General features: G+C 45.3%; 3 protein-coding genes across 4 annotated transcripts in view; 1 reads left to right on the top strand and 2 right to left on the bottom strand.

The window, feature by feature from the left end:
* The first annotated feature begins 17,067 nt into the window (after positions 1 to 17,067).
* On the top strand, positions 17,068 to 38,695 carry RAB4A (RAB4A, member RAS oncogene family). 2 transcript variants are annotated; one of them, XM_026053398.1, is made up of 8 exons: positions 17,068 to 17,169; positions 29,804 to 29,884; positions 30,782 to 30,896; positions 31,445 to 31,507; positions 33,028 to 33,182; positions 34,129 to 34,224; positions 36,171 to 36,322; positions 37,593 to 38,695. In XM_026053398.1, exons 1-7 carry the CDS (start codon positions 17,154 to 17,156, stop codon positions 36,284 to 36,286), a joined length of 642 nt encoding a protein of 213 aa, XP_025909183.1. In that variant the 5' UTR covers positions 17,068 to 17,153; the 3' UTR covers positions 36,287 to 36,322; positions 37,593 to 38,695. The 2 variants fall into 2 exon arrangements, with proteins under 2 accessions (XP_025909183.1, XP_025909182.1); XM_026053397.1 differs by having other exon boundaries at positions 36,171 to 36,331.
* Positions 38,696 to 43,184: 4,489 nt separating this feature from the next.
* Positions 43,185 to 58,127, bottom strand: CCSAP (centriole, cilia and spindle associated protein). Its single transcript, XM_026053399.1, has 3 exons — positions 57,821 to 58,127; positions 48,981 to 49,265; positions 43,185 to 46,317 (listed from the first exon to the last, which is right to left on the bottom strand). The coding sequence occupies exons 1-3, from the start codon at positions 58,121 to 58,123 to the stop codon at positions 46,144 to 46,146; spliced, it is 762 nt and encodes a 253-aa protein (XP_025909184.1). The 5' UTR covers positions 58,124 to 58,127; the 3' UTR covers positions 43,185 to 46,143.
* A 12,148-nt stretch (positions 58,128 to 70,275) lies between these two features.
* The window catches only part of ACTA1 (actin, alpha 1, skeletal muscle), a 1,883-nt gene continuing 803 nt past the window's right edge, over positions 70,276 to 71,355 (bottom strand). Inside the window, exons 4-6 of the mRNA XM_026053395.1 lie at positions 71,142 to 71,333; positions 70,842 to 71,023; positions 70,276 to 70,690 (exon numbers count right to left, since the gene is read on the bottom strand). Of these exons, the coding sequence (XP_025909180.1) occupies positions 70,547 to 70,690; positions 70,842 to 71,023; positions 71,142 to 71,333 (518 nt within the window). The 3' untranslated portion in view covers positions 70,276 to 70,546. The remainder of the gene's footprint in view (positions 70,691 to 70,841; positions 71,024 to 71,141; positions 71,334 to 71,355) is intronic.

Below are 71,355 nucleotides of genomic sequence, written 5' to 3'. Positions count from 1 at the left end.
CCTGCTTGATCACCTCTTCCAGCCTCTTTGAGACAGTCTGGCACCGAGGGCCTGCAAACACTCTGCACAAAGAGTGTGCAGAGTCTTGAAGTGTTTCCCGGCACCCACAAGCCCACCAAGGGACAACTTGTGACGCTGTTCAGCACGCACCCCCCGTGCCCTGGCCATCCCTAAYGGAGCTCGGCAGCACCAGTGAGGAGTAAACACGTGGTAAGGGGCTTGTGGGGTGCAGGAAGGGGATCTAAAGCAACAAGGCACAAGTGCTGGCAGATACAACATCATGAACCACGAGAAGGCAATGGGGAACTGCACAGCACAAAGCAGGCAGAACAGGGACCGAATTAAAACAAAACCGACGCTCTGACCCAGATCCGGCAGTTCCAGCTAGGCAGCAAGCCCAGATCCAAAGCATATATAAACAGGCTTGAGAATTTTGTCAACAGCCGTGAGGGCTGGATTAAACCTGAAGGTAACAGCAAAGATTTATCTCAGTGCTGAGTACAGAGGTGTTTAAAAGCTGGCCTCCAGTTAAGGAGGTGCTTACACGCTCCTCACCTTCTGGGAGGTCATAAATCTCAGTAGCTTCTCACCTTTTTTAAGGATCCTGTTACATATAATTCTCTCATTCTCAGTTTGATAGACTGAGACTCCAGTATGGGAAAGCAGGAAGGGTTTAAGGTGGGAGTGTGCCAGAGCCCGGCTTAAAACATCATGGAGCCACATCCTCCTGTGGCAAATATCTTGGCACCAAAGACAAGACATTCTCCAGGGGAAAATTAAAGAATAATCTGCCCATCTGCACACAGGGAAAGTCTCTTCCAGACTCTAATCTATAGGTAGCTGCCTTAGGTCACGTAGCACAGTGATTTATATCCCATTACCCTATCAAATGTAACACTTTTCTTTATCTATCCAAATGRCTAATCCTTCTTGACATTCAGCCTCTATTATGGGACAGATCCTGMCATGTTCCATCTGCCTTGGGCCACTCTCTTAATCTCTGGCAAACAGAAATTTGGATTAACCTGCTAGATGTGGAATGCAACTGCCTTTCCCAGCCTTCATGGAAGAGTTGCTTATGTTCTCTACACAGCTTTCAAGGATTTCTGCAAGAAGGAAACTTGCCTGATGTTGCCATTCTCTGCTGTCTTTCTGACAGTAGGGTATCAAAGAGAGAACTGAACACAAACACTGGTTTGCAGTTATCCATGCTCGAAATCCCATGGCTGCACATATATGTGTTGCAGCTAATACTGCTGCTCAAGTGAGACAAGCCTCCCATGTAGGTATCTAAATGTTCCTTTTGCACTGTGGAAACATTTGGCCAGTAGGTGAGTTAAATTAGCCAGAAATGGAGCTTGGAGGAGGAAAGTAAGGACAGGAATTGGGCCAGAGAAATGTTAGTGAGGAAGGTGAAGAAAAGTGGGAGGGTGAAGAACTGTTTGGATTTGGGGAGACAGATAAAACAGAAACCATGGCAAATGGGAAGAGCAATAAATTTAGATCAGATGAAGTACTCTGAATTGTTTTGAGGCGGAAAAAGTTTACATATCAAGACTTCTCTATCAGCTCACCCCAGTGCCATCCTATGAATAGAGCACCTTGACTTCTGAAGACACATGAAGAGTGGTGATCTCCTCTCAATGCCACATGAGTCCTGGCACCCTGAAGGGTCTCCAGCATATGCACACATGCACACGTGCACACAYGTGCATTCACACAGAGTGATGGACAAATACTCAGAACTGCATTAAAATCTCAAAACCCAGGGATTACAGAATGAACTGTGAAAATAAATCTATGCAGACTGCACTGGTATTGAAAAATCTATGCCTGTCAGCCACTCGGTAGCCATTTCTCCTTGCTGGTGAATACCAAGCAAGAACACTCCACACATGCTTGCCCAATTTGCAATTCTGCTCACCTTCGAAGTTTGGAAGAAGCAGCAAATGCCACCAGAATGACAAGCTGGCGGCAATAACACTGCTGCAGTGTGCTACAAGAGAAGAAAAAGGGGAGAATGACAGGGCAYTTCCAAATGAGACCAAGACATGAGGCTGACATTATCACACCCAAGGCAGAGGGCTAAAACCACTTAACTTATTTCCTTTTAAAACCTGAAKTTCATTGGAATTTCTATTCCCAAATGCGAGCAGYAAGTTTCCTTTCTCAGCTTTGCTGTGTATTTCCTATTACATGTCATCTCCCTCTGATTTTGCAAATGAAGTAATTTTGAATGTTTTGTAATAGGAAAGGGAATAAAAAATTCCAAGATGTTGGCAAGATATTGCACAAAATAACTGTTAGTATCACTCTCTTAGTGTGCAGATTTGCAAGATCAATGCAATTGGACTCRCTCCTGGAAATGTGGGTTTTGTAGCTTGTGGCTGCATGTCAATCAAAAGGTTACCAAAGGTTTCAGGATCCAATGTTAACATTGCTTGGGAGGATATACCTAAGTTACTGAACATTTCTGCACCAGAAGGAGGGAGCAAAGAGTCATTACAATCAAATCCAAGATTTGGAATTTTCAATATGATAGAACCTAATATTTTCACAACTTTGCCAAACACRTGACTGAAGGAACACAGAAACAAATGTCCATGTAGATTAGTGGAAAGTGTGTTGTCCCAGAGAAAAAGGCTCTGAAAATTTGGAAGTCAGGTCCAAATTTCCTCAAATTTTGAGAGACATTTATGTTTGGGATTCTCTCACATTCATCTTAAGCATAAATAAAAGGACTATTGAGAGAAAGGTTCCTGCCTGTAATCAAGTGCTGTCACTGAGCATCAGGTAAAACAAACTGGAAATCTGAACTATATCCATTTATTTATTTATTTATTCCTTTATTCATTTATTTCATGCAGACTTGAAATTAAGTATCTACCTCTCCTGATTTTGGAATCTAGTTTGAAATAAATCATCATAGCTGAGCCAAGAAAACAAAAGGGAGATATCATTCCCATAGCAGGCTCATGTGGATGGAAAGAAAAGCTGCTGCATGAGACAGCGGCAAGCTCACTTCATATTCAGTGCTACTGTTCTATACTGACACTTTGGATAGCAATAGGGATCTCATGGGCAAAGATCTAGTTTAAGAGAGTCTCTTTCTTTCTTTTATGTGCCAGGACTATTACATTCTTATAGAAGCTGGCATAGAACTTTTTGAACTCCCATCTACCGCCCAGACAGTGTTTTTCACCCTAGTTCATAAGCATTCAGATAAGAATATGTTAGTGTGCTGTTTGGTTTGGTTTGGTTTGGTTTGGTTGTTGTTGTTTTTTCTTTAAGCTCCAGACCTTGTAGAGACCATAGGACAAAGTGTGGTCAAGGGCATAAGAGCCCCAAACAAGCAGGGTGGAGGAAAGCAGGTCTTGCAGTGAGGTATCTGAGAGCAGTAATAAAAAGTTAATCTTCCTTCCTTCCTTTCTTCCTTCCCATAAAATAAAGCAACTAATTRTATTTACAGAGCTGACAAAATTTGCTGTTTACCAAGGCTGAGAGGTAACCATTGGCTCTTTATCTAGTGCAGATAAACAAGCAGATTTCAGAATAAAGGTCAATAAAGTATCTGTCCCACCCCTATATTACACAGGAGTGTTGCAGCATGCAGATAGGAAGGAGCTCGGGCTCACCCTCCTGTCTTTTGCTGTGGGAGCGCTCATCCTTGTCCCTACGGAAGGCAGCATTCCTCCTCTTGACGTGGAAAGGGGGAACGGACAAAGTTCAGCAGGCGCCACACACGGAGATGGCGCAGGGAGCGCTTGTTGCCATAGGAAAAGGGCTGCCGGCCAAGACAACAATCGTGTCACTAAACTGTGTAAATATTCGGAACGGATGTCCTACAAATTCCGTAGCAGGGAATGCAAGACAGCAAGCAGAGAAACCCCCTCCACGGAGTTTACCCAAATATTCGGCCCAGCAGAGCCTGGGCGGAGAGCAAGATGGGAGGGAGTTTCACAAAATAGGAAGAGCTCATTGGGTTTTGCAACACAAGATAGTACAAAATTAGAGAAATATGAGGAAAAGCCACAGGAGCATGTGAGGAAATCCCCTTGGAGCGGTCAGGAGGTCAGATCCTGTTCCCTCAGACATAAGTCTAACTCCATAAAGGGTCTTACTGAGCCTGAGAGAGGATGTGGCCCTGTACCAGACTGAGTGAATGTGGTTACCACAAGCAACCATCTTCGTAATAAATTTAGGATCTAACATCACCCAGCCCAAGTGACAGGGAAGGATCTGAGCACTGCTCCTTCTACAAACCGAGGCAGTGGATAYGACAAACACAGAGCTGCCTGGCAGGGCAGGTAGCAAGCCTAACGACGTGGAGGTTTGAACAAGGGCAAGTAAAGACACACAGACTGAGTGAATATCTCATGCAGAAGAATCCTTTTTCTGTCAGCAACAAACTCATATTGTTAAATCATCTCTTAATGGACTTTAGTGGAACTTAACAAGAAATCTAGTGCTTTCTATCAACAATAATTAGCCCAGGACAAAAGCTTTAGGGTCAGCTGCCACATGAAGCCACAATGGTAACATCCACTCTAAGCAGCTGCTCTCCAGGACAGTTGGGAACAAGYGACCGTGCACCCCATCCAGGACACAAGGATTACACTCAGTGTAATCTGCACCTGCATCTTAGACAGGCCATGTCCCTCCAAAGGGACAGAGTCATTATACAAATAGGTGCTAAAGAGATGCAGTTGTTTCAAGAAGCAAACTTGGGAAGTCATGTCACAACTACTAGGAAAACACCTTCTAAGGATCAGTTCCTTCTCCCTTGGGACAAAATATAATAATTCACTTGCAGCTTTCTGTTGTAAAGGGCCCACTACAGAAACACTGACTTCTCAGAGGGGTGCTAATGCCCTCGAGACTGTAAATCTGTTCATGTCTGTGTGGGGGATGCAGTAAGGTGCTGGGTGCTCCAGGCAGGCAGGATGCTATGGCATGCCTCAGGTAAAACACACATCTTCCTTCACAGCTGTGCAGGTTTACAAGCTTTTGCTTGATGCTTCCCTGCCCCAAAACCATACTCTGAAACACAGTTACATGTCAATAGCTTCAGTGCTTCTTCCTCCCCTTTGATGGAAATGTCCTGCTCTATGGGTCAATTTTCTGCCCAGAATTCCAAATCACCCGGTGGGACCATGCCACGGGCACCCCAGAGTGGCCTAGTTGTCCCACAGTAGCACCTCCTGCAGCATCACTCAGTCCCCAAAGGAAAGCATGGTCCTCCCCTAGGCTCGGTCATAAGCAAGTCTCTCATATAGCAGAGCAGAAAACAATGTATCAGAAAATCACATTTTTTCATTTTGCCAACGAACACATTCACATTTACCTGCTCCATGACAAATGCTAAGCTATTTGTGGGGTTTTTTTTCCCCTCTTTTCTGCAGCAGCTGCTACTTCTTTACTTGTTCCAAGTCTGTTTTCCGGCCACTGTTTGGCAGCTGGCTAGCCACACAGCAGGGAGCAACATGGTACATGCATCTTCCCACAGCTGCTTTGCAGGGGACTTTGTAACACTGACTAAACACGAGCACACTGTAAATTTGATAGACAGGTTGGTCATTATGCTTTCCTATAACTAGCTGAGTCGGATCCTAAGTATTTTACAAATTTCTCTTAAAAGGTAAAATTAAAGGAAGTAAGAATTAGATTTTATAATAGATTTTATATAATCTGATTAGATGAACTTTTTCTCATTTGAGCTTGACAAYATTATTAGGTAGAAACAAAAAATATCTTTAAAGTCTCTTTCAGAAACAAGCAATATCAGTGCTATGAATGACATTCTGTTTAAGGCAACTGTGTTTAAGAAGAGATAGATGCATCGGAATTTTTATGTTTAATAAATGCAAAATTCCAGGAAGTCTTTCTGAAAGATATGCTGGTTTCAAGATGATCACAAATCCTGGAGCTAGGATACTAGTAAGAGTTTATTTAAATCATGATACTTAAATGAATTGTGTATTTGCCATTTTCTGATACCAGCTTTGAAAAGGAAGCRTTGCTTAGAAGAGATAAACAATTCTGTGCATCTGTACTGGGAGWTCTGTATGTTTTGCATGAAGAATCCAGGTCTTCCCTTTAAAAGCAGCTTCTGTCCCTAGATGGGGCATAGGAAGAGATAAGATTCAGAGGCATTTTCAGGGCTATTTTAGAAATTTCACTTTAGGGGTGACACTGAAGATTCCTGATTCCRACTACAGCCACCAGATACTTGAAAAAACTGGAAGATCAGTTTAAATTATCTGTTTTACATGAGCCTTAGTTTTCAGAAGGATAGATCAAATTAATCATATTATTAAAACAATGGCTACGAAACTGCTGTCTGCAAGCACAGGGCACTGGCCCGGGGAGAACTAGGTAATTAATTGCAGTTGCTGTAAACTGACTGGGGCACACCTGCTACAGAGGGGAAGCCAAAGCACTGTTTATTTTAAACACATTTTTGTGCAAGATGCTTGGAAACCTAAGGGCACTGTAATACTGCTAACTTGTGCACTTTTGTGTCTGAATTGTCCACAAATGGATAGAGTTTCACTGAGTTGTTCATACATGAGAGTTATGTGTATCCAATTAGGGCTATTAAAAGCAAGAATGCTGGGGATAACCTTTCCAATGTGAATTAATTGAAATAGTATTATTAGAAAAATGACGCTCAAGAAGCTGCCCCTACCAACTATGATTCTTAGGGACTTGGCCTGTTGGTGTGGAAATTTTGAAGACAGAATTGCTGCAGCAAGTTTATTACGTAGGAGGGAAATTGGGCTATAAATCTATACATTTTGTTAGGAATGAAGTAAAGAAGTACTTTCTTTATTAATTATGCTGTTTTGGAATGTTATAGGGATTTTCAGGTGAAAGCCCAAAGGATTTCTGTAATGATTACTTGAAGCAAACAGTGGGTTCCTTTTCTAAGCTTATTGATTTCTACAATTATTAAGAAAAAAATCACCAAGAGGAATAAAAGGCTCGCAAATCTGGAATGTTTCTTTCAGTGGGATTTGCAGGTCTTTCTGTGTACTGCCAATTACCAAGAACAAGTGTGAAGAGTCTATAATTTGGGAATTACTTGAGAAATCTTAAACAGGAAGGGTTGCTCATTAAGGGACAGTGGSACAGATTTCTTTTAAGCCTTGCAAAAAAATGGAAGCAAAGCCACCAAGATATGTAATGGCTGATCCAGCCCACAGTGAGAACTCTATCCCAGTTATAACTGTGAGCTACAAGATTTATTTATTTTTAGTACTCTCTAGGCAGCAGAGCCCATTGTATACATTTATGGTTAAGAAGAACCTCTTTTGAATACACAGATGAAAATTATTAGACAAAGCTGTGTGTGTAAAATGCTTCAGCCTCAAAAAACAGACTTGTAATTCATTAAGTTTATAATGGATCATCGAACTAATGAAAACTGACTAGAATAACCATTCAATAACCATGTAAATATATAGGGAAAGAAATCATTTACTTAGGTGACAGTAGCTAAGATAATTGATGTGTTAAAAGTTCCACAAGCTAAAGTCTTACAACTTCAAAATGATTTTCATTTTCTAATTTTATTACTCAATATAATTCTGCTGTCACAGTTTTGTTATTTACCATGGTGTTRCGGTGTGTAATTTAGGAATGATTGCATTTTGGCAGCAGACACACTTTCCCCAAGCATGGTTCTTCCTTGGACTGAAAGAACCTGTATGGGTCATTCTGTAGACTCTACCTTTGTGCTCGTGTGTTATTAGATTCACATATTTTTGCAGAATTGGCCATTTGTTATCATCTTGAAACCAGCACAGCTGTAAGGACACAGAATTAGATCAGTGCTGCCCTTTAACTTCATAGCAGGAAGATACAAACCGCAACAGAACCTCAATCTGTGCATAGAAGCACAGGGCTGAGTGGCAGCTAAAAGGCCAACAGTGCAAGCTAAGGAGAAAATAGTGATTAGAAAWAATACTTTATGAAATTCTGGCCAGCTGTGTGTGATGTATCCTCTAAAACCAGGAAAGAAAAACACCCCAGCAAAGGTATAACTACCATGTCATTACTGAGTGTTCAGAATAAACAAAGGCAGTAGAAATTTCCAGCACTACTTTCAGCCTTCAYTTAAAATTTTACTAATGCCCAAGTGTACTTCACATGTACATGTTTTCATTTAATTTGCAATATTAAAATTGATTGGAGATATTTCTAGTAATGTAAGTTAATAGTGACATGGCAGTAGCAAAATCTGATTACTAATATGAAATCAAAGTTATTATCCACMAGATTAAATGTTCAAGATGTGAGAAATTTTCCTCTAAAGAAAGGTTGTTTATTATTGTAGAACACTGCTATCCGACAAATAATGACAGCTTCTTCTGCCCTAATGGAATACTCTTAATTCTGCAAGAATAGAAACTGGAAATATTTAAATGTCAGATGTTTGCCTAATGTTACTGATTTTCATTGCAGATTGCAGGTAAGTAAGTATGTTACCCAGGTAGGTTACAGCAAGCATTTTTTTTTCTTGCTGCTTAGGTTTCGGGAAGGAAGGAAAATCAAGTGCTATTTTTGTAAGTTTATTAGATTTTTTTCCCTAGTTAGCCACAAGGACAAGATCATATGATAATAAAGTGACGACATACATTCAGTGGGAGGGATGTGTAGAGCAGCAAGAAGTATATCCTGATATCTTGTTGTCTTGAATAAGAGGTGCTTAGAAAGAGAAGATGTAAACTAGAGAAAACAAGGTTGAAACAGGTATTTAAGAGGAGGTTCTTTGGAACCCTTCTAAGAGTAACACTGCTGCATGACCCATTGCAACACTTCTGCCTGGCTCTACAGATGGAACCCGGGTAAATTACTGCTTTGCTTTTAGCAACGGAGACCATTATCTCCCTATTTCAGTTTTAACGGAGCCCTGAGTTTCTGTAATCATTTTTACGTGGTGAGACAGAAATGAAGTTGGCAAAGGCAAGAGGTGTTAATTGACTCTTGTTTAATCTGAGGATAATCTAGTGCTATCCTTGCTAATGACTCCAAGAGAAAATTTTGGTCTCAGTTATGCACCAAAGAACACGATGCAGAATATCCTTTTGAATGGATACAGAAGATASCATCTAGAAGAAGGTAATCCAAAATAACCTTGTGTGACCCCCTCCTTCAAAGGCCTGAAAACAGTATTTTCCTGTCTTAATCAGTGTGAATCTTATTGATGTACAGGGTGCTTAAACCCTGCTGTAAAATATATGTTACAAAATACAGAGTTAGGCATGTGAGATCGATCATTGGTTCTACACAACTAACCCTTGTTACTGCTTCAGGAAGTAAATTCACTAGATTTATACTTTTATAGGATTTCCATTAAGTCAGGGGCTGTTGACATTGGCTTTATATTTAAGGACTTCATGCTGACCTAAATCTGATTTCTGGAGTTTAAAGAGTGATTGCATGTCTCAGCTGCAGTAAAACTTAATCCCAAGGCAAAACTCTGAACACAGACAGCGAGCTGCAGAATATGAGTAACAGCCCTTGGACTAAGCGGTATCCGAAAATTGTCCTGCCCCTTCTCCCAGGAAAGAGGTTGGCCTGCACTGCTTCTGCTGCACTATACAGTTTTAATTGATGTTGTTCATCTAGACAGTGTTGAAAACACACATGCAGAGCTTTCATGGTTTAATTGACAAAAGCCTGCAAATATGTATTTGTATACCTTTAAATGACTGGAGTTGTTCCTGTAGAGAATTGGTTGCATTTGACAGTCTTATCTTTGACTRGTATTTTGCTCAGTCCTATGTCACTTTACTTTCCAGCACACMGAATCTCTTCTGTTCTTTTTTTTCTACACAGAGGAGTATCCAATATGTTCATACGATACTTTATCCACTCTGCAAGGGAAGTGCTCAGTTTATGCYTGCACTCAGTAGGATGTTCTCCTCTTTTTAAATTCATTTTCTTCCTACTGCCACTGCCTGACATTGGCATGACCTTACACAGCACAGCCTGAGAGCTTTGCTGGCATACACTGGCCATTCCTTAAAAGGGGAAGAGAGGCAGAGGCTTCCAAGCTGCCTACTGCAAGGCAACCTGTGCACATGGCAAACAGCCTCAGAGCTCCCATTAGTCCTTTCCTTAAGCTGAGGTCAACCAGCATGGTCAAGACTAAAAGAGCATTGCTCAACTACATATGTGCTAGCTGTATGAAGAGGCCATCCTGCTGCTAGGAGGTCACTTGTCAGGTTACAGAGGCTGGATACCAAACACTATGCCTGGAACGGTACCAGCACCTGGGATGAGGACCTTGACAGCCCGGGCACAGTGACAGAAYACATGGCACATGTGCAAGCATCCACAGAGACTAAGCCAGGGCACCTGTTTTGGGATGCCCCGATGGCATTTGCTCTGAATTTCTGGGCCTGCGGCTGAGGGGAAGCACTGCCCCCAGTCCACGGCCAGAATGCAGCTGGAGGAAAGCTGAGAGCTCAATTCTACAATTAAGGTCCCTCATTTGTACCTGTTTTGAGGATATTTAAAATGCGGGAGTGGTTCAAAGGGAGCTTAATACATTAGAATCAGATTAAAGCAAGAGCTTTTGACTAGCAGTAGCATTTGGCTCTCCCTCTCCTGATCCGTGCAATAATGCTGAAAGTCCCCAGTGCACTAGATTTTACCATGGGAGAAGAAAGTGCTCATGCCTTCTCCATGCCATGTTTCCAGGAGCAGACACAGTGGGTGGCAGATAAGGTCGTGCCCAGCATGAGATAAGGGCTCCAGCACTGCCCTTGTCCCATGCAAATCTTTAAGGAAGTGCCCTTACMTGGGAGCACAGAGAGCCAGGGCAAGCTGCGCAAGGCTCCTGCTTCACATGTGACTTCAAGCAGGTCCAAGAGCTGCCTAAGCCAGTGCAACGCTGTCCAGCACTCCTGCACTAATGCTTGGATAAGGGAATTTGCCTTTCTGGAGGATTTGGGTAGCACGAGGCGCTGGGAAGAGCCTGTGCCTCTGCTGCATCCAGCTGTAGGCAGCACTGTAAGCACAGCACACCTAAAAGGAACAAAGAAACATTCAGCTGTCTTTAAAAGAAATCTTCTATCAAAACCTGAAGTGCCATAATGTCTACTGCAAACTTTATCTGCCTCTTTCACCTTCAACCTTTCCTATAAACAACAAACCAGTGGTAACAGCTCTGCATGGGTTTTGTGTGACAGCAGCAGCTAGGAAACTAGATAAGATCATCAAACACATTTTATACAAGCYATCGATAACAATATTCAGCCACTAATAACCTAGGCTGGATTCAGAGCCATGCCCATTCTTTCAATCAACATGTCAGTTCAGTGTTGTAAATCTTTCTTCCTTGTCAACAATTAAAAAGAAGAAAGGAAGGAAGCTTCTTCATAGACCACAAGCTTTGTTTTGTTTTGTTTTCTGAAAGAAGAAATATTATTGGAAAAGCATGGCTACAAGATGAACTTAGCTACAATGTTATCTACAAGTAAAGGCGCATTAGACAGTAACAGAGCCATGAAAAAATATGTGTATGTCCAGAATCAGAACTGCATTTTGGAAACTATAAGTGATTCAGTTTCTAGAGAGGACTACGTTCATATGTATCTCTATGAGTGAAATTAAGATATGATGTGGTCCTTAAGTTTAACGTATCCTTACATTTTAACCACAGCCATTTTGTACTTTCAGTTTTAAAAATCTGCGTATGTCACCTCATAACCTAGCAAAAAGCGCCAGATTTAGATATACATATCAATATAGGTCCATGTATGTGCATTAACAGCTGGCTAAGTCTGCCCRTGAATTGTGGAGAACATTGAGCATTCCTCTTCGCAGCACAAGGAGATGTGCATACCTGATCCACATGGATTACTTAGCCACCAGCACACTGCAAGGCAATTTTTTTGCATTTTATACCAAAATATTGTGCATTAAAAAAAGGCACTTTAGAGCTGAGACACTCTGAATTTTCTGTATGTTCTAGAAAGCCAAAGGTTTCCTGTTGCCATTTGAATGTGATGGATGCGACGTCCCTTGCTTGCTTGCTGGTGCCGTATTTAAAGCAACTGTTATTGCAGAACTGAATCAASACTGCTATATTGCATTTTTGAGGATATTCACTTGAGGAACGGGATCTAAATTAGCTACATTTTTCTTGTATGCAGGTTGTCCTGAGCAGAGAGAACTGCTCTGGTCTCCAAAGGGGGAGCACTCGACCTCAAGTATTCCCAGGTAACCTATCAACAAATMTTCTATTTCAAGTAAATGATGTTAAAAATATCAAACACTTCAACCATTTCCTATTGTTAAAAGTGAAAAAAAAAAGTGTCCTGTTATATTGCATTATCATTGTATTATTCAGCAGCAGAGAAGTTAATCAGTGACACCATGAGGCTGAGTTAACAAAATACAGATGAGTTTCATGTAGTTTGTGTGTTTTCTAGACATTTTATGTGCATACTATATTTAAGAATATGTCCCAAATTTGTCGTCTCCATTTTCTTGTGCCTTTATTGAAACACTGAAAAAAAAAATTCCTGCAAAATTAAATCACTGTTTTGAAAGCTATATTAATTGATTTGAGASTATAGTCTTATTTCCTTTTAAGTACTTTTTTTCTATACAACGCATCTCTCTTTTTAATGCAAGGCTTCTCTATACATTTGTGCTCATAAAAGTATTAAAACTACTTTCCTGGATGAATTACCTAGAAATGTCACATAGTGTTTTGCAAGATAATTTAAAAAAAAAAAAAAAAAAAGGTACCCAATCCCACATTAGGGCAAATTTGCATTTTTGCATTCTAGAATAAGATTATCCTAAAATGAGCTTATCCCAGCCTCTGGTGATTTGTCATGAATACTGAGTTCCCTTGGGTTACTCAGCACTCCTGCAATCCCTTCCACTTCCCACCACTGTTGAAGAATATGGTAAAAGAGAAAGGACGTGGCCAGCATGCAGTGTGCTGCACACCAGCAAGCACCAGCTGCCATCGTGGTAGCATAACTTATAAACTTCCTTTTTATTCTGGGAAAAGTACCATGGGCAAGATAAAGGAGATTAGCAAATCATCAGCCTACCTTTGCAATTACCTTCTTCACCAGCTCCAATTACTGCCAACTAACAGCTGAAGATCTAGCCCACGTTTTAGAAGTGCTTGGCCTGTAAATTACCACGAGTAAGTGCAATTATGTTAATTGACAACTATGCTCAGAGATTGAGGGCAGCGTCTGTGGAGGCCAAAGATGACAGCATTCAGATAATGTCAGGTATATTCAGAGGAAGTCAGTTCGCTAGTGACATTGAATATAAGCAGGTCACCCAAATCTTTGTAGCTTCTCAGAGCATCAGTCACCCGCTTTCCTATTTCACTAGGGCTGTTGGTGCCAAATTCATCGCTGCTCCGAATTCAGCTCAGACCTGCAGCTTCCAGTACAGTTGGTTTCCACATTCAGACCACAAGATGGGAAGGCGAGGCAGAGCATGTTATTCCCCGCTTCACCTGAGTCTCTCAGGCTGTTCATCCAGAGAATTACTAGAGAAAACACACACGTGTCCTCTCACAAACACATGTAGTGCATTTACACGAATGGCCTTCTAGTGCCACCTTCAGACTAAGCCAGGATATGTCCTATCACTCCCTTAACTAACAGTTCCCCACACCCCCAACCCCAGCCAGAAGCCCTGAGTGAAGGTGGATCCAGAACAGCATTCAACATCAGATCCAGTTTGAACTTGGTTTCCCTATAAGAGCACAAAGGGAAACTGAAAGATGACATGTAGATATTAACTAATTGAGAGTTAGTTAATTAACTGATAAGAAAGGGCCTGAAGCGCCTCGCATAAGAGAAAAGGTTAAGTGAGCTGAGACTGTTCACCCTGGAGAAGACTGAAGGGAAGATCTTATCAATGTGTATAAATACCCTAAGGGAGAGTCTTAAGAGGATGGGGCTAGAATCTTTTCAGTCGTGTTCACTGGTAGGAGAAGCGGCAACAAGCATAAACAGAAGCAAAGGAAGTTCAGCCTGTATTTGAGGAAAAACTTCATGACCGTGATAGTGACAGAGCATTGGAACAAGTTGCCCAAAGAGGTGGTGGAGTCTCCTTCTCTGGAGTATTCAGAACCCACCTGGACATGATCAAACGCGACATGCTCCAGGTAACCCAGCTTGTGCAGGAGGGGGTTGGACTGGAAGATCTGCCAAGGTCCCTTCCAACCTTAAGCAGTGTGTGATTCTGTGACTGCCAGGCCGTGGCACCTTCATCGTTCCCACATGAGGAGCTGTGGCTTCCTTTTTGGGTCCTTTCCAGGTGCTGGCAGGGAGGACAAGGTGGCAGCTGGTGCCCTGTGAATCAGCAGCTAAAAGCCCCATGAAGCTCTCCAAGGGCTGAGGCCAAAGCTCTGCTGCTACCACAACCATTCCCTATTCCTAGGATATGGCATGGGGAATTCTACTTCCTACTTTCAAGTTGGGTTTTGAGCTAAGGGAATATAAATGCTCTTTTCTTCATACCTCCTCAGGTTACAGCAGTGATAAACGTACTGTGCAGCATGCCAGGAACAAGGACAGCCTACAGGACTGACAGCAGATGTTGTGAATGTTGGTTTGTTTATTTGTTTCTTTTTTGATTTATTTTGGTGTTGGGACACACTGGAACCAAGGAATCTAGCAAAACACTCTCTCCTGAAAATGTGGATGATGGAAGACTGTTCAGGGTAACGTTTAGCTACTTCCTGTCTCTGTACATGGAAATTCATACACATTCAGGAAATTCATCATCACTGTTAACAGAATATGGACACAAAGGGAATGAACTCTAATAGAACCTCAGCAGGAGGAAAAGTATTGGAATGAAAATGTGGTGTGTGATTCAGCAGTGCAATTAAGTGAGCATCACCGTGGTAGACACGTATTCACCATCATGCTGTGGCTTCTCCACTTGCAGATTTCAGACTCTTCAGGCATTTCAATCGCAGCCCCTGAAGAGCCACCAAGAGAGGCACCCAAGGGCTTCTCTTGCCCTGGCCCTTGTCTGCAGCACACACGGACACCTGCATCTCCTGCAGAACCCAGGAGATGGCTGCTGAGCACTGAGCAGGGCAGCCCRTGCTGGCAGGAGCCCTCCCGTCCCCTCCTGGCTCTTGAGGCCAGCACGGCCGCTTCTGCTGACGGCTGCAGGGACCGAGCGCTGCAGCGGCAGCGCCTCCGACCCGGCACGTCCAGGGCTCTTAGGGCAGACAAGGGCCTGCAGCCAAGAGCTGCTTTTCTGTCCCCACCACCTGGGCACCACGCAGAGCCCTGCGGGAAGGAGGGCAGCAGCACAGCAGAATCACAGAACGGTTGAGGTTGGAAGGGACCCGAGAGATCATCCAGTTCAATCCTCTGCTCCAGCAGGGGCAGCCAGAGCACGGGGCACAGGGCGGCATCCAGGCGGGTTTGGAAGATCTCCAGAGAAGGAGACTCCACAGCCTCCCTGTGCAGCCTGTGCYAGGGCTCTGGCAACCTCCCAGTGAAGACGTTCCTTCTCACGTGGAGATGGAACTTCCCATGTTGTAACTTACACCCAGTGCCCCTTGCCCTATCACTGGCCACCACTGAGAAGAGCTTGGCCCCTTCCTCCCTACATTCCCCCTTCAGGTACTTATACCTATTGATCAGATCCCCTCTCAGCCTTCTCTTCTCCAAGCTAAACAGGCCCAACTCGCTCAGTCTCTCCTCATAAGATAGATGCTCCAGTCCCTTAATCATCTTTGTCACTTTTTGCTGCACTCTCTTTACAAGCTCCACATCCCTCTTATACTGGGGAGCCCAGAACTGCCCCCAGTACTCCAGGTGCGGCCTCACCAGAGCTGAGGAGAGGGGCAGAATCACCTCCCTTGACCTGCTGGCAACACTCCTCCTGATGCAGGCCAGGATCCCATTGGCCTTCTTGGCCACGAGGGCACTGCCTACTCATGGTTAACGTGGTGTCAACCAGGACTCCCAGGTCCCTCTCCGTGGAGCTGCTTTCCAGCAGGTCAACCCCTAATCTGTACTGGTGCCTGGGGTTATTCCTCCCCAGGTGCAGAACCCTGCATTTGCCCTTGTTGAACCTCATGAGGTTCCTCTCTGCCCAGCTCACCAGCCTGTCCAGGTCCCTCTGGATGGCATCACAGAATGGCCCTACTGCTCAGATGCAAGCAGCTCAAAATATACGAGGGAACCATGCCCCCCGACAGCAGCCTGAGCTCCCTTTTCTCAGGAAGAACTTAAGGGAAATTTTTAAATACATAAACAAAGTTCAACTTCCAGAGCAGACACCAGAATCAAATGGGATTATCTTTAAGTAATATAGTTTTCTGCAGACAAGGAAGACTTTTAAATTATTTAAACCTCAGGAATCAGCATGACCGATGCACATGCATAGCCAAGGCATAGGTACCTCAGCCGAGTTGCGGCTAGCCTCAACATCTAGTACACTTTCTGTGTACAGCTGTCTCACAGGCCTACATATAGGCCTACATATATCACTGGGCTACCACACAATAGCGCTGTGGTGGTGCCATATTCACTGCTGGGTGACCACGTGGCAAATGGAGCTCAGCATGCAGACCTGTCTGCCAGTGCACTGCACACTCCAACTGCTAACCCTGGTAGTCCCAGGGCGTCCTGGTGCCTTACAGCTCTGGAGAACTGGGATAAAATGGCCAAGATTAGGACAAATAGCTCCCACAAATCCACCACAAAAGACACCACACTCACCCAAAATGGCCGCCGCCAGCCCCGACCTCAGGGGGCGGGGAGTAGTCAGTCACGTGGTCCGACCCTAAGCCCCGCCCCCCCGCGGCCCCGCACGTGCGCCTTGTTTTGGTGGCAGCTGCGGGGGGGGGCGGGGCTGAGGAGCGTCAGCCCGACGCGCCTGCGCAGTCACACGGCGCTAGCCTCGCCCTCCCCCCTCCCGCGCCGGCGCCTCGAGGGGCGGGGCCGCGGCGGGTCGGGCGCGCACGCGCATGCGCGGCCGTTGYGGCCGTTGGTGGCGGTGCTGAGGCGGCGGCGGCTGCGGGGCCTGGTGCTCTTCTCTGCCGGCCTGCCCACGGGCACGAGGGGCCGCGAGCCGCCGCCGGTCACCGCGCAGGGACGAGCCGCCGCCCCTGGGTGTCGCAGGTGGCCATGTCCGAGACGTACGGTAGGTGTTGGGGGCGGGGCGGGCGCCTCCGCTCCGGGGAGGGGCCGCTGCGAGCGGGGGACCCCGGCGGGCGGCCCTGCGGCCCTGCCCTGCTCCGGCCTGCTGCGCTCGAGCGGGCGGGCACGGCCCAGGGTTGTCACACGCGTTGTGCCGCCGGCCGTGGCCGCCTAACCGCCGCCAGGCCCCGGCCAAGGAGCCGGCAGGAGGTGCTGGGGCAGGCGCTGATGGGCCAGACGCGAGCTCTGAAGCCCTGGGCCGGGGCAGCTCTGGCCTTGTTCTGCAGTCTGGCCTTGCTCTGCGGGCAGGCTGCTCCTTCGGGCTTGATTGTTTTGTTTTTTCCTTTGTTATCAGCGTTCACTGCAGGCTGCAATCCTGCATCAGTCACGATGCTTATTCCAAATTATTTTTCTGCTGTTGAGACGTACTGATGACTCAAAATGTAGGTGAAATTCCAGCCAGGATATTTAGGCCCTCTTGTTATTATTTAAGTTAGTTTGGAAGGAAAAATGCAGTGTATGATCTGTAGGAAGAATCTTATTATTATTTTATTTTGAGTGTATTCTGTTGACAGTGTGCACGTGTGCATCTCACTATTAGCATGGGGATCTAACTATTATGTGGTGTTTCCTATTATTATGTGTTACTTCCTATGAGCCTTACACTGAACAAACACCCAAAGGGGTAGGTCAGAGGGCAAGCTCCAGCAAGGTGACTCAGTCCAGTAAAGGCTYGTCAATGTGTGGAATCAAATAGGCAGGTAGAGCTCATGCTGCTGGCTAAGTGGAGCATATCAGAAGTGACTGAATAGTATTAACTTCTCCTGTTATAACTCTGAGTTCCAGATTTAACCTTGCATGATTTATTTTCTCATTGTATAACATGTAGTTCTGTGTCTTGTATATTTTTCTGTATAGAAGTCTTATCATACTTGTAAACATTTTAAAGCCCCTGAGATYCAAATTGGGTATACTGTGATGCACCCTTTCATTTATTGTTTTCTGGCTTCATGTGTCACAGGCACATGTGACATCTTTAGTAGTTGTTCAGACTTGGGAGCCGCGCTCCTATCTCTGCCTTTAGAGGAGAATCATGATAAATAATGTATAGTTTGGAGAGTTACAGTGTAATTAGATGCAACAAGACTGCTAAAGCCCATTGACCTGAGAGAGATGGACATCACCATCAGTTCTTATTAGTAGGTTAGCTGATCTCATTGTTACTGTTGTTCAAGCTTTTGTAGGTTTTCAGTGCCCTCGTGAGTATTAAGATATTTTGTCCCACTATAGTGGCTGCTTCTGTACACAGGAAAATATTGAACTACRGGGGAAAGTGAGGCAAGAGTGTGTGGCAGCCCTTGAAATTCAYGTTAGAATATTATGACCCTGGTTTTGCCTGTGCTTATAGCTGGCCTTTTAGTCTCTAAACATGTATGGGAAGAAAACTAGAGAGGACAGATAATCCCATTCATGTTCTTCTTTAACCTGCTCACTGTTACAGTATTAGGATAAATAAATGCATCTTAATCAAATGCTTTTCAGCGCTTTTTGCACTGTTCAAGTGATGCAGAACAGTAGTTTTAAATCCACTATCATTCTCCGTTTGCTTTGATRTCCTACAAAACATAGCCTTATATTGAAGGATTTGGGTTATCGTAGTGTTTGGGGAGAGGTTTTTTGTTGCTTTGTATATTTCTCTTGAGTTTCAGTGTTCTATTTCTACAACTTCAGCTACAGGAATTCTGATCTCGAAAACTTAAGATAATGTCACAATGTAGGGTAAATAAATGAACAAAAAAGTGTAAGCTTTGAGATGACACAGAATTTAAGAATGTCTGTGCTCTCTGATCAAAGCGGTAGCCAATATGCAATTCTGCAACATCCTATCAGTGCCTTGGAAAGACCATAAGAACAGGAAAACTGTATTTGATACCTTTGCTAATTTTCTTCAGCTTCCAACTGTTTTCATCTCTTTAGCTTCACCAGTATGGCTTCTATTTTAAAACCTTCTGTGGGTGTTTTTTTTTTTTTTTTTTTTTTTTTTTTTCTTAAGAGATATTTGTGCAGTCTTCTCTTGAACTCAAACTTCTTGCAGTCACTACATCCTTTGGCAGGAAGCCCCCTGTGTAAACTGCTCAGTCTTGTGAAGAGTTATCTCCCCCCCCCCTTTTTTTTTTTAAAGTTTCATTTGATGAGTCTTAGCCCTTCTAATGGATCAGAGTAAGATTTATGTCTTCCCTCTTCATACTATCTGTTATTTCACAGACCTACATAACATTCTGTTACCCTCACCCCAACCCCCCAACTAAATAACTTGCTTAGTCATTACCTCTATGAAAGCTCTCCCATATCAGTCATCATCCTCTTGTCATTTTTCTGATGCTTTTCCAGTTCTGTGGCAGGTTTTTTTTTGTTGTTGTTGTTCGTTTGTTTGTTTGTTTGTTTTCCCTCCCCTTACCCAAATTAGGAAAGAGAAGGAGGGGAGGAAGGGAAAAACACATAACAGATCTAGAAAAGCAAGAGCTGAATCCTGCATACTACCTCTTGACTGGGTGCTTTACATCTTTCTCTTAAAGATGTTTAGACAACATGGAAAAGCACTGAATTTCTGGGATCTGGAAAGCTTGTTTCTAGAATAATTAAATTAACTGGGTTGGATCTTTTCAGTCTGGACAGAAGTCCACTGATGAGAACAGTAACAGGAATTTGCACAAATCTGGGATTAATGTAGAGAATGGATAGGAACTTACTACGTACTCTTCTTTTTCTTGCTAGTAGGGGCATTATATGAAGGTARCAGCCTAGTTCAGAACACCAGAAGATGGTTCTTTAGGCAGCTAACAGTAGGTATATGGAACTTGATGCTGAAAGATGTGTATGTTATAAACTTAAAAAGTTCAAGGGAAGACTGGGTGTTTTCATGGGAGAAAAGTCATTGAAGTAAATAGATACTGTCTTAGGCTTATTAGGCTGTCTTAGGCTGAGGAAGTTTCTTGAGCTGACTGTATTTACAGACTGAAAGAGAAATAGGAACAGTATCTTTAGGTACTTTCCTGTTCTGTTGTCATTGTATAATATTTGCTTTTGGGCACTGTTCCTGTTGGTTTTCAGTTAGGGACAAGTAGCTCACTTCTGATAAATTCTCATAGTGTCCTTGAAGCAGGGAAGAAGCAAATAAAAGAAATCAAGGGAAAAACAAGTGTATGAAACAGTGAATGTAATAGGATAAAGGCTGGAGAGTCAAAACTAAGCACTGAGTCCATCAAGAAGAACATCAGTGACTGCCCACAGCTCCCTCATCCGAGATGTTAGTAGCTGTTGCCCAGCAGTCTTATCTAGAACTGTGAAAAATCAAGGGAACAAAAACAAGCTCCGCAGTTGCTGAGATCTGCCCTACAAAGCTTCTTCCTCATGGTGCTTGGGATGGTTGACCGGGCCATGGCTAGGTGTAGATTGGTAGAAAATTCAGTGTAATTTAGTAATGCTTCAGAGGACTAAGAATAAAAATGCAAGTGAGGCAGAAGGTAGCAAGAATCTCTAGAAGATTTAGCAGAAGTACTGTAGCCCAGCACCCTTGAGTTTTGAAGAAGGTAGATCTTTGGCCTGATGCAATAAAATTACTTTTAGGATCTTGGATCCTCTTCAACAAATGAGAGAATAAAACCTGTATTTTTGTAACTTGTGTGTACTTTGTCCTCTTCATTTTGAGATTTAAAAAAAAAGAAAAAAAAACGGCAGCAGCACCACTCTTCCCCCCCCCCCATGTTTCTTGTTAATCACTAAATCTTTTTAAAATATGCCTAGCAATCAAATCTGTCAAAGGAAGTAGGTGAGAGACTGCTGCTTTCTGGATCCTGCTCAGAGTTAAGCCATGTGCCAAGTCCTGTTGGAGGTGCTTCGGGGCATTATAAGGAAAAGACCATTAGAGTTCTCCTTGAGTCAAATGTGAAAAATCTAGCTGCCTAGGCAATCTAAACAGCTTGGCTGAACAATTTGGGGGTTTTGGTGTTTGGGTGTAGTGTGCGACTGTACTTTTTAGTACTAAGTTGCCCTGGTAGAGAGTTGTAGTGCAAAGAGCTAATCAATTCAGTTTCCTTTTTTTAAAAAAGGAAAAAAAAAAATCCCACCTCATGAATATGTTGAGTCACAGCCACAAGTATTTTAGAAGCAGTAGGATCTAATGGGCCGAGGATCAAAGCAGGAATTGAACCTGTGTGTTACAGCTCCAGCCGTGTCCCTGACTTGCTCTTGAACACAGTTTTATCATAATACCTGTTCTGCACTGTGATAAAAGCAGCATTGAAGGCTTAAAGCTGATGTAATTTGTGCCCTCTTTTTTCCACTCTGCACTGGTTCTGCATTGTAGCTAAAGCCCAGTTATGCCCATACCAGATTTTCAAATAATACTGTAGCTCTACCGTTAAAACCTTTAGCATAGTTAATGTAGTTAAATTCAGCCTAGAAAGCTAGGGCAAACCCAGCACGCAGGGGACATGTAATAAATCTTGTCTTATGGTGTATAAGGGCTAGATCTAAATGAAAAGTGACACCAATTTAAGTCACATAGATAAGAAGCCATAAAAGGCTTGTTTCATGCTGTATGGGGTTTTTATGAGAAGGTGTGTCTGTGTGCAGGGCAGTGATGCAAAAATTTCTGTATGTTCCTTCCGTTATAGATGTATATCTGCATGCTCCTATCTCAATAAGACTCCAGAGTAGTTCCATGAAGGATAAGTTACCACAACGCTTGCTGGACAAGTGCTGTTATAGCAGCATAGCCAGGGCAGAGGAGCCTGTGTGTGCATGAGAACCCACGCTACCGTAGCTGAGCTGTGTATACGTCTTTCTTCAACACCTGCAGCTTATTTGTGTAGCTGTTCCACCAGGGAGCTTGTGAGACTGCAACTTGCTGCAAAGTTACTGGTAGAGTGTAATCAGCTAGAAGTTTGCTGTCCACTTGGAGCCAGGAGCCTGCAGCTTTTAGTAACATTGCTGCCCAGCTCCGTCTCCTATAATAGAGCTGATAGRATGAATGCAAAACAAAATATGTTTGCTTCAGACAAAACCAACACTTCAAACCACCTTTATTCTTGTATTAGAAAGACCTGGATACTCCTGCATGATTAGTTGCTACTAGCAGTGTCTCAACTAAGAGGTAATAACTATTTTAGCAGTTTTGATTGGATGGCAGTTATTTTGTGCACTAGCTTTCTGCTTAGCTTTGAGAGGAAGTGCAGTTGGCTTATTCTGCAGGTACTAACCACATTTAAACATTGCATTTCCCTTCTTGGGTAATAACCTGGAACAGYTAACTGCAGCCGAGTTGACCATAAATACCATCTCATGGTAATTAGAAAAATCTAAATAAATATTTTGACTTGCTGAGAAAGCAATTCACATTGTGTCTTTTTAAGAGTTAACTAGAAAAAAAATTACCTTTCCCTCTCTCTTTCCAAGATGCATCCAGTTACTGGAATTATTGGCCAAGTCTGTGATGCTTTTGCCCAGAATTACTGGGGAAATCTTAATTTTATAGATTAATTTTATGTAACCAGTTACAATGGAAATCATGTAACCAGTTAGCCCACYTGTGTTTCAGGGAGAGCTCTGCAAGACTTCTGTTAAACAGTAATATTGTAACAATTGGAGTGATAACCCCATGAGGAAGGATACTTCTTTTAGTTATTGTTGCCAAAAGCCTTTTTAAAAATGGTCTCCAAGTTTATTKTCAGTTTTATTCCAAATTTGATTCCATTCATCCTTTATTTCAAATTTGATTCCATTCATCCTTTTCTGAGGTTTTGGGCCTGATTCTCTCAAGGCTTCTTGGGCTAGTGTCATAAATAGAAGTAATTTTTAAGCAAATGCTCATATTCCCCAAGGATGGGGGTATAGGCAGCCTGGGTGGTTTGTATGGCAATGGACTGGTCATCTTCAACTATGATACTTGGAGCAATGGAAGATGAAAGCTTGTAGCAGAAWTAGATATGAGAGTGAATGCAACATTATTAGCAACATTTTTTTATATAATGAATATTGCTATCCATGGAATACTGAGGCTTTTGGGACCCATATAACTTAGTGTCAGTTTCTGGAGCAGCTTGTGAAATGGACTGATAATGAAAATGGTACTTATGTTTTCAAGTTTTAGTGGCTGCCTCAAGCAGCTATTTTAAATTATTCTACTTGCGTTTTTCTTCTTCTATACTGGTAGTTAATTYGTTGTGTCTAAGTATATTAATGCTATTTTACATATAATAAATATCAGATAAATAACTATAGCTCATTTTTAATATATCAATATACTATGTTCTCTATGATGTTTCAGTATGAGAATGTGATAGATCTAAGTATTCTTCAGGAAACCATAATATAACAAAATAATCAAGAAGATTTTTCTCTTCAAGATATTTTGTGCTTTCCTTCCTCTCTCAAGTTTTAGCTCCAATTGGTGTAGTAAAATGAGACTGGTAGGGTATAGTGGTGAGGTGTATGTTGAAACAAGCCAGGGCTTGTTGTTTCATACAGCTCTCTTTTARTACAGAAGCACCATGAAAAATAGGCTTTAGTTGGAGAAGGGGGGGGAGGGAGGGGAAAGGAAAAAAAAAAAAGTACCTCTGGAGTTAAGATATTTTAGGTAAAAATATTGAAGCTTGGCAGAGGGGAAAGAAAATTGAACCTGATTTTTCTGGAAAGGATGAAAGAAAAGCTCTATGCAGTTTTCCCTCTTTTTACAATACTAGTCTTGTTTGAAGAGCAAGTACTGCATTTCTATTGTATGCATATTGAAATTCTTAGTTCTTCTCCAGTCTTGCATTTGCATTTAATCAGTATACTCTAAGGTTAGACAATATCTTAATTTGCAAAAGCCTTTGAAATTGCATGGTGGCTGGGGAGGGTTTGGTGGAGGAAGAGCATAGCAGGAGAGTTGTTGCTTATTCCTGCACTTTACGCGCTATTGAAAATTAGTTTGTAGAAGTGATTTAAAATTTATTTATTTATTTGGACTGTTATATATTTAACATCTTATAGAAGGATAAGTGACAAATGTGTGAAACTACATTTTTGACTCTTTATGAGGAAGAGGGGAAAAAAAAGATACTATATGCTAAATGTGTAGAGTGCTTTATGCTAAATCCTCTAGTATTATCGTAAYGAACTAGTTCTTAAATTTGTCTGCTGTTTCATATTCTGGCAGAGCTGACTTCATGATACTACAAATACTGTTTCTATAACACATCTTAGGTATCTTTGGAAGAAAACTGGCACTAAGTGTGTTTATTTTCCAGAAGTATTTTTGAATGCAGCAACATAACTTTTGTTGTATGCAACTGATTTCGAGTCTTTTTGAAATCTACACCTCCTGATAAGGGGTTTCACTTTTAAGATGTTATTAACTTGCTCATATAAACTTGGACTTAATAGATAGAGCAAAGAAAAAGTACWGCATTAGTCATGTGCGTGTTCCTTAAAGAGGGTATTGAAACAAAAATCAAAAATAAATAGTCAGTATTAGAACCCATTCAGGGAAACAGTGAGTCTCATTAAGTCCTGAAAGTTAATACCCTGGTGTTGATGATTGGCTGCTGGCTGACTTAAAAAATACATACCTCACATATGTAGCAACCCCATGCCTTAGGTGCCTGATGAAGACTTTGGGATATACGTTTGTTGTCCTGAAAAGATTTTTTTTTTTTTTTTTTCTGACCAGCTATCTGATGCCCAGCAAGATGAGAGGAGAGGCTGCACTTTCAAATTACTTTTCAGGTGTTGCCCCTGAACTTATTGAGATACAAGGGTCTCCATGAGGGCGAGTACTATGAAGTATACACAGGTTTTGTTATCCCATTTCTCGATGCAAAATATATGCATTTTTTTGCATTCCAGTAAATACAGACTAATTTAACGTAGCTTGCCTGAATAGGTAAATGCAAAGCAACCTTTGGATTGTAAATGTTTGAAGAGTGTGTATGGAGGGGGAGACTATATTATCTTTGAGTAAATGTGATATGTGTATCCTGGTCAGATATTCTTAATCCACCCCATATCCCCTCTAAGGATTTATCTATTACTGTCAGAATGGTCACAGGCAGGAGTTTGTCAATCTCTGCCACTGTCGTAAAATATGTGGTCCATTTTAAATATACTTCTTATAGTCTGGGGTATTCAATTTATATTTTTTTTCTTCTAGTTCCCCACCTTTTGTCAACTGGTCCTTGCATTTGGTCTTTGGTCTTAAGCTTATTTTATTGCTTAGAGAACAAACCTCTGCTTTTGCTTGTTAGGAAACCAAGCTTCCCTCACGGAAGCATTATGTATGCGGACTCGAATAGATGCAAGCTTATCTTGTTAATTCTTATTGCCAGAAAGGAGTAATTAGAAAAGAAAGAAGTCCTTTTCTCTTCTTTGGAGGCAGCATCTGATAGTAGGAGTGCTTTAGAGCTCTTTTCTATACAGTTTCTGCAAAGGAAGAGATGGGGAGGCAACAAGGCTGTGAGGCAAAAAGGCTGTGAGGCAACTTTTTTATGGGGATTAATGAGCCAATTTCCAAAGGCTTGGCATTAATGAACATATGTTTGACTCTTTATCAAGGAATTAGGAGACTAAACTGTGATTGCAGATGATAGTTTGGACTGCTTTCCCTTCGCTTCTGTTTAGCAAGAACAATTCAATTCATTTTATTACAACTTTGTCTCAAAAAATGTAGTTTAGAAGCTGTTCAGTTATTCCTGCTGCTGAAGCAGACCTCAGTCAAAGGAGGAGGTTGGATGTCTGAGGGTGGTTTCTGCATCAACCCTCTGTTCTGCTACTGTGGTACGAGTCAAAGCCCACAATTCTCCTTCTCTCCATCTCCCTCCCCTCCACCCTCCCAAATCTAGATGGACTGGCTGGGGTATCTTTAGGGTGGGCCCTTGGTTTTACTTAATCCTTTTTCACCCATGCTAGGAAATAGGGATTAGTCCAGGGAGGGTTTACTCCTTGTACTCCAACCCAGTACAGGACCAGGTGATGCATGTGGCTCACACAGGGAGAGTAAATCGATTCATTCTATTCCCAGATTTCCTTAAATAGGCCTGCTGTGCTTTTGTATCTTAAAGCTTTCTATAGTGCTTGTCTTGAAATCCCTTTTCCTCTTGGCATAGAACTTCATTTTGTTCCTAAATCTTCATGTTATAATGATGTTATTTACAGGCACAGTACTTTTACTTTTCTGTGCCTTTTAGTATCTAGCATAAGAGGAATCTGTGACATCTTGGTGGTGTTCCTTTTTAGCTCCTGTGAAGAAGGAACAACAGAGTTCAAAAGAAAAACTTCTCTAGGGGCACAGTCTTGGCAGCTGACTGGAATGTGCTTCCAGCTTCTTTGTCAATAGCAGAGAAAGAAAACAGGCTTTGAGCTGAAGTCACTTAACTCCTCTGGGAAGAGGAGACAAAAAAAAAAAAAAAGCTGAACAGAAACACAAAAACTTAAATGAGTTGTATTCTGTGCAATTACAAAGAATAAATATTTAGAATTTTTTTACTGATCAAGTATACATATACAGTAATGCTACAGTGGGCCAAGAGAAGCTATTTATCCAGTGCTGTTCAGACTCTATTCTTGAACCATGATAAATCTGTAGGTGTGTCAGAGATCAGAATGTAGATCTATGAGAAAAGTTATAAAAATGTTGTTGACGTGGTTGCCATTGCCACAGAGAATGACACTATAAGGAAAAAAGCTCCCAAATAAGAAATGTTCTCCCTGTTCTTATCTGGGAGATGATAGCTGGTCTTATTCATTATTGTGCTAGGCTATGAGACTAAAAGGCTCACTGCAATATTCCTATTGCTAAATAGGAATATTTGTGGGTTTAAGTAGACATTTTCCTCTTCTTGTCTTTCCCCACGGTAAATTACATGTGCAAAATATTCCACGTTTTTCTTACATCCATTATGGATTTCTTGTGGGTAAACTACTTCCAAAAAGATTTGATGAAGAGCCTTTTGTTTGCTTGAACAAGAAGAATTTACAAGAAATCATTGTTTAAATTGAAGTAATGTTCACAAAAACAATTCTGTCAGTGTCACTTTCTTGGTGAATTTCAATGTTCTACTTTACAAAATACACATCATCTCAAAGATTTCTGCTTTCTTTAGAGCAAAAAGCCTTCAAATTTTAATAGAAACTCTTTCTATTTCCATTTTATGGAAATGGAAAAAACAGATTCTTTCTTCTGTGCTCTAATGGTAACGCGGGTTTCAAATTTCCCCTTAAACTGCTGCTACAGATTATTTGAGTCACTGTTACTTCATATATGTGTATGAAGGCATTTTTATTTTCTAAGCAAGTGTTGAACCAACCAATCTTTTTTTTGCAAATGATTTACCTAGTGCTTTTAATAATTGTATGCTAGTGTTTTTAATAATTGTATGACACAAATGAATCTTGCTACGAATTGGGAGTCTGTTGTGCTATCAGAATAGTGCTATTAGCATCAATCAAGTATAAAATCTCCTAATGTCAGTCTTGCTCTTAAAGGAAAACTTAAGGTACCTCAAAGGTACCTTAACAGGTACCTCAGGTACCTGTTTAAAGTAGAACAGTCCAGGAAGAATATGCTGGTGTCCTGAAGTTCTTCCTTATCAGTCCCAGGCCCTCGCAGTGACCCTGCTGCTAATGCAGAATTTCTCACCTGCCCACAGGCTGTCTGCCCAGAACGGAGCAGCTTGTGGAAGTGGCTGCTCAGCATGATTTTGTGTGTTGTGAAATATGGCTTCAAGAACCAGTGTTGACAATCAGTGCTCAAAATGAAAGAGCAAATTAAAATAGGAATAGAGTTTGCCTATTTTTCTTTCTGTGTTTTAGTTTGATATTAGTTGGTATGCTACTGTCAATAGTATGAGTCTTCCATGGAGGGAAGGAAATCTTAATTTTTAAAATTTTTTTTAACAAGAAAACCTGATAAACATTCACCAGATATGGCATCAGTTATAGCTGCATTTTGTATTAATTTGGGGGGAAATTGTGGAGACCAGAAAGTGTTTTTAATTGAGATTTTGAGGAACTCTTTGAAAATAAAACTGGTGAGAGTACATATACTACACACACTCGCAATGGTTTTTGTGCATAGTTACAGAAAAATGTATATTTCAATATGTGTATAAAAAGAGAAAGACCAAGGCTATTTGGTACTTGGGCTAGTTGGTCCACAGGAAGAGAATTTTTTTTTTAACATAACACTTTGAGACTTTTTTATATGTGTATGTTTCATTTTTAGTGTGAGACTTCGATCAGAAGTGTGAAGTATTCTCAGTGCATTAGTGTGGTTAACAGTTGAGATGACAAGATGAAGGGCTCTCCTTAGGAGATAACATGCAGAATTTTCATAAAGCAGCAAAATCCCCTTTCTAACTTTTTTTCTTTTTGCAAAGAAAGCATGAGCAGCTGGGTGGGAGCGTGAAGAATGAGGGCTTTGGTACGGAATGTCTTGAGAGCGAAAATGTTCACGCTGGCGAGCGAGAGGAGGTAATCGCCTTGTTCTGAGGAGCGCAGAAAATGGGATGTGTATCAAAGCCTGTCACAGTATTTGAAAATAGAAAAATCATGGAAAAGTAGATCATAAAATAACAGAAATGCTTTGTGCAACACCACCTCATTGTAAAGATTACTAACATTTGGGAGGCAACTGAAAGCAAAGGATGGTGGACATGCCCAGCATTCTTRCTCCTCTGTTTTTGTCAGTGGCAACGTTTTCAATATCAGGAACTTACTGTAAGAGAAACGTATTTACTGCTTTTACCATTGCTAGGAGATGCTTTGATATGCTGATGATATGCTTTAACAATTCTGATAAATATCTATTCCTGTATGAAACAGAATGAGCAAGTTGACTGAGTTTAATGTGCCCACAGAAGGCTGTAAAATGAAGGGCTCAGGCAGGGCTCTTGACCCCTGATCTGCGGTATAGTCTAATCTTCTTCTTGCCCACCCTCATGAGCCAATATTTGTGCAACCCGTTAGGCAGCTCTCAGCTGTTAAATTAATATATTAATTAAAGTTTCATTTTTGTTAATGTTACAAACGGAATCCTTTGAAAGCTTGGTTATGTGACATCTTCTAGCTGCCTACTATATACARACTGCACAAGGAAGTTGCAAAGATAATTTTATTTTAAAAAAGGAGCTTAATTTAATCATGACTCCTTCAAAAACTGTTACAGTTGYCCAAACAATGGCTTTATATATTGGAAGTGAGCAGTCATTTGAAACTGATCCAACAGGGAAACTTTACCTGATTTTTCAGACAAAATGAAAGTAGAAACGGAGACGTATAGTTAAAGTGAGATACATAATGGTAAGCTGAATGAACAATGGTAAATGGTTCATAAGTAGGTAAAATATCAGAAGGCATTGATATAATAACGTAACGCAAATAAATTTTTGGGGTGGGGAAAAGAAATTCTGGATAGTTTCATACTATTATCTTTATTTTAAGAAGCTGATGTCATTATATGGGATATTTTTATTAGGTTTAGCTAAAAGGTATGGCTTATGGACCGTTGCTGGCTTGTATATTTGATCTTGTGACAAAAAATGTGAATGGAGTGGATTCTAAAAGTTAGCCATGTTTATGCTTATATTTATTTCAATCTTCAGATTTCCTTTTTAAGTTCTTGGTCATTGGAAATGCTGGAACTGGAAAATCCTGTTTGCTACATCAGTTTATTGAGAAGAAATGTGAGTATATGTGCTTGTCATAAGAGTTCTCCCTTGTACAACAGGTTCTGTTGAAGATGTGTTGAGGTTCTATAAGAGTRTTTGTAGTAGTAAGAACTGCATGGATATTAATCTCATCTGTTTGGGTAGATGATAATTTTGCTTTACAATTACTTTCAAAACAATGCTGTAAATCTCCAGTTTCTCCCTAATCAAAAGCTTGGTCTTGAGCAATATCTCTGTCATAGGTCAACTAMATATAACGAGATGTTGATGGAAAACACATGCATTATGTGAAAAGTAAAGTTTGCTGTTATCATTTATTTGGGGAAGATTATAAGTTCTCAAACTCTCCCTAGAGATATTAAGCAGATGAAAGAAAAAGTGAAATTGTTTAAGTGGATCTGGAAAGGTTGTTGCATAGCATTCAGATCTCCCAACATCCAGTCTCTTTCTAAAATCCCTAGGTTTTCTGTGTGCTTTAAATATCATGTTTTGTGTTAAATATTTGGTAGAGGCCCTTCTAACATGATATTAGTGTACGAGATGTTATTGGATATGGATAGATAGGAAAGAAAATTTCTCTTTAAATGCACTCTTAAATTACATTGGAGTATTGGAAAGTACAGCTGAAGAGGACAGGCAGAAATTTTCCCATAAYTTGATAATGGGAGCAAATAATAGTTTGATTAAACTACTAGTAATTATGATTTGAAGAGGATGTTAAAAATATTGTAAGAAATCTTTATTTCTGAATGTGGACAAGTCTTATGAATTGTGTAGACTTTTTTGATCTTTCAGGAGGTAGTTTGTAGTTTCAGCAGTGTAGATTTTTGATCCTGCCTAAATAGAATGATGTAAAGCCACTTATTTGCTGTAATTATTCGCTAAATATTGCTGTGCTTTTCCTTTTTTTAGTCAAAGATGACTCCAATCATACTATAGGAGTTGAATTTGGTTCAAAGATCATAAATGTTGGTGGTAAATATGTAAAACTGCAAATATGGGATACAGCAGGACAAGAGAGATTCAGGTATCCTTTTCATTCATCTTAATAAATGTTGTTAACCTTGCATTATGGGGGCTGGCTAATGTTTATCTCAACTTATAAATAGGCACTGCTTCTGATTCAGTAGAACTGGATGTCTGCTTTGCTGCTGCTAACTAGGACAGATCTTCCACGTTGGGCATACAGATATATATTTTTTTCTCCAGTAAAGTGGTGCTAACTTGTGAGAAATGAGCTCCCACTCTTGTTTTCATTGGGTAAAGCAATCTGTGTGATAGCTAAGGTACATRCAGTGAAAAGCTTGTTTGCTAGCCAAACTGAAACTTTTATTTTTTTAAATGAGGTATGTGCTAAACTCTGTTTAGATTTTCTCTAGGTTGGAAGAAGTAAATACTAGAAAGTTGTAAGTGAATCAAGTTGTTACCTAAATCCAAGTTATTTAGCATAGCTTATTTCACATTATTTAATTTAAAACTCCTTAAGAGAGCTGCCTGCCATAGTGTTTATTATGTTAACTTGGCCTTGAAACAATGAAAATGTTACAGAAACACACATCTGTAATTCTATTGCAGGTCTGTGACAAGAAGTTACTACAGAGGTGCCGCAGGTGCTTTGCTTGTCTATGATATCACCAGGTAATAAAATTGACAACTCTGTTTAATGGCTGTCAGATACAAGTAAAAAGACTTCTGTTCTAAACAATATGTATGTAAGTTTTGGGGTTTACATGAAGTAGTGTGAAGTCCGTATGTGTCAACGTTCTCAGAAAGGAATTAAACAATATTATGGGGACTGTTTTAATTGTGACAGACTCTGTGCAATTCCACCATTGGCTCAGGAAGCTCTGTGAACACTCGTTGGAAACAGAGTAAAATTGGGGAAGATCACAGGTGCAAGTGTTATGCTATTCTCCAGGTGTCCTTTACACTTGTGGCTTTGCTCAATTTCATAGCTTCAGAACAAATAATAATCTTGACACTGACCACAGGGGAAAAGAAAAGCAGATTTTTAGCACCTTTTGATTAAAGAAGTACCTCCCTTGGGGAAGCTGCTTATTAGCACACTGGTACAACAGGACATCCTCTAGAGAGGCTGCTCATTCCCTAACTATAGCCCCCAAATCTGTTTGTCTCTGCATCTTTTTTATATACATACATATGTGTATGTTATACTTGGCCAATGGAACACTTCTCCATTATACATGGTCAATTTATTTTCTGGCTGTCATTAACTGATACTGGTCAGATAGATTTGGTGTTTGATTAATGGTAATTTATTAAGTGTCTTTTTTACCATTCTCCTCCCCCAGATTAGTGGGCTGTTTTCTTTATAATGTGCATTTATAATGTGCCATGAGGATAAGAAGTTTTTAGCATCCCCTTTAAAACCTCATTAATTCCATGCTAGACAATAGTTCAGTCCATTATTCGTAGAATTCACACACAAGTTGAAGCTAGATAAGGCACATAGAATTTTAGCTTTTTGTATTACCAAGATATTTTGGGTTTTTTTTCCTGCAAACTGTTTTTTACACTATTAATAACCAGTTACTACTTCTCAGATGCTGCAAATAGACTAACTTAGCTCACCATGCTGTGTAAATGTTCTTTGGTCTCCTGTTTCCCTTTGTCTGGAATTGCCACTCTGAAACGTACTAGCAGTGGTTCCAGAGAGCTTTAGAGCTTTAAGTGGGAGTGTTTCAGTAAAACCTTGTCAGACCTAGTGTCCAGCTCAGAAATTATTAATGCAAATGATCATCTCGGGAGCAGAGGCAGTGAAGCACTATATGCCTCATTCTCAGAACTGTGGTACACTGGGAGAAGTAATCTGGAGGGGGCTGCTTCCTAAAGGACCTAACATGAAACTGCAGCACTTGGCTTAGATCTCTTGGCACAGAAACTGTCGAGAGGAATTTGGGTGCCTTTGTGGTCAATCTAATTTTGATTTGTAAAAACCTTAATTTTTAATTTTTGAGTAGTTTTATGAAGGAGCTTGACACAGCTTACAGATGGCAGATCTGAGATCTATGGATGGCTTGTGTGGCAGCAATTTGTAGCTCGCACAAATGTAACTCTGAATTTTAATCCAGTCTGACTTCCTAATCTGTTCACTCACCATGTTTATGCTCTAATAAAGGATGTTATTTCCTACACAGCCGAGAAACCTACAATGCACTTACCAATTGGTTGACAGATGCAAGAATGCTAGCCAGTCAAAATATTGTGATAATACTCTGTGGAAACAAAAAGGATCTTGATGCAGATCGTGAAGTTACTTTTTTAGAAGCATCYCGCTTTGCCCAAGAAAATGGTAAGTGGTACATAAGCTCTTCCTGTAGTGTTGAAAGATGCTTAATACTTAAAAGGATTTATTTTCTATGCAGCTACAGCCTGGTTTTTTTGTCCACTGCATCTTGTAAAAATATGTATAGAAAATAGTTCTGTCAGGRCATGAGGCACAGAGGAAGAAAAATGCTGGTAGTGAAAAATACATGTACTCTTYGATTCCCGGTACCAGCCACAACTGCTACTTAAAGGATATCTTCTGTAGTTAGAAATATTGCTTAGTGAGTGTGTATAGTTGTGGGCATGGCTTCTAAAGGGCTGGAGAGAAAATGAAGAGTAATGTTTTTCTAGTTTCATCTTACAGATCTACAGATAGTGTTGGAGGGAGCGTGCCGCAGATGGAAGTAATGCCTTTGACCTGTGGGAAAAGGGGGTTCCAGGCATGGCATGTGTCCAGAGGACTGTTACCCAGGCTGCAGTATTCAGAATTTTCCCTCTTTGAGGGCRTGCTTCTGTGACAGCTAAAGCCAGGCTCAGTCCAAGCTATTGTGCTACACCCTTTCTATCAGTAAAATGGCTTTATATTGATTATATATATATATATATAATTATTATAATATATATAAAATATATATATTATTATAAATGTCTTATATATTGATTATAGTTAATTATGTGGAATGACTTAGTTGGTTTTACATGCCAGCTTGCCCACAACTCATGAGTACCCCATTTTGGTACTYTGAAATCTATGTGCTTCCCTTAGAAAACGAGGAGATATATGTGGTGGTGGTGAGAGGAGCTTGCTTTGTTGTGAAAGTGGGTTAAATGGGAAAAAAGAGGGAAATTAATTTTTTTTTCAAGATAAAGAATGCATCATTCTTGTAATCTTTGTGGTTTCAGTTGCTCCATGATACTAAGAGTATTAGTAAGAGACCTGACTTGAGATTGTTTTCTGTTGTCGTATGCAGAGCTGATGTTCTTGGAAACCAGTGCACTAACAGGGGAAAATGTTGAAGAGGCCTTTGTACAGTGTGCAAGAAAAATACTCAATAAAATTGAATCAGGTAAGTTGAGATCACTATTCTAACTCTGATACTTTGACTTTTGGAAATTAAAATGCACCTGAAATACCACTATTGAAATGTTTGTAATAGAATTTAGCAAAATCTTACTGCAGTAAAATAGCCTGCTTGATTTGCAGCTGATAGCACTTTGTTTTAATAAAAAATGAGCAGGCAGAAGGCTATACCAAAAGGGAAGCAGGGAGAGCAGGAATATGTGATGTTTTTACAAAGTTTGCCTTAATAGTCAGCTCTGAGCATAGGCTGAGCACTGTGTGGGTTGCTGGGTCCTCACAAGCGCAACCTTTTAATATCAAGCTTTAGCAGAACGAGACACTGGTATGAGGGCACCCATAACCCCTAATTCTGCTTCTCGTGTATAAAAGGGAAACTGGGTCAAGAGAACTGAAACAGTAACACTGAAAACACCAGGGATGTTTCCTAGCAACTTACGTTTCTCGGGAAACCTGCTTGAAACCATTTTGTTTTCTTTTGCAAATCTAGAAATGCAATCTAGAAATAGGCTCCCAAGTGCAGAGTGTCATTAGAGCTCATCTGCATTGCAGTTCTTACTTTCTAGTTACCTGATCTCTGTCTTTTTTAAATTGCAATTTTGAAGTCTGTCTGATGGACACATTTTGAATGCCTGTCATTTGTTTTTTAATTTAAAAGAATATAGCACTTTCATGGGAATTCCCTGATTATTGTACCAAATGGCAARCCAAATATTTGATTTTAAAGCAGAAGAATGGAAGGGTAAGGCAAAGAACAATGTTCTCATGGTGCTGCAGCTCCTCGAGTGGTTTAGAGACAKTACTAGGGCAGCTTTAAGTCATGCCTTCTGCAGACTGCTTGTCCTCTCCCTTGTGGCAACAGCCAGCCAGAGAATCATGGAAAAATTGAGGGAAGGGCCCTAACAGGCTGGTAGTGTGGCCTTCTGCAGGAGGAGGCGGCCTCTGAGGCAGGGTCAGCGTTGAAGTGAGAGCAGGTTGCTGCAGGCCATGCCCAGGCTGACTTTGAGAGCTCTCCAGGAACAGTGGCTCCACAAGGCTTATCACAAAGCTTATCTGCTGAACCACTCTCAAGGTGAAGTTTTTCTCTCACRTTCATGTCATTCAGAAATTCTCCTTTGGCATATGGTGGCTGTTGCCTCTTGCTCTTTTWTTGTGAATGCCAGAGTTCAGTCTTCGCTAAGCGTCTACCTTGTAAAGGGCTGCCATCCTCCCTTTAGGTTACCTCTTAGTCCTCTCGTCTCCAGGCTGTGCAGAGCAAGCCCCCCATGCTTCAGCTGAAGCTTCAGCTGCCCATGTCCAACCAGTAGCAGGGCAGAGAAGGTATTTCCAGCAAAGCATCCACACAAGCAGGCATATACCAGTACACACAAAATATTTGTGTGTATATTTATATAAATATGTAGATGTGTTGTCCCCTGCTTTGTGCCTGGGGAGAGGAGCTTTCATGTTCCTGACACGAAACCTAACAGGGTAGAGAGCATCAGCCCCTGTCTTACTGTGCAGCCTTCTGCTGAACTCCTCCCAGTTCTCTCTCCTGTTCKAACCTTGGCCAGCTCAGCATGCGGCTGCAAGAACTTTTACCCATTCGTTCTTACCCATTCTCTACAAATTAATCTCTAAGCCAGGGGGTTTTTAACTTGAAATGGTGTTTGCAGGTGTGTGAGATGTTTCTTTTGTTGGAAGTGCAAAAACGTTTCTTGTTGCAACTTAAATGAGAGACAGCTGCTTTGTCATTAGGATTAAAGTTGAGAGATGCAATTACTGGAAAACGCTGTACAGGTTTGGGATTGYCTGAAGACAGAGAGCCTTGAAGTAGCCCTTTGCATGACTGCAGCAGAACACCATTAGCTGTTTGTGTTTGATGCTGTCTTTTAACTTGGATCACTTGTAACTAACATATTCCAACTTCTGTGGCCATTTTATGCTTTTCACCAGGAGAACTAGATCCGGAAAGAATGGGCTCGGGTATTCAGTATGGGGATGCGGCCCTGAGGCAGCTGMGATCGCCACGAAGAGCACAAGCAGAGAGTGCTCAGGAATGTGGGTGTTAGAGAAACGAACACAGGAGTCCCAAACACTGAACTTAGGTATGAAAGGTAAGACTGCAAAATCTCGGGGCATTTGGTAGATGRTCTTACTGCATAAGGATGCTATTTTGTCTGCTTGGCTTTTCCACAGGTAGCCTGTAAAAGAATATAAAATCCAGTCAAGTAATGCACAGTAGAACTGAGGCTTTATATTTGATATTTCTTCTACCATCTACCTGCCAAAGAYTAATTTTAAATAATGATGTTGTTTTCCTTATTTTGAGTAATGCAGTTAAAAACACTTTRAACTGTTGCATCTCAGAAAGGAATTATATCCTTGATAATTACTTGACACACGGAAGAGAAGGTGACTCTGTGGCATCATAGAAAAATACTACTGGAAATGAGAACTCATGAAATGTGTGGTGCAGTATCTTGCCACCAGTATCTTGTTAAAAACTGTTGTATAGTCCTCTCTGTATAGTCTCTTACAGACTGAGAGGCTTAAACTCAAGGTAGTATTGGATTCCAAACTTCCTCTGACTTTTTGTGTCCCTGAAAGGAAGAACAGGCCAGAGTAGTTCCCGCTCCTGGCTGTCATGGGCAGGAATGTCTGCAAGAAGAGACCAGCAGTACCTGCTGCTTCAGCTTTGGGTGGTTTCAAGCCAGCTGCTCCCCGTGGCTGTTGCCCCCTATAGCAGTGGAGCAGAGGACATGAGGAACAGATTTTTTCCCTGAGCAATAAGAGGAAGAGAGAGCTAAACGTCCCATTATCTACTCCCTAAAGCATCCTAGTATTTAATTTCTCATAAATGCTTGTATTTAGGCATCTTCCAGTTTTTAGGAATGTTATCTACCTCCCTGCAGTAGGTATGTGGCTAGAGTTGCCCTTTCCCCCTCAGCCAGTAATGAGGATAGTTAAGGAATTACAGTGCAGTGTCTCTGAGGTCACTGACCCTCACTTTTCTAACAAATGAGGCAGTGATATCAAATTAAGCTAGTACAGAAAACATAATTATTATATTATTTTTACATTAAAAACTTGACAGAACGTTAAATAAGGCTCTATTCAATTCTATAATCTCACTTTTTGTTCTTTGAGTATTTTGAGAGCTTAGCTCTCAACATACAGGAATCTTCAAATTGCTTTCCTCCCATTTTCCTTGTAAGATATGAGTCTTCAGCAAAAAGACTGGTAAACRGGGAGTGCAGTCACTCTGCCTCCTGTTCTGGCTGTGCAGGAGTGAGTGTTCACTGATCTTATTTCAGGAACTGAGTTTGAACATGGATCAGATGCACCTAAGTGATGGAATTCTTGTCTGTTTTCCAGCTGTCCATGCAAATGGTGTTTGAAGAAGCGGAGAAGGTTTGAGGGCTATGCAGTTTTTAAAAACCATCTTCCAACTATATATTCATAGGACCAGACCACTGGTGGCAAAGTGAACTGTGTAATGTAATGCAGGAATGTGCACGTGACACACAAGACTGCAAAGCAAATCTGGTAATTGGTGGACAATGTTAAGGCTCATACCTGTATGTAAACATTTTCCATTACGCATTTTTGTTCCTTCTTCTTTAGTTTAAAGCATCGCTCTATACTGTATATAATGTAACAGTAAATTTACAAAGCATGATATACTTATATATGATGATAGAATGTTGCACTATAAGCAGTTTAATATTTTATTTTTTTATCATATAAACTAAAATTTACCTGAAGTAGGCTTTATCATGTTTGTTTGTTTGCACACTAGGTTGTATTTATTACCTGAATTCTAAAGGCGCTGGCATTGATTGTCAGTGGTGGATTTTTTTTTCCCTTAGTTGGTCACATTCTGCAAGCAATTTACATGACTAATACACAGCCCATGTTTAGGACCCTTACTTGTGTTTACCAGGATGTCAATTTGGAAAGCGCATTTTTATTGTAGTGCACCTATCCTGTTTCCTCACAACCCTTAAATAAACATCTTTCAGAGGTCTTTTAGCCAACTTCAAAGGTTTAGAGAAAAAAAGATATTTCAAAGTATCAAATGCCTGTTGACTACTTGAATTTTTCTGTTTTCTTTGTATAGCACTGGTGTCACGTGTAGTATTTGTGTGAACTGAACTGTGCATATTCTGTTTGCTTGTAGCACTAGTCCAGGGACAGGGGCTTACAAAAAGGATCATGATAAGGGTTCTCTGAAGCTCTTATCACTAACCAAGCAATTAGCTATGGCAAAAACAACTCCTGCTGCAAGCATACCCGGCAAGGTACAGACTGAGCCCAAATGGGTTTCTCCGAGGTATGCCGAATGTAAGACACTTCAAATATCAATTTCGTGGCTTTTAAACATTCATGAAGTAAAACTAAGATTTTGAAACTGGAAGCCTAGAGTGTGTATTTGGGACCTCGCAGCCCGTCGTGCTGGAGCTCGGCCTTGGGCTCGGGGCGCGCTGCAGCCAGAGCTGCCTGCGCAGCCCCGGCCCGTGCMCGAGAGGGAGCGGGAGAAAGGAGCGCACTGCCTGCGTGCTGCTCTGTGCCCCTGAAACCCAGCTGGCTGGTCAACACAAAACATGCCCTGGGGACTGCTCTGCCACCTTCTCCCTGTTGCATGGGCTGGGAAACGCTGCCCTCCGTGCCAGGCTGGAGACACAAGAGGGAGAGCGGCGGCCGCGGGCCCCGCACGGCAGCACCGCTGCGCCCGGCCAGGCAGCTGCGCGAGCCGGGCCCTGCGCCCGCCCCCAGAGCTGCTCCGGCAGGGACGGGGGCGCTGCTCGTGCCCAAACGCCAGCCCGGGGGGAACGGACGGGGCTGCCAGGGCGGCTGCACCCATCGCAAGCGCTAGGGACAGTTTGGTTTAAGGCCTTGTACGATTAGGCAGCAGGTGTTCCCATGGGAAGGCAGGCTAAGGCAGAGAGGAGTTCATTTCATCAACACCTCCCCTTGGAAATCCTAAGGGCAAATGTGCTTTCTTTTCCATATAGGAATCTTTTCTATTTAAGGCACACCTGCCAAATACATGTTTAAAAACTAAAATGAATTGATGCTGTAATTCAGAGSGCAGTCGTGGCACAAAAGCAAGGCCAGAATTCTACAGCGGTGGACCCTCCTTCATGAAAGTGAAAAAATGCTCCTGTTGTCCTGACGCTTTTGGTTCCAGTGGATGCTTTTCTACAAGTTACACAGCTAAAGTCTGAAGAATTAAATTTGCTTTGTCCTGGAAAAGCCCAGGTTAAGTCTTAAAAAGGCCACTGAAGCCAAAGCCTTTTTTTTTCTTTTTTCTTTGATTGTTTCTGATTGTCTCTCTCATGCAAGATGAGATTTGTCACATAATTTTTGACACTTGTTCTGCAGGAGCAGTCCCTTCCTGTTAAGATCATAGGGTATTTGAAGCAGCTTAATCCAGCATGTTCTGTTTTCAGGGGAAGTAATTACCAAAAAAAACCCAAAAAGGCCAATTCACTGGAACAGGTATCGGATGTAGTTACCTCCAGCACCACTCYAGAGAGCGTGTTATTCAGTGAGCTGGGTTGTATTTTTTTGCCTAGAGTTTGGAAGAGTTTTTAAAAGCCCCAAACCCAGCTGAAATGCTGGGAAAAAAAAAAAAGGAGATTTTTTTTTTTTTCCTCTCATAATTTTAAGCAAAGCTCCTGGTACTTTGAGGAGAGGGCACTGGGGCTTTATGAGTGCCGACCCAGCGCAGGTGAGAGCCTCTCCTGACGCCGTTACCGTGGCTGAAGGGACGTTGCCTTTTGCTCGGCRCTTTGCCTTGGTACCCTCGCAGTCGAAGGAACGGGAAGAGCTACTGGACTCTGCTGCTTTCCTTTCAGCAGGGTGTTGCTTAAATCATAAGGGGTTTGTGGTACTTTGTTTTTCTTTCCTCTTCTTTTTTTTTTAGTTCTGATGATTTTTGATAACATTTCTAGGGTTAAGTAGGTATAAGCACAATTCTACTTTTTCTTGTAACCAGTTGTCTTAAGCTTTCTTCTTCCAGCAGGAAAGAAGCATTAACTTCAAAAGAATCCATTTGGAAATACTTTTTATTGTTCCTTTTACTTGTTTAAGAAGTGCACCCTTATGCTGGCAGGAGCCCGTGGTAAATATTTAACCATGTATGTTTTCAGTGTGCAGTTCTTACTCTACCAAAGCAAGAGGGCTTAGGGTTTTAGTATCCCTGCTACCTAAATACTAGAATTTATTGGTTGTGGAGCTTTAGCTGTTCTAAGAAGTTTCAATGTCATCTAAAAGCCTTTGTCTCGCCTTTTAAYGAGTCTGTGGGGACTATTCTGTTTCATTTGATGCTTGTATCTAACACTGAATAAAGAATTTTTTTTCTTGGTATTCTAGGTGGTTGATGGCAAGCTGGTTATTCCACGTCTTTTGCCAGCTAAGCTGCCTCTCTAAGCCAGAGAAGCAGTAGAGGGAGTTGAAGGAGAGGCTGTGAGGCTGGGGGCAGCGAGAGCAGCAGCTGGTGGTTCCCAGGGGCTGCAGCGGCCGCCGTGGGGCTGCCCCACAGCTCTGCTGCTGCTCACGCTGCGCTCCCTCCTGCACCAGCTTCTCTGGGGTGGGGGGCAGCCCCACGCCTCTGTCTCCCCTCCTGCCTGGCTGTGGGAAGGGCTGCTGCCTTCCTGCTGGGGGCCCTTTGGGCTGTGCATGGTGCCCTTTAGCAGGCAGGCTGCAGCTTGGGTGCTGCTCTCCTGCACCGTCTGTCTTCCCAGGCTCCCAGGGACCAAAACAAGTGTGTTGGTTTTGGTTTTTGCTGGGGTTTCTTTTTCTTTTTTTTTTTTAAACTTGAATTCTGTATTGGATTTTCCCATTTTCCCCTAACTTCCCACCAGCCCCTAGGGCAGCTCAGCCTGAATTACACAATTTGCTTCTACCTTGTCTGCCTCTTCCACTGAGGAGTTTTGAGCATAGATGTTTCTGACTCCTACAGAGCCTTAGAAAGGAATATTAAAAAAAAATCCAATTACTCTGTGCACAGCCTTTGTATTTATATTCTCTATAGCGAAAGAAAGGCTGTGAAAGAATAGCACACTTCAGTTGACTATAAAAGCACCCAGTAAAAAAGGACCAACGAGTCTAGCTTGGCTCCCCTTCTGTACATCTCTCTTGTCCTGTGCCTGATTTCTAACAGAGGGGGAATTAGGCCAAGGTGAAGATRCAAGGCTGCAGGCTTGAGAGCTTTGAAACTAACATCGGTAAGGCTGGCAGCGTTGCACACAAAGCTCGTACCAGGAGTCCCGCTGCGGGGCAGCGTCCAGCCCTGGGGGAGAGGATGCTGCCCTGCAGCACGAGGGGTGCGCTAAAACACTGGCTGAGGAGGTGAAACAAAGGGCAGGGGAGAGAAAAATTAGTGAGGYGGGGAGTGCAGCAGCACTGACCCCTCTAAACCAGCTTTGACAGTGGCTAACAGGGCCCAGGCCAAGGCACGGGCTGTTACCGTTCACTGTGACAAGGGATTGACATCTTCAAGTGATGCAGCAGAGAGGCTGTAGAAATGGGAGAACAGGGAAGAAAAGTCCAGCTTATTGACATCAGCAAGAGAGATGGAGTTCCTGGACTTTCCAGCTGGAGCATAAGGAAGAAGGTAGAGCAATAACAGTGGTCTCCTTTCCCTCTGCCTAGCACTGTCAGTTAATCACCTCAAGAGGAGAGCAAAGCTCTTCTCTCAAAGAGAACTCCTGTCAGCTGTCCATATTTGTCCCTAACAATAAGAATTTCTTACTCGTTAAAACAGACACCAAGAATAAACATATAAAGAATAAACACCCAGACAAGGGASCTTTGCTCTTGCCCTCCTCCACGTGCTCAGACCTGCAGCTGGGACAGTAACAGCTTGTTGCCCAAGTGACATTGTCACGTTTTTAACTGGGTGGTCAGCCTGTGCCCCTAGCACTTATTCAAGGTCTAGTAACACTCCCTACTCTTAAATACTTAGGATACTTTTACAGGTGCAAGATGATAGTGTTTAAGGMCACCTTCCTGCTTTAGTCCTCAGCTTCTGAATAACAAACACTTTATAGCAGCATTTCAGCCTCTTYTCCCCTTAATGGCCTTGCAGAGGGAAGGATAAGGTAAAGATAAAGAAAGAAAGAAGCCCTAGCAGAACAGTGCCAAGCCAGGTGGCTGTTCTAGAACCACAGCAGATAAGCTCAGCTCTCAGGGGATTTAGCCCTAGTCTAGCTTCAGCCTAAACCTAGCTTTTAACCAGTCTATAGAGGCAGCACCTATCAGAAACCTGGGTCATTTGTCCTCCGTGAGGGGGTGAGACATGGGGAAAAGGAGGCAGCCAGTGAAGCCGGAGGCCACAGGGGTTACAGACACCMAGCAGAGCCCCTTCGATACCCCAAATACTACAAGCAGCCAAGGCACTTCTTTGCATCACTTACTTTATTCACACATACAAGTTGACATTGTACTATCACATACAATACAGAAGCTTTAAAAAACATACAATTTAAAAAACTCTTAAAAATCACATATTGCTTCAAGCTTAGACGGTATTTCCCTATAGTTTTTAAAGTGAATTCAGTGCCAACGATAGCCGAGGCAGCCCCTTACTCCCTTCTACCCCTGCTCTCAGGGGGGCCACCAGCAGGGTCTTAAGTGAGGCTCTACATATGGCTTTGCTGCTGCGTGCACTGAGCTGGGAACTGGGACACGCAGGTTACTGCAGGTAKGCCCCCACGCCGCCAGCTTTTGGTCCCAATGCTGCTGTAGAAAAATGGAGACCYTTGATTCAGAGCCAGTGCATCACATCATTAACGGTGGGGCAGGGGTACTCCCCTAAGAGCCAGGAGTTTAGTTAAAACGGGCACCTGCTAAATACCCAGATAAAATTCTTCACCAAAAAAATAAATCAGGACTGTCCCTTACACATTTACATTTGTCTCTATATTTAACTATCACCTTGATTCTCTGCAGCTTCCAGGCGCAGAGCCCGTGAGGAGCACGGCGAGGAGGTGCCTGCGCMGGAGGCTGCCCCGTTTCACAGCACCCTTGCACAGGTCCCACCGGGGCATCTCACACCGCTACCACTRGGCTTCACAGCACAACAGCCCAAGGGCAGCATTACACACTGAAAAAGTCTTAAGTTTCACTAAGTGCTTTCAGAAACCGAGAAGAACAGACAAGTGTTTTACAACTGTGAATGTTTTCTGTGTTTGCATGAATACCAAAGCCTTACTTCTAAGGCAAGAGTGAGAAGCATTTACCACACGGCTGAATTCAAGAGCCCATGCAAGACAGAGCTCAGAACTTCCTTAATTCACAGGGGGATATTCACTAGTTTTATATCTCCAAATAGGTGATTTGGTACAAGAGAGTGTTACTTCTCTTTAAGAGTCTAAAATATCAAGCTTTAACTCCATACTTTAAGTGTTTTGCTTTCTAAATCAGTTGATTTAGCTATTGCTGTTTTGATAGAAATTCAGGCAATTTTCCAAACTTCAGCCCATCACTTGCCAAATATCTTAAATATACAGCTTGCAGTGATCAGGACTGTATTCCACATATTCAAAGCAAGCCTCAGGTTTGAGGGTCAAATTGAGAGACTACCAGAAAGATGCCCCACGTGCAGATTCAGAGCCTGCCCCTCACTTGAAGCTTCATGGCACTTAAATCAAGTGAGTACCAATATAGGCCCCCCGCTTTTCAGCTGCAGTTGATAAGGGTGCCTGACTCACAGGACCTGGCCAGCACCAGTGCTGCCTTCCAGCAAGTTGTTTGGTGGGTACAGCTTCAGACCAGGCAAGGTAAGGGTAAGAGCCTCTCAGCACCCAGCAGCCCTGGTGCAGATGAGGTTCTTGTGCTCYGCAGAGCACCTGGACACCCCTGCCTGAGACAGCTCCAGTTTGTACCCTGTACCCAAGGCAGGAGCCCCTTAGACCTCTGTAGTTATTGAAGAGGCTGACTGCTCAGGGGAGACCCCTCCAAACCTAAAACAGGTACCTAGGTAGGCACATGGTCCTCTAGCCCTCCACAGTCACTGGGAAGAGCTCTGGGAACAGCTTTGARAGCACAGGAGGCAACACGAGTCCTGCCCCATGCAGTGAGGGAATGCACATGGACAGRCCCTGGGCACAGCCCCATTGCTCTGGACACCCACTTTAACCATCTACAGAGCAGGGAGGGTACGTGGTGCTCTGCACAGCAGCAGGTCTCACTCAATAGGGCTGCTGGCTACAGTACATTTCTGAACGTTTTCAGTACATTTCTRCCACTGCTGAAGTTGGGTTCCTGACTTGATTCCAAGTTGGATTCCTGAATGAAAACAGAGTGAAAATCAACTAGAACATATTTATAACAGTTATTTGAAAAGGAAAATCAGGATATTGATAATAAAAAAATTCAGAATTGAAGGCATCCATCCAGCTGGATAGTTGACCTCAGTTTTGGACTCTGGTCTAAAGTTTTAGCTAAATGGGGTTAGAATCTTCTAAGTGACAATAAAATATTTCTTGAGTGTTGGTTTGTGCAGTGAAGTSAAACTGCTCCTGATTTCTACTGCATAAGTGCAATGGTGCTTCTAGTGAAAACTCTGACGTTTAGTCACTGTTAAGAGAATGAGTTTCACAACTAGGTAACACAGCACACGTCAAAGCTCTGAAGCTCACAACTACAGCCGTGACCTGACTAAAGCTCAGCTACCAAACTGAAGGAGTTCATTTACAGCAGCTTGAATGGAGGGAATAAAAAGCAAAGAATCACACACACACACCACTAAGGAACTGACACATGACTGCTTTACTATGTAAAAATAAAATGTTGACACTTCATTRTATACTGTGGATTCCTAGAGGGTATCTTTCTGTCCTCCCCTGATCCCCATCTCCTCATCAAGGAGTTCTGCACCAATGYCGAGAGGCAGAAAACTTCCTAGAACTTCCCTACAAGGTTTATCAAAATGATTTTCAAGTTTCAAACCTCTAACGGAGACTTGTTACAGCACACCACCAGATGCATATTGCACTCTGACCCTGTTGAGCATAGAAAGATACTCATAAGTTTAAAACACAGATTTTACTACACAGAAGCCAACCCTCTCCATAGGGAAACTGGCATTGGAATGGTTAAGCACAAAGTCAGTGTGACCACAGAGCTAACACAGCAATGCCAAGGCATGACCAGCAACTGCTTACGGAGCAGCAGCCACCACGTAGTGATTGTCTGCGTCAGCCGTTTGGTACAGCAGCCACAGCAGCTCCGAGCCGTCCTGCAACTGGTCTCGCTCTGAAAATAAGTGGTCCCGAGACTGACAAGTCATTGATTCCAGCGACCTTAGAAACAACGATTGAAAGATAAGAAAATATCAGCAATTCCATTAATCAAATTTTTGGATGCGTGTTTCTACATACAGACCACACTTGCGCTTTCTACATGGAGCATCTGCATTTATGAGTGCCATTTACCAGACTCATCATCTTTCCTGTTATCCATCTTGAACCAGCGTGTTTGGGGACAATCACCGAATCAAGTAGTTTGATAAATGCWAATGCTCCTTCATCACACCTTTACATTCTTCCCCCTAAACCACTTCTTGATCACTTGGAGAACTTAAACTTTAAAGGTCAACAAATTATTTGGGAGCAAGATCAAGAGAGTGTCTTCTTAGGCTGCCAGGAGTCCAAGGCTCTCCTCCCGGCTTACGAGGCCCTGAAATGCAGATTCCCAAAAGGGGAACTTGTTTAAAACGTGGGTAGCTATATTCAAAAGATTCTTCAAATGTTATGGCTCCAGCTATACACCCCACTGTGAGGTAGGTAGCCAAGATACAAATATGGTAACAAACAGCTGGAAACTCCCTGTAAAAACCTTGCATAAGTAGTTGGGTTCCTTGCACCAGTGTCCTGATATGCTCGACTTCTTTGAGGGTGCTGAAGGAAAGCAGAGTTCACCGAGCTCTTGCYGAGTAGCATCTCATGTACTCGGTCATCCAGGGGTTGTCTGGAGGGGCAGGCTTTGCTCGCCAAGCTCTCTCGGCCTCCGCAGACCGCACTCGCCTCTGAGAAAGTTTCCTTTTCTCCACTTGCCTCCTGTTCTTTGCTCGCAGGGCAGATTCATGAATCTAGAAGATCAGAGTTGGTGTTACAGCAKGAGAAGAGCCCAGGACTCTCCCATCCCCCCAAAAGCTGCTGGGCCCTCTCAGTCCCCCATCCTGAAGAAACAGGATTTGACAGCAAGGTTGCTTTTTCTTCTTATTTATACCACTGACAGAAACACAGAATCATGGGGAAGGAGATGCTTCAGCTCCAATGCTGCGCTATACCCCTCCCACTTCATACCATTACAAACAATTCTGAAGACTTTGAATGTTTCTTTGCATCTTTGCACAGTTATTTCCTAAACATCCCTCAGTGTGACCCAGCATCCTCCACTAAATTGTAGTAAAAAAACTCATCCTTAGCAACCCCCTTACAAGACACTGAAGAACTTCATCATGAGCAAACTGCAGGAGTGTCTGCACATTTTTCTATATTACCACATTTTTCCCTAAACTCATTTTTAGGGTACAGCTGCTATGTTCATTGCTTTCATCTCCAGGAGATCTGTATCAGTCTCCCATCTCAGGGCACAGTAACATCTCTGAAGCATGAGGAAAGTACCCTTTTACCCAGGTGCTAAGAAGTCATTCCCACCTAAAGAAACATCCCTATAGACAAAATACTACCTCAACAGTTTGCATAGCTGCAAGCGTTTCAGAAGTGTCCTGCCCTCATGCTCCAGAGCTATGCCCTTGACTTGAAGGCTCTGCTGCTTATTTCTGGCATAAGACATGTTAGGTATGAATAACACTAATCATTGTCACCTTGTTCCCAGGCTGAAGTAGTGCTCAACTATTTCCAGCACTGACCAAAGCTTATCAGCACCATTACAGGCTGATAAGGCTGTAATGCTTTATCAGGATGGGCTGCTTCTCTCAAGAATTAAGAGCTCAAGATCCTAGTTTCTCTCAAAAATAAACTATCCAGGGAAGGGAAGCCTCCTGGACAGCTTCAAGCCCTCCCCAGAACTGCAGTCTGCTTTATCTTACACCAAGAACTGCAGCCTCCTTATTCCTCCATCACCGAGTCAGAGTCTAGACTGGCAGTGACAAGACACCGGCAGGACACGTTGCTGATTGCCTAGCAGGCTTGGGGAGCTCTAGAAGGGAAAGATGGAACTGCTGTACCACTAAGGTTAATGTTTCTCGCTAAGCAAGTAAACCTGCCGTACCAGAGTTCTGACACTACCTATCACCACATAAACTTTCATTACATTCCTTTGCTAACATCTACATCAAACACACAGTGCACCAGGCATCTGAGGGACTCTTCTCCTGTCAAAATTCCCACTGCCAACCCCCAGAGGCAGGCATTCCAGCAACAAAACAGTTGCACCTCCTCAGCAAAGCTCRTTCCCAGGGATTGCCCCAGGAAAGGCACTCTTCCACAGCACAGCTTAAACACTGCCCCTGCATTTATGTACCTGGCTGCCTGCTTTGGGGTGCTTGCTGCTAACTGCCTGATGCTTTGCTCTTGCCATGAAGTTCTGCAGTTTATAACAGCCAGTTTTGCTGGTTGCACTGTAACAGCCAGAAACAAGATCACCAGGCATGAATCAGAATTTGAAATTACTGATCAAACAGGAAGAGTTTCAAACCAGATTAATAAAGCTATTGACTTTGCACATGTAAAACCTCACCAGGCTTATTGCTATAATAATTTTTGCTGTGAGAATATTGATTGMAATGCTGCACTGTCAGCCCTGTCAACAGTTAATATACACTTCAACTGCTTCCTCTGCTTCTTCCTTCACACCGATTAGAAGCTTATAAGCACCTGGAAGTATTAACCCTAGTGAGCAACAGATTAATAGCYTCCCACAAGGATCCCAGCTTAGAGCTGTATCATCAGGAAAAGCAGGTACTTGCTGCAGCTAGCAGGAAAGCCTGCACCCAACGCTGCATGAAGTGGCCGTGATCACCACTCTCCAAAACTCCTCCTCTTATACTCAGCTTCACCCACGTGGCAATTACATTTTGTCCTGCAACACTGGCAAAGCTGCAGGCAGCTGAGTTCCCTGGCTAATGGGGAATCTGCAATTCCCAGCTTTATAGACAGTTCTGCATGTCTTAAAACACAGTAGACATTCAGGTCTTCACTATATATTTTCAGCATTAGCAAGCAATAGGTAGGACCTGTGCTTATGCCTTTGTGATGCAGGGGGAGTACAACAGCCACTTCTGTCTCTTCTGTAGATGAGGATTTCTTGGATAATCATCTTAGTCGTCAAGATGAAAAGTCTGAGGACTCAACTAGATATTAAGGAAAAATCAGCTGTCTTTGAAAACGAGAGTTTAAAAGAACAAAACTAGACATCCAGAAATAAAAGTGTYGAGGAACAAAAATCAAAAGCCTCTCACAGATACCTTTTGCCTAAGGGCTATCTCAAGAGATTCACTTGCATACAGCTTGAGTCCGAGTCAGTCCTGGATGGAAGGGAACAGACTCAAAGCAAGAAGCCCCAATTTGCTCTTCCTGCCTAGCACAGCATGACCACAATAAGCTAGGACAAGACATCGTCACCCACTGCAAAACATCAACATGACACYGAAGTCCTCAACATTCCCTGCAAGATCACAAATAAAAGCATCTAACTTCTGCCTAGATATTAGATATTTTTAGCCTGCAGACACAGCAGTTCGACTACAGCAGCAGTTTAAAATACAAATCCAGTGTTTCCACTTACTTCATTCACTGAAGCAGAAGCACAGACATTGTGAGTTCTCTGGCTTCCAGTATCTGTCCGCCTTTCTCCCCACCCGTACAGGGCAAAGGGGTGTTTACTCTCCTTTGGCACGTCTGCCTTTTGAGGACTTYTGGCTGACCTTCGATCGTTGCGACCGGACAAGGCACTTTGGCTTGGACGTCGTCCCGCACGGCTGGTTTTGTCCTTTTCCTTAATGGAAGAGGGTTCTGCCTTTTTTTCTGGTTCTTCCTTCTGCTGCTTTTCTTGATCTTCTCTCTCTCCTTTCTCTTCTTTCTCTTTTTCTGAAAATAAAGTTATGCTTTAAATATGCTATCATTTARAACAAACATCTGCTCTGCTGAGCTTTTCTTGATACATACATTTGTTTAGAAAGGAAAGAGGTCACTAATTCTTCATCAGTAGAGGCATAATTTGTTAGATAAACTGTGGTTACTAAGGAYAGAATGAGGTTAATTCATGTCCCTCTATATCACTGTCCTCATATTTAAACAAGCCATCACTACCAAGGCTAGATACTCAATAGCCACAGGCAATATTGAAAATAATGCAAATTACTTCCAATGGGGATCTGTCCTCCCTGTCTCATCCTCGCACCTTTCAGAAGGGCAAACTTCTAAGTGACACATAGAGGCTGCCACTCAGTCACTGGAGAACAAGTCTGATTAGTATTTTATGTACTCTAAGGTTTCTCTAACATATGCTTCTACTATGTTTTACACTTAAAGCCTCATACGCCACAGACAACACCATCATAGGTTTGTTTTATAACATTTGATCTATATTTAAATTTTTCAAGTAAATGCCCAGAATGGAAGTTACTGACTAGAAAACAACACAAATCTTTTCACAACCTTTGAGACTTCAGATGTTYAAAGTGGGTGACAAAAGGTCTTCGAACTGTTAATACAAACCAGGTACTCTGCTTACCAGATGTTAATGAAACATGATTTCAGGAAAAAGTAAATAGAGAAGCCCATTTTAGTTCACCATAGTGCATCTCCTCACCAATAACCTGTACAATTTGGAGTAGCACAATAGACATTCAGCAACATGAGCACAACCCAAGTATCATGACCAAAGTCTTACCAGAACCAAGCCAAGCATGCCCTTAGCTTAAAGCAGAGCTAAAACCTTTAACTAACCAGACGGTCTAACACCACCCACTAGAAAGCAAGCTGCCTTTTCCAGCATCCTCCTTGGGGCCAGAGCTGCCCCCTTCCATCGGGCACACAGTGCATGAGCTCTGCACACACAAGCAGCCCTGAACACAGGGGTTTCTGCCACACCACCTACTGCTTCCTGCACTGTGGGGACCTCCTGAAGAGAGCTGGAGGAAAGGGCCTGTCCTCAGCTGAGGAATGGGACATGAGAGAAAGGCAAGCTTCTTAGGAGTCTCCATGCAGATTCTTCTGCATAGGTTAACAATTAACAGAGGTAGAAATCAGCCCATTAGTATTTCAGAATGATACATTGCTTTTTAAAAAGAAAATAGTTTAAGAAAAAATCTGTGCTTGAGCAAAAAGGCACTCATTTGAGAAAATACCTGCAAACAATTGCTTTAGGGTCTTAGGTGGTTGTAGCCTGTCTTCCCAGCCTGCAATAGTCACTGAAAGAAGAGCAGAAAGCTGCTACAAATCTGCTTTTCTGCTTCATGTCTCAGCATCTTCAGTCTCCCCAGCATTCACTGGTGTAGCAAGAATCCACCCAGTTCAATCACTCTCTATATAACCAAGCATTAATCACAGACAGAACTAGAACATGACTGGAACATTAAGCATCTTCCTAAGCAGATGGGCTCACCCCATCCTGTGGCACAAGAGCARCCATTGGTGCTAGCTGCCACAAGGGAACTAGTCAGCAAGTGSCCACGCCAGCTATGCTGCTCTACCTCCCCGCTGCAGCCACCCAGCGGAGCCGGGAGGGAAGCGCCCGGCCCAGCAGTGCCGCACACGGAGGCTCCCTCTGCCCTTGGAGCGGGAGGGCACGAAGGTGTGTGGGCATGCAGGGCAGGGCCCAGCTGCCCCCTGCTACAGCTGATACAAAACACAGCACCGCAAGCTGGCTTAAGAGCTCAATTAAGTAGTGTCTGTGAAAGTGCTAATTGTAGCCAGGGATAAATAAGTCAGTAAAAGAAAAAAAAGCAGTGCAAGCACAGATAAACCAAAATAAAACACAATAATCTCAAGTACCTCAAAACTGAGCTCAAAGTTTTCCAGCCATTATTGCCTTTTTGCTTTTTATCCAGCTGTGGATAATTAAGTGACCTCAACACATGTGGCATCGTAGCTGCACCAGGCAAATTCCTTTGCAAAATCCACTTTATCCTTACACCTCTTTACAGTCTGTTCCCGAGAAAGGACTGGCTGCATACTTTCTGGAGGAAGTCATGTCGTTCCTTTGAACATGCTAGTCAAGGGCTCCAGAAAAATAAGACATCCTCCTTTAGCATCTTATATTGTTGTCAATTTTGAAGCAGAATAGTTTTCTTTTGGGAGGTCAGTCCACTAATCTCTTAAAGGAAAAACTTGCATCTTCCTTCTGCAGAGGAGTGTTGAGTTCATGAACAGCATGGTGTTACGTGGAGGCTTCAAATCAAGGGACTGCAGCATCTCTGCAGTTGCATGTATATTCTAGCACTGAATGCTATTCCAAGGCAAGTAACAGACAAGCCTGGATGCTGCTCCCTGGGATATAAACCCTGGTGGCACAGAGTTTGAGCCAGCTTGTGCCCAAATAGCATGAGGGCATATAGGTAAATGGCAGTGTCACACATGGAGTTTTACTGTATATGCTGTATGCCTCAGCATAGAATAGCACCTTGTTAAAATATCTGTGCTGATAACAGGTGATTATAAATTAATTCCTGCAGTTCATAAAGATATTTCCACAAACTGAGTTCTGCAGGTGATTTGGTCTAAAACTAGAGCTAATATCCATCCTATCAAGCATTTCTTTTCAGAGGGAGGTAGCAAAACAGCAGCTAATAGCTAGGGAGAAGGTGCTTCAGCTGCTTGGGAAGCACAGCCACCCGCAGCAGCTCTCTTGTATACAGGGTATCAGCATGAGCAGACACCACCTAACCCAGCCGTGCRTGCTGTGAATAGAACAGCAAGCTGTCTGAGGCATTACAGGGATTAGGCAGACCAGAGGGAAAACCGGGAACACGTTAAAACTGCCTCACAGACGCTAAGCAAAGCGCACTGGTCAGAAGGGGATTAAGTACTTAGCAGGCAGACCAAGGCTGCCAGGCCCATCCAACGTGGCCTCGGAGAGGAGATTTGGATCCCCCCTCCCACCCCACAGCCCAGCTTGCATAACAGCTCCGCTCCCAGCAGCTCAGGCAGGAGCTGCTGCCACTTCCCTCCTTTCCCCAGCACCGCACATAGCACCAGGCAGACATGAAYCCCACCTGAAGGCTCTGCTGATTTCCCAGAAGTAGAAACAACCTTCTGGTCAGACCCACTAGTTAACAGGAGGATCTTAACATGCACATTAAATCTCTCRACAGTGCCTCTACAGACAGCACTACCTCAGGGTCAGGAGAGGCATTTTGCACTAAAGCAGGAAGCTCTGGGTTCTGCCCAAGTCATCTTCAGAGCTCACCTGCTCAAGCTCAGCACTAAAACCAGCTCCCTGAGCAGGTACAATTCATGCAACAGCCACTCTGCACATCATGACAGTTTTACAGAGTAAATATACACCTCTCCAAAGAGGCRGTTTCTCCAGGGCCACTGAAGAGGCACATATGCAATAATGATTATGAGTTTGCTGCAGCTGAGTGGAAAGTAGKTACCATCTACCACAGCTGGGACAAGCAGCCATTTCTTCAAGCAAGGCCAAATACAAAGCAGTGCACTGGGACAGCAGTTGCTCTTCCAGCAGCACAGCAGTTCAGAGTTCATGCAAGCCTGAGCCAGAGCAGAGTTGTCTTGACTTGATCCTGATGTTGATTTCCAACACAGTGGGGAGAGGGGTCRAACTTTAACATAGTACCATAACTCCCTAAAATGACACCACTACCTTATTCCTCTGCCATAAGCTGTTTCTCCCCAGGCCCCTGTGCCAGCTCAAATGCACATGCAACAATGAGGCAAAGATTAAGGAATGACAGTTTGAAAGAAGGTCTTCTGAACTGCACTAATACAGATCAGTGACCCTCATGCTACTGCGTGGCAACTGCTTTGACAGCAGTGACAAGCTGGTGTCACTCAAGACCTCTGTACAAAAAGAAAGCTCAAGGCTAAACGCAATAAGGATGGAAAGAGGGGTTTACACTGTACTTTGTATGCTGTCCTGTACAGCAGTAGCATTGCACAAGCAGCAGGTTTGGCAGCACTGCTGCTGTCGCCAAGAGCTCCCCTTTTACTTCACAACCAACTGGTTCTGCTGACAGTTTTGAGGATGTGTCCACTAAAGAAGTTGACTTAGGTTAAAGTTTTACGAGACTCTATTTAAAGCAAATCAACGCCTGTACATGCCACACAGAACAGCCCCACAGGCAGCTGTCACAAGTGCAAGWCCAGCAAACATTAAGCCATAACTGCCACTGAGCCCTTTGACATCACTCAGCTATGGCTTAAGCATGATGCAGATATAGCAAAAGGCATTTGTGTTTGGTCTAAAGTACCACCATCAAGAATCCCCCAAAATGCTAACACCACTACACCTTCAGGTCAGCTAGAGACAGAGCTAATGTCCACACTCAGCAGAAGCATTTCCGAACTGCTCTTAATGGATACTTTTGGTTAAGAGCCACATAAGAAACCRGCAATTCTATTTTCACTAGAGAAAATTGCTGCATGCAATTGCACAGCATGAAGGCCTGTATTATCAGCTGTAGCYTGAGCACCAGGCCCAAGCACTTGTGTTAATGTAGTATGTGTCTTGTAGCACACAAAGAGCATCCAAGTTCACCTTAAGGGGGAAAAAGGAAAAAGCAAGCCAGCTGCACACACCATGAGTTTATTTCAGGTGTTAGGCAACATTAGCACTGGCCAAACATGCTTATCAAACACGTGGATACTGTTCAGCCTGAAGCCAGGGTGCTCACCTAAGTGAGCYCACAGGTCTCCTCTGGCAGCAGTCCCCTGAGGATGCTGCGGTGTGTGGGCAGATGTCAGACACAGAAGAGAGATGTCATRGAGATGACCTGATGCTCAGCTACCCCCATAGCACTTCAGTATAATTCAGTTCTTCCAGACAAAGACAACCTGGATCTTGAATTATTCAATTGGAGCTGTAGGTGCTACGTTACCTCCTCTGCACTGTTGGAGACGGGCACTAAACAAATACATCTTCATAACTGCCCAGGACTCAGCGAGTCACTTTTGACTGTACTGGGAGCTATATGCTGAATAATACACAATAACTTTCCACTTAATACAACAAGCTAAAAGTTTTAACAAAATGACTCAAAATGACTTAAATAGTTATCCTAAGCCACTTGGCAAGGAATTGAAGGCTATGTACAAATCTTTCTCCCCCAGGGAATGCAGGTAGCAAAAAATGTAACAGAACATAARAAGTGCTATCAAAGCAATCATGACTAAGGTGAATCACCTACAGTCACAACCATGCTAACTTCCACAGCAGGACAGAACAGGGTTGCATTATCACTCTCCCACCAGCCACAGCCGCTCAGCCCCCAGCCTAGGCCTGGGGTTATTCCTCCCTAGGAGCAGGATTCTGTACTTGCCTTTGCTAAACTGCATGAGGTCCCTCTCCATCCATCTCATCTGTCCAGGTCCCTCTGGATGGCAGCCCAGCTCTCTGGAGTATCAGCCACTCCTCCCTGRTTGAGGACACCAACAAACTTGTTGAGGGTGCTCTGTCCGTTCAGCTAGGGCACCAACGCACAAATTGAGCAGGACTGGGGCCAGTATCAGCCCTGGCAACACCCCTGGGTACAGACTCCAAACAAGACACTGCACTGCTGATMACAAGCTGCTCAGCCCAGCCAGTCCTCTACCCATGCCACTGCTCACATAACAGGCACTTGCTGAGCTTRCCTGTGAGGGAGTTATGAGACTGTGTCAAAAGCCTGGCTGAAGTCAAGGAGGGGGGGGGGGGGCAATATCCACTGCTCTCCCTTCATCTACATAGCCAGTCACCATCACAAAAGGCTCTCAGGTTAGTTATGGGGGACATTGTGAACCTCAGCTGATCATCCCAGTCATCTCTGTCCTCCACATGCTTAGGGACAGCCTCCMGGATGAAGCACTTCTCCCTGCTTCCCAGGGACTGATGCCTACAGCCTTCCAGTAACCTGCCTTGCCCCTTCAGGGCAAGAGGTGATCCCCTCCTCACTCTTCATCCACCCCTAAACAGAGCTCAAAACATTCCAGTTGCTCTCACATAAAAAGCAACTGTCCCCCTTGCCTTCCCAGCCCAGCTTTCCCAAAAAGCACAKAGCTATAACAGCTCTCCAGTCATGTGACCTGCCCCACCATGTCTCTAACTGCACTGAGATCATAGCAACTGCAGATACCTCCTGCTTATTCTTCATGCTGTGGCATTTGGTACATAGGCACTTCAGGGGGTAATCAAGCTGGGACATGTTCCAGGAGAGGTGCAAAGGGACACCCCATAACCACATCTCCCACATTCTTCCCCACTTACACACACTGCCTGAAGACATCCCTACTTGAACTGCATTTCACTGATTGCCCTGTTACTTACCTCTCCCCTTCTCCCATCTTGCCTCATTTAAAGAGCAAATCTCTTTAGATAAAGGGTCAGGTGAAAGTCACCCACAAAAGAAAAAAAGTCACATACTGCTTCTTTCAATTGTTCCTGCATGGTATGGGGTCTATTGGCCCAGTTTCTTCCCTCAAAACAACACCCAGCTCCTCTTCAGCCTGAAGGGCACTGAACATACTTGTCAAGCTCAGGTCTTCCAAAGAAGGGCCTTCCCTGCTTGTACAAGATGMAACAAGTTGCCAACCTTTATCCACAGCGTTACCACATGCTGTTTCATACTGCAAGGATCTCTCTCAGATCTTCACTGCAACAGGAGGCCAAGACTCCTATAGCCACCTGGGCTCTAAGAATACCCTGTCTCCTGCCCATCATTTTGGATGCTCTGCAACCTACTGACTCGCTCCTGTAATTCCTCTTCCCGACCACACAGCTCCTCACTGTGTCCAAAGGACACCTTTGGCAGGAGTTGACTGTCAGCCAAGGCCCCACACATAGACCCCAAGCACAGCCTGCAGCCCAGCACCCGCAGAGCTACATCAGCCACCAGTCTGTGCTAAAAAAACAGACACAGCTGATGTAGCAGCTCCAACATCTACTGTGGACTGGGCTCTACTGTCTCATGACCATCTAGGAAGAGATATCCCCTCTGGCACCCTTCTGTGTGAAGTGTAGCATCTGCACACAGGCCTCTAAGGTCTGGCTCTTGTACAGACCACTCCAGCATAGACTCACAGGGTGCTTGACCCACCCTAATTGAGGGCCACTGAATCAAACACCCGACCCCTCCAACGCAGGCGCAACCCAATAAGCAGCAGCCCCACATGGCTAGAGCTACTCCCAGGAGAGCCCGAGGCCTCTTGCTGCTGTCCTTGCCTAGTTTCACTTTCCTGTTAACAACCCCCGGGGTCTTACACTAAGTTCCTAGGTACAAGCAGAGCCCAGAGTCACTGCTCCTCTCTGCCCCATATTCCAGTTACTTTACCAAACAGGGCTGGGGGTAAAAGTTACACACATTAATAATATATCACCCACATTACCACACAACCGCATAGCTCGAGAGATGTGGTGTTACTTACCCACAAGCTAGCAGCTGTGGGTCCCCTCCAACCAGCCTCCTCACTCSATGAGATTTTCATGATATCTTCGGCCATTTCTGATACCTTATCATTTTCACCTTATTTTCTCTTAAAGTCACCATTTTTCAGCTCCACAACATTTCAGTACAGCCAACTGGCATGGCAGTACAACACCAGCCCACACAACTGCTGGGACATTTTATAGCAWGCTGTAATCCCAACACTTGTCTCTTCTGAAAGATCAGACCTGAGCTCAACAGCAGCGTTAAATCTTTCATATAAGATTATACTTAAGGACGCATCACCAGGAACATCAGAGTACAGATCATTCGAGTAGTCTTTGACCCCAAGGGGCATCAAAGCAGCTGAATTAAAACTCCTCTGTCCAGAGGCATCCAATCCCAGGACCAAGCAGAACTCACAGACAGCAGAAGCCCTAACCAAGCAGTTCAATGGCTTGCCCTGCACAGTTGCAACCGAGCAACACCAAATACACAGCTGATTTCCTGTACATTGTGTGGGGACCAGTGGCTGCCAGACATGTCATTAAGGGCCAGTGTCACCTGGGCTATGTTACCTTGCAGAGCTTGACTGAGTATTATTTCGGGCCCACATAATCTTCATAGTTAATTCTTCAGAAACCAACAGGTGACATATGCTGGAAGACAGCAGCATTACCAGCCCCGGACCCGCTCAGGCCGAGCTGGGTGCCCTGKGGCGCCGCCCCGGGGGCCGGCAGCGCCCGAGGGGGCCGCAGGGCTCCGCTCCGCGCGGCCGCCCGCGCCAGGCGCCCGCTTACATAAGCGCGGCGCCGCCATGGCAACCGTTTACATAAGCGGCTCTGACTCACGGCGGCTCCCGCCGCAGCGGGGCTCTTGAACGGCTCCTTCGCGGGCAGCCGGGCGCGGCCCCCAGCGCCGGAGCGCTGCGGACACAGCCACCGTGCCCCAGGCTCCGCGCGGCCCCTCGCGCGCAGCTGCCGTTAACGGCCGCGCCAACGGCCGCGCGCCGCTCCCTACCCGGGCTGCGGCGCGGGGGCGCCGCCGGGCTGGTCTCCGCCGCCTCGCCGGGCGCTGCCGCGGCCGCCGCCGCCTCCTCGTCGTCCTGCGCGGGCGCGGGGCTGTCGGCGGCGGGCGGCGAGGGGGAGCCGGCGGTGCTGGCGCCGCTGCCGCCGCCGCTGTCCTGCTCCCAGCCGTCCCAGAGCCAGGGCCGGTGCGCCTGCTCCAGCAGGCGGCGGCTGAGCCGGTAGCGCAGCAGCTCCAGGTAGCAGGCGCCGCACGACTCCCACTTGGGCTCCTTGAAGCGCTTCATGTACTCCGTCTTGACGCGCCGCGCCGGCACCACCATGGCGGCGGGACCGGGACCAGAACCGGGACCTGCCGCCGCCGCCGCCCGCGGATCCCGCCCCCTCCCGCTGCAACGTTTAAATCCAAACAGCCTGGCTCCCGGCGCCCGCCCCCGCGCCGCGCCCGGCCAATCGCAGCGCGCCGCCGCCACCGCCCTTTGTGGCGTCACGCCGCGCACGGAGCCCTCACGCGGGGCAGCCGCCGCTCACGCGGAGCGCGGCCCGGCCCGGCCCGGATCGACTCGGAGCGGAGCGGGTCGCAGAGCGTCAGCCCGGACTGGATCGCAGCGGMGTGGAGCGGAGCGGCCCCAGCGCCTCCGAGCAAGGCGGGGGTGCGGGGCTCGAGGGGAAAATACAGTGAAATATTTAACTGTGCAATATCACAGCCAAAAATCTTAAAAAAAMAMCAACAAAAAARTCTAGAAAATTAATTACAAATGCACTAAAGCAGAGTATATTTGTCCCCTTTCTTCCAGCCTATTTTGCATGCAAAACCAAATCTTTYTTGCTTTCATTTAAAGTCAGATGAGTGAATCTGCAAAACTGGTGTCACTTATTGCCTTCCTAAAGCTGCATTCGGACTCCCAAAACGGTGTCAGATTCAGGCATGCTGAGCCCGCTTCCCTTCCCTTTGGCTCATGGGGGAAACATGTCCTGTGTTCTGGGGACGCAATGCACGATGCAGCCCCGCTTGCACCAAATTTTAATTTAAACCCCCGTTTAAAAYCCCGAGGTCTGGACCGAGTGTTTGAACTAATGCAGCCGGTGTAGCAATTTCCTTGGATGCTCCGGCATGGCGGGCTCCATAGCAGCAACGAAGCTCCGTGGGCGAGCTGGATTTTAAGACGAAAAACAGAGAAGGAGGCTGCTAGTAACAAACAGTAACAGCCTTTCTCTCTGCTGCCATAATCAGCTCTAAAATCCCTMCGTGGGGGAAGCGGGAATCTCCCAATCCGGTGTGGCACAGGCAGCTGCGCGGGCGGGCGGCAGCAGGATGCGCAGGCAATGGAGGCCTCCAAGGTTCGTGGAACCTCATGCTCCTCGTTCCCAGCGCGGCATCCACGTCCCGGGCATGAGCGGCTGCTCTCCTCGGCCCCATGGCTGTGGAGCCCTGGCTCCAGCGCCGTGAGCGCTCCCAGGCTCTCCCCACGGATCAGGCCGCGCTGCCGTGCCCGCTCCGCAGCTGGAGCCGCCAGCCCGTGCCGCAGAGGGTTCAAGGCACGGAGGCCCCCGCCGGGCGCGTCCCCCGTCCGACGCACGGGGGCACTGGCTGCTTTGCGCTAACGCTTGGGAACACCTTTTTTTTTTTTTTTTTTTTTCTCCCAACTTTGAGAAAACACTATTTTTTCCCCGCTTTCTTGCAATGAATGGCCAACCCACCTTAACTGAGGCGAATTAAAAAATCCAAGCGGACACAGACACCCTTGCTGGAAAAGCTAGGATTTAACAAAAGTTTCCGTGGCTTTAACGCAACAGGCAGTAATAGGGAGCCGTAAAAGCCTTTTCCCCTCTCAGTGTTTTTGTGGACTTTAATGTTCAGGAGGGSCAACCAACCCATTTTTTCTTCCTCCCTTGTTCCCTATCCCTGTCTGGGAGCAGATGGGCCATCCCCTGCCACCCTCAGTGATACCCCTGTGGTCCCAGTGCGATCCTGCTATTGCTCAACACCACCTGTCCTAACAGCAGTGTGTTCTTAGGAGATAACAAGGCACAATTTGTATAAAAATACCTGTAACTTGAGATATCACTGGAGTAGGCTGCCGTGGGGAGAGCTGGTTGCTCCTCCATGGGCCACGGCTCTGGTGTCCTGCTCTGCTGTTGCCCTTGCTCCCCTTGCACAGGTGATGTGAACAGGTTTCGAGTGCACGGGCAAGCTCTCAGGTCTGCAGTGTTTGCCTCTGTGTCTGGATATTTGTGCCTAGTTTCCTAGATATTTAACTGTTCCCATCAACGGCACAAAACGTCGCTGTGGGATGACTGGCAAAGGAGCAGCCTCGYGGTGGCAACGGCGCAGACACTGCCATGGTGCGCAGGTATCCGTCAGMGAGCAGGGCTTGCCCGCAGCGCTCCCCTGCCTGGGGATCCCTGTCGTGGCACAGGAGGGCTTGGCTGCGCTGGAGCAGCTTCCCTTGCTGCTGGGGAGGAGAGGAGCTCCCACGCTCCCACGCGCCGCGTTTCCTCACTGGGCTCTGCGCTCCTCGTGGCTGCTACCTCGTGCTAYAAGGGAGCTGCTCATCAGCAGGCCGCTCTGGGTCCTCCACAAGCGGAGCCATCCCGCCCATCCCAGCCAGGAGCACRTTTGGAAGTCCTGGAACAGGGGCCCAGGCTCCCCCAGGTGCAGATGGAGATGCAGCCACCCCGGGGCCTCCCCGRAGCAGCTCCACACGCTCGCAGCAGAGCTGTATAAACACTCCTCTCCTGCTTTGTTTTGSTTTTAGTCCTAATGGGCTTTTGGCTTCAGTAGCTTGTGGCAGAGGCTTTCAATGGCTGAGAGTGTTTAATAAACTCCTTAGTTATTAAATRATCCCACCTCCTGAATGACTCCTGAGTGAGACTCAACAGTATTTAAAATGCTGAAACTAACGTTAAAAAGTCTGAAAATTTCCGCTCTTGCATGTCCAGTTGGATTTTTTCTTCATTAAAATCAAGAAAAGAGACCAATCATATCATAACACCGAAATTCTAAGCAGATTTTTTCCTTCTCAAGTGCTTTTCCCCTAAGGATCTTAATTAAGCTACTTAATACTCTTGCTCATAGGAAAGCAGGCAGATAGCTAAGTCGAGGGTTTCCAGACAAACCAGTGGCAGAGCAGCGAGTGACAAAAAGTGAGTCCCGAGGTTATTTTGCACAACGCAATCACAGAAAGGCACGGTGCAACCATAGTTTTTATGATTTTTTTTTACATGTACTTTTTGGCTTTCAATCTTTCACCGCGGCGCTTTGTGGTGGTCCTAGGCAATAAAGGAGGGTAGAAGTTGGTTTATGCACACCAGGAGTGGAAGGCTACACACCAGCCTGGCACTGAAGCAAGCCATCTGGCTTCCCCCAACTGGGCTGCTGAGCTGCCTCTTAGGTAAAACCTGGGGGGAAGATGGAAAAATGGGGAAAAGAAATGAGCTGCTTCTCACACAGAACTGTATTTGTAAGTATTTAATTTACSCAAACAAGTAAAAATATTTTGACAGGTAGGGAAAGCAGGACTGCTGCACAAACTTCCTAGATATGTATCCATCATTGAAACTCTGCCAAGGACTGGGGGGAGCAGTCCCTGTTGCCTTGCAAAACAAGCCGTCACAGTGCTAACAGAAGCCCTGTTAGGCCTGTGGTTGCAAGGGCTTTGGGTTCATGGGTTATTGTCACGTTTAGGTCTGCACCAGCTCTGCACAGGCAGCACAGTCAGGAGACAAAGATCAGAAGAGTCTGCTCAGGTGCTGTGTGAGGTGGGTGGCTCTGCAGCATCACACTTTGCTGAAAAGTGCTCCAAGCAGCAAGAGTCAGAGTGGGGCAACCTGTTGATGCTGCTGCCCACAGGGTTATCTGCAGGCAYGCGTACAGTTACCCATGGAGCCCATATGCGCGTTGGGTTACTGTGATCCAGTGTTGTTTGAATGGATCCTGAACTAATGGRCAAGGATAAAAGGAAGTGAAGCTGGTAGCCCTGGTGGACGCAGAGTCCTCGTTAGCTGGTCCATGGACCCCACAACCCGCTCATCATGAGGGAGGTTCCTAATACCTCCCACCAGGCAGGACACGGATCATCCCAGGTCAGCTTGGACACAGTGAGACCCATCCAGGGTAAGTTGGAGCATCCCAAACGCCCCTCTACAGGCTTGTCAATGGATCCCACAGCAGGGCTGGCTGCTCTGCTGAACAGCAGCTCTTGGACATGAGCCCACAAAGCCACCTTTCTCCCCTACGGGAAGAAAAAGATACCTGGCTCAGAAAAGGGATGTGTAAGAAAACCACGTGCTCAAAGGCATCTCCAGACACCTAAACTCCTGTAGCTCAGGGTGCCTTTTGCCAAAACAGCCCACTGCAATTTCAGGAAGATAATTTCATGCTTGAAAAATCTTCAATTTGCAACTGAAGGGCTAAGCAAAAAGCCCAACTCAAACCAACAACAGCGTATTCCTGAATCCACTTTTAGGCATCAGAAAAAAGAAAAAAGAAGTGTTTGCTCACTGCTGACTCTTGCCTGATTTCACTCTCAGTTTGCAACATCTGTGCAACCAAATCTCGTGGCAAACACTGTTCCTCCCTGCTGGAAGCAGAGGAGTGGATCTCATCCCAGAGTAAACTACATTTCCAGAGCTTTTCCTGCCAGCGCAGGCTCGGAGGTCTCCGGTAACAGCAGCCCCGAGGCCTTGCCCTCGCTATTACCCCTTTGGGAAGCGCGCTGGACAGCAGGATTAGCACGTCTTATCAGTGAGCTGCTGCCATCAGCTGCCCCTTTGAGTCAGAGGAGCTGGGACCTCGGGAGAGCAGGACGGGGTCGGGGATGGCACGGGGTTTGGGGAATGGCATCCCTAATATGGTCTCAGCTGTGCTGACTGGCTGGGGGCTCCTGCCGGAGCAGTGGGCCCCTTATAAAAGCACCCAGGTCCTCTCATGAATGCAAACCCTCCTGGGACTTAGCGGGGAGCGAGAGGGAGGCTTGCTCGATATGGGAATTTCATGCGCCTCCTGGAGATTATCCAGGCTTTCTTAGGTTTCAGCGCTGCGCTGGGAGGCTGCCCAGGCTGTGCGTGCGCTGGCAGCGAGCGGGACGCGGGGGCTCGGGCAGAGGAAGCCCCGCTCTGTGGGTCGCTGCGCAGGCCGCTGCGCAGGCCACTGCGCAGGCCGTGCCCGCTGGCTGCCCGCTGCGGGCGGGCGGCTCCGTCCCGCGCTCCCCTCAGCTGCTCCCACTGCCGTGGCGGCACCGCGGCCCCCGCAGGTGTCCCTGCTGTGCCCCTGTGTCCGGGCAGGAAGGGTCAGGGATGGTCTGCAGCTCTCCCAGGGCACCATCCTGCCGCACGCTGAGGCACCTTCACCAGGGCCTTCCCCCGCAGCGAGCGCCCGCTACCTCTTCCCACGTCTTAGCAGGCTCTCCTGACTCTGCTACCTGATCAAAACACTCCCACGCTCATCTTAAGGATGCTGATAACAACCAGTTGCCACGCAAATCCTGCTCGTTTTTTTCCTTCCCTTTGCCTAGGCAAGTCAGGAAGGATGCGAGATTGCACTGCTGGCTGGTGTAAATAAGGGTCAGGAAGGGCAGCACTCTGCTGAACAGCTTCTCTGCACTCACACATCAACAAGGGGGAAAAAAAGGGAAGAAGAAAAAAGAAGAAGAAAAAAAAAAAGGTTTAAATAGAACAACTCTCCGCCTTTCTCTGCCATTTGCTCAGCAATATGCAATCTGTGGCTGCTGGATATGTGGCGACAGCAGCCACTGACACCCCAGCAGCAGCAGCCAGGGCCATGAACGTGTCAGCAAACGTGCCACAGCTCCTAGTCTGTCACACCGAGGGAAATAACATGCAAGGGCAAGGCTGGACACCCATCGCTAAGAGAGACAAGTGCCTTGAATGAGTCCTCACCACCGTGAATGCGTTTTCTCAGGTATCACCGAGAAGCATCAGTAGGAGATGTGGGGAAAGCAAAGCCGCCTTTAAATGGACACAGAGCGGACACACATCAGCGTGTGTGCGTGGATTTATTTTTGGTCCTTTGGGGTCTGCAGATGTGCAAAATCCCATATGGGGATGTTCTTCCAGCCCTTCTGTGCAGGGGGTTAACTCAGCCGCCAGCTGTGAGGGGGATTAAAGCCTCAGGGCGCCCTTCCTCGCTCTCCGTGGCGCGGCGGGCTGCAGCCGCGCGCTGCGCAGCACTGCTCTCCTGCCTGTGGGGAGACTCGCGGTGCAGCCCAGCCTGCCTCTGTGCTGAGCCCGAGGGTCTCCAGGCTGCTCTTGTAACAGTTTTATCCCTGGAGGCCTGCTGGTCAGCCCCAGGCAGCTCCCGGTCTCGGCAGTGTCCTCATGGACAGGAGATCCCTGACCAGCCACCACAGCGGCCAGGTTACCGTTCTGAAGTCGGGAGCAGCCACAGGCAGCGCGGCRTGGGACAAGCCCCAAGGCTGAAGGGCTGGGAGGAGAAGGGCTGCCCCACCAGCTGCCCCGAGCTCGGTGCCGCTTGCGCGCCCGTCCGCTCGCGCCAGCGGCGCTCGCGACCCTCAGGCCGGAGGGAGCCCCCAGGCCAGACACACGTCCCTCACACACCCCTGGTCGCTCCTGCCCGCCCAGGGCATTTGCAGACCAAGCAAGGGCTGGCAGGTGAAAAGATGACCACGGATTCAGCCAAACCYCTCTCAAAAACCTCGCCCTCCTTCCCAGAAAACCCACAGAAGGCTGATGAGAAAACGGSGATGCTCAAACGCAGAAACCATCCTTAGCACTCCAGCGGGAGGGAAATGTTTTCCTCCTTTCTGGCGGAGCAGCTACCATGATGGGCATCCAAAAAAYGTCACAGAGAAATAGTCCTTTCATTCCTTCAGTGCCTTGCTAAATTCTCCTTGCTGGAGAAAATGTGTATTCCCCCTACATCAAGATTTTCCCTCAAGGAAGACATAAAATATTTAAATAAAAATACTTCAGGCTAATCCAAAACACAGATAATGGGCTAGAAATTTCATCTGGAAGAACAGCCATGAAAACCTCATATTTACTTATTTATCTATGACTTCTGATTTTTTAAAATCCTTCTCAGTGCACGTGGCACCTCAAAATTTTAAATTATTTTGACATTTTTATCCAAAATATTTCTCCAAAAATTATATATTTTTTTCTCACRCATTTTTAGATTTTCATCCCTCAGTCACCTTTTCTCTTTAGTCTCCATTTCATTCGGAGGTTAAATTATACTTTTATGGTCACCTCACACTGCAGTCACCTTCTTTCTGCTTTGTGGCCTGTTTGTCTTCCACACCTGACACCATCCGTCCCGTTTTTCTGTGTAAACAGTGATTGGAGGAAGGGACGGGAACACGGTACYACAGGATGAAGCACAGCATCATATTCCTGAAACCTGGATGAGACCCAAGAAGGAGCTGCCTCGGGGTGAAGACCCCAGARGAGGGTGTGCAGCTCTCACGAGGAAGTCCCTCGTGCTCTCAGCTCCCAGCGGGATGCAGGGAGACTCCTTGTTGGGAACTGAGGACAGTTCCGGGAGCCCCGTGCCGAGGAGGATGCGGATGTGGTGTTCGTGGGCGCTTTCACAGCCTGGCACTTCCTAAAGTGCCCTCGGTTGGAGCAAATCCCTGCCGTGCTCTTCTGAGCCCTCTTTGCCCAGCGGCAGGAGCCGCTTCCCACTGATGCCACTGGACAGGCCTGGCTCTCCTGGACGTGCAAGGGAAAGGTTCCCTGTCCAGAAGCCAAATACCCCCTTAGCTCCACTCTTCCCAAGGCAGGTTTCTTGCAGCAGTCTGCAGTGCCCTTTCTCATTTCACTTCCACATTATTCCCTCGGTTCCATCATACGCCACCGGAATCCCTTCCACAATTGGGAATGCTTATTTAACGAGTCAGATATAGCAAGGCATGAACTTATAAATAGAGAGGGGCATGGCTGGGAACTGTGCAACGTGACTCACAGGTCAAACCGCCAGTGAAGAACTTATCAGACATTCGCTTTAAATATTCATTTTGCAATACCAAACCCTGCTCAGGGTTACACTTACCATATGAAAAATGACATTCCCATATGCGGTCAGTTAATTTATGGTCATTTCTCCAAAAGTTCTCAGAAGCCACTTACCATCTTGCTCCTCAGACAGACACCAGGATTCGAAAGGAAATTGCTTCCCCAGAGCCTGGACCTTCCCTTGTTTCCAGCTCTGTAACTCTGCACCATTTTCCAAAGCAAAATAATTTTACTTGAAAGACTATCAGGTCCTACAGTTATGTCATACTGCATTTTCTCCTTAATTATTTCTTTTCCACTGATGTATCTTATTTATCGAAGCTACAGCTTCTATGAAATACCTGCAGTGATAAAGTTAAACTTACCACTTTAAAGATAAACTTACCACTTCAAAATTTTCTTTTTTGGCCTCCCTTAACATAAGCTGATTCTTTGATAGAAAAAAAATAGAAAGATATAAGCATGAAGTCATCAATAAGAAGCCCAAAGAGTAAAGTATTAAAGACAAAGAGCAAAGAGATTTCAGGAAAAGAAGCAGGCAAAGGTTTGGGGTTTTTTTGTCTTTTACTTCCAGCTGATCCTTTCATGGTCTCGAGCCATGCCAGGTTCTGGACTTAACCTTCCTCTTGTTGTTTTAATTACTACCAGTTTTACTTCTTAATCTGGAACCTGACCATGCAGCCCTTAAAATTTTACCCAAACTAGCTGGTCTCTTGTTGGCTTCAGYGAGGATCGCTTGCATGAGTCAAGCTTGGTGCTTTGGACAATTTGCTCCTTTTCCCTTTACGTGCATATCCCTCCCTCTGGCTCCCGGGCCCCTGTGCCCAGTACATCTCACACTGGAGAATGACCTTGCAATTTGCCTCCATCTTCTTTGTATTTAAAACACAATTCTCACTCAGTTTTGCCCCTGGGCAGCCTTTTGCCTGGGAAGCTGTTGCCTCTCCTGAGACAGTCCCAGCTAAGGTGGGCTTGATTTCAGTGGGATAATGTGAATGAAAACAAAGGTCCTAAAATGGATTGCTATGTGTTTTCCTAAGACATTTATCTCAAGTGAGACCTCTTGTATTCAAGTCGACTGCTCCAGGGGAGGTTTCTTGCAGCTTGAAGGGTTTTGCCTGCTGCAAACATGTTGGTCCAACACAGCAACCTGCCCCTGCCCTCCTGTGTCTGCTGTGACATGTTTGGATCCCCAGTGTGGATTGCCTAGGAAAAGGCTGTGCAGACACCCAGCAGCACCAGGTGAGAGAACAAGGGACGGGAGACATGGCTAGAGATCCCGAGGCCCTCGGCAGCCACTGCAGCCTCCGAACTGTGGCCGTGCTTGGAAAACGTTCAGATTTCAAGACTTTCACCACCAGTATTTGTGCCAGGAAACTGGACTGCATGACTTTCAGAGCTAAATTTAGGGTCGCAAGTATTTCGCATTCCCCAAGCACCTTCTGTGGCGGCATCTCCAATCCCTTCCTGAGCGTTAGCTGTTGCTCATGATCCTCCTTTGCAAGAGAAAACAGAAAAGCCACTTTGCCAGCAACATGCGAGTGTTGACTTKTTCATGGTCACGGAGGAGAAAACGGTGATGGGCTTGGGATCTTGGGATGGGAAAGGTAAAAAGGAAAAGAAAGCCGACTTCCTAACACTGTGTTCCATTCCTGCAGCTCAGTCATGTGGTATTGCACCGCTAGCAGCACCATTGGGCTTACAGTGAGSCAATGCTTGAACTGTTTTGGAATTGGGCGGATTGGGAGCCTGGGAGTTCCCGGGTGCCTCCCCGGCCCAGGAGCAGCCCAGATGGCCGGTGCTGGGAACGGGGCTGCGCAGGGCCCGGGATGGGCAGAGCTGCCCTCTGAGCGCAGAGCAGCGTGGGGGGCTCCTGCCGCCCCCCGGGGTGACGCCGCGGCCGCGCTCTGCGCGCCCCACAAGCGCGGCACGGCTCGCTCCTCAGGCCCCCTGCCCTAAGAGCACCGCTACCCAAGGGAAAGCAAAGGCATTCCAYGTGATGCGGGCGCCCTTGGAAACCTCGCCGTCCGCCTTTGGGATGGTCTGCCTCGAGCTCCCCGCTGCTTGCAGGCRCAGGGTCCCGCTGCACTCCTGTGCGTGAACCCATGCTCAGACAGCGGCTGCCTCAGGAAAACAGCATTGGACCTATTTTTCCTATTTTTACCCATTTATTTCCTATTTTTTCTTTCCTTTATATTTCCTGCTTTTCTGAATCCACCCTAGGCAAACGCTATCCCATATCCCACTATACTCACAGCAGAGCCATGCAGACAGGGCCTCCTGCACCAGGCGGCCCCAGGCCCACARGGATAACCCCGGGCTGCACTAGGACGCGTCGGAAGCGCAGGAGCYGCGAGTCTGGACCAGGCCAGGCCATCCCGGTGCAGCCAGGCACCCGCTGTGCCGTGAGCTCCGTGTGCCCCTTGGCACGCGCTGCAGCAGCCTTCCCTCTCCCCTCCTTTGCCAGCGGGATTTCTCCGCTTTAAAGGCTCCGCATCCCTGTCCYGGTGGGAGCGGGACAGGGAGAGCGTGGATAGGGGTATCCGGGGTGGGAGGATGTGCAGGGAAATGAAGCAGCTTCCAGGCATCTCTCTCTGGACATATATAATGTTGTATTTACTTACATAGACGTCACAGGTCAGCCAGAAGCTGCTGGGCCACTGTGTATCCCAGTTCCTGTGTAACAAACAGCCTGGCCTCAAGGAGGGGAGCTCCTCACCGCTAGGAGCTGGTTGGATCCGTCAGTCATTCTTTGTGATCCATCAGTTGGCTGATCCGTTACACTTCTCTTCACACACACGTTTTCCAGCCTTAAGAGATAACGGTGAGGACCCATGCATCTGAATAACCATTTTAATTATCCTGATTCCATAAAGAAAAGAAGAAAAACAACCCCCCAAGGGGCAATGTTCTCTTTAGTTATTTTATTTCCCCGTGGATTAGTTTTACAGAAACAGATTTTTTTTTTCTATGAAGTCAAAGTGCTAGTGTTTCACAAATGGATCRTGAGAGGATTAAATTTTGTTTTACTTCTCCCTCACCTCAAAAAAAACCAAACAAACGAGAAAAAAAAAACCACAGAMTTTGTTGCTTAGGAGCCTGTGAAAATAATGTCAGTTTTGAAATTGACCTCTAACCCATCCTTTTACTTTTGAAAATCTCATTGAATAAACTCTCAAGAAATGTACAGACCCAGAGTGGGGAACCCAGTGAAATTTCCCCAATCTCTGGACTTGGGATCCACTGATAAACTCAACTCACCTCTTTCCAGGTAGTCTTAATTTCTGAAAGCCCTGGATCCGACTAAAAGATGTATTTCTGGTTAAACTAAAATCTGAAATATATATTTCAGGTATAGTTAAAAAATAGTGGTGACTCAATTCATTGACTCAGTAACTAAAACCACAAACCATTTCTCTTTTTTTTTCAGCTATAAAACTACTTTTTGTGAGTTCAGAACAAAAGCTGAGCCTGTGTGTGGCTATCTCCTGGCGAGCAGCATCCTATCTGGAGGCTGTTTTCCTAGCTTAACCCTTATCTGTGCTTTTAAAGCAGCTTTTTAGTGTAATAAACAGAAGCTGGTCCTAAAATCCATCTCATAACACTCGTTGAGCCGTGACTGATCCCTAGATGGGGGAGTCAGGCGCCGAGGCCTCTGCATCTGCTGAGTGTCTGCATAAGGGTCCATACCCACAGGAGGCGGAAGGCCATGAACTGAACTGTCTTCTCCTTGTGTTTTTAATGTGTGAATGTGCCTTTGCCTGCCCCGTCGCTGCTGCTGGGATCCGGGAGCCTCCGGGCTGCTCCTGGGGCCTCTGCCCCCAGCTCRGGATCAGAGGACCCCTTTGGACCCAGAGGGGCAGGACAAGGACAAGGCGCCTGGCGAGGGAAAGCCCGGGCTTTTCCTCACGGCGAGGAAGGGAGTCCCAGCCAGGACCCACCGCCGGCTCTGGGAGAGGCCGAGGAGCGGGAATGTCGGTGCGCGGCCTCCCGCGGGGCATGGGAGCGCAGGCCAAGGAGCGGGGACATCGGGACGTGGCGGCGCGGGCGCGAGTCAGGCCGGGTGAGGAAGCGGCCCCGGCTGCCCCCGGGCGCAGGTGCCRCCGCTTTCCCATAAGGGGAGTGGAAAGCTCTCCATGTAACCTGCGCTGGGCTCCTGCCCGCGGCGCCGGCGCCCTGGCCGTCAGGCCAGGCCAGAGCCGCTTCCTGGCAGGCTGAGCCTAACCTGCGGCCTTGTTAGCCCCGAGGGGGGGCGCCGGGTGACCCACAGGGCCCGGGCGAGTGGGGGCAGAGCGGGACACCCCCGGCAGCGCCGCCCCACACACAGCCCCTGTGGGGCTGTTTCCTGCCCCCCRTGGGTCCTGCTGCCCTCCCCATCCCGTCCCCATGCTCCCCGCTCCGTGCCCCAGGCACGCTCCGCGCTACGCGAAATCCACGGAAGAAACCACACGAAATGACCACAGGAACGACTGCTTTGGGGGCGTGACAGAATGACTCATGATTTAATGCTTCTTGAAGTTTTTTGTTTCCTTCCGCAGGGCATTGGTTTCAAAAACAAACAAAACGAGGTAAAATAAATTAATTTATGTACACTTTACATACACTGTGTCACGTGGAGCTTTGCAGCAACAGTAACCAGGAGTCGTTACAAAATGGAAAACTACATGGCCGGCGCAGGCCCTGGGCTGCCTGCAAGGTACAAGGTCGTCATCCTGAGCGTGGTTGGCAGAGTGATCATGTAAACACGTTTAGAAGCATTTGCGGTGGACAATGGATGGGCCGGCCTCGTCGTATTCCTGCTTTGTGATCCACATCTGCTGGAAGGTGGACAGGGAGGCCAGGATGGAGCCACCGATCCAGACGGAGTACTTGCGCTCAGGTGGGGCAATGATCTGCAAGGGGACAAGAGGAAGAGCGGAGATCAGCACAAATGAACCCGTGCCAAGTGCTGCCCTTTGCAGGGGGGCCCACAGCCCCACCGGGAGGACGGGAGAGGGATGCGCTTGGAGCTGCGGGCCCAGGTYTTCCATGGCCTGTCCTTACCTTGATCTTCATCGTGCTGGGGGCCAGCGCTGTGATCTCCTTCTGCATGCGGTCAGCAATACCTGGGTACATGGTGGTACCCCCAGACATGACGTTGTTGGCGTACAGGTCCTTCCTGATGTCAATGTCGCACTTCATGATGCTGTTGTAGGTGGTCTCATGGATGCCCGCGGACTCCATACCTGGTGGCAGCGGAGGGGAGAAAGGCAGGCACAGGTTAAGCACCAAGCGAACACTCTGCATCCGCAGGACACCGTGTGGGGAGGGAAGAGCGGCCGCGGGGCAGCGAGGGGCACGCACCAATGAAGGAAGGCTGGAAGAGGGTTTCTGGGCAGCGGAAACGCTCGTTGCCGATGGTGATGACCTGCCCATCAGGAAGCTCGTAGCTCTTTTCCAGGGAGGAGGAGGAGGCRGCGGTGGCCATCTCGTTCTCAAAGTCCAGCGCCACATAGCAGAGCTTCTCCTTGATGTCACGGACAATCTCGCGCTCAGCTGCCAGGGGGAGCAAAGGTGT

Source organism: Nothoprocta perdicaria, unplaced genomic scaffold (assembly GCF_003342845.1).
Source record: "Nothoprocta perdicaria isolate Ctin4 unplaced genomic scaffold, notPer1 scaffold_99, whole genome shotgun sequence".
Taxonomy (NCBI): Eukaryota; Metazoa; Chordata; class Aves; order Tinamiformes; family Tinamidae; genus Nothoprocta; species Nothoprocta perdicaria.
This window is presented reverse-complemented; position numbering and strand designations above follow the sequence as displayed.